At 47.4% G+C, this 71,537-nt stretch overlaps 1 protein-coding gene and 1 pseudogene across 1 annotated transcript; both read right to left on the reverse strand.

Annotated features, from left to right (window-relative positions):
- Positions 1–11,367: 11,367 nt before the first annotated feature.
- On the reverse strand, positions 11,368–16,386 carry RPL11 (ribosomal protein L11). The gene is made up of 6 exons (XM_007980073.2): positions 16,214–16,386; positions 15,297–15,447; positions 14,168–14,274; positions 13,008–13,139; positions 11,877–11,987; positions 11,368–11,446 (listed from the first exon to the last, which is right to left on the reverse strand). Exons 1-6 carry the CDS (start codon positions 16,217–16,219, stop codon positions 11,417–11,419), a joined length of 537 nt encoding a protein of 178 aa, XP_007978264.1. The 5' UTR covers positions 16,220–16,386; the 3' UTR covers positions 11,368–11,416.
- Positions 16,387–29,034: 12,648 nt separating this feature from the next.
- On the reverse strand, positions 29,035–36,929 carry LOC119625929 (elongation factor 1-alpha 2-like; annotated as a pseudogene).
- Positions 36,930–71,537: the final 34,608 nt, after the last annotated feature.

Below are 71,537 nucleotides of genomic sequence, written 5' to 3' on the forward strand. Positions count from 1 at the left end.
CCACCTCCAATGCTGCCACATCTGGACCAGCATGAATGCCTGGGCTCAACCTCCCAGGCTCAACCTCCCCGGCTCAAGCCATCTTCCTGCCTCAGCCTCCCAAGCAGATGGAACTACAGTTGCACAAGGGCACTCAGCTTACAATACTTTGATAGGTCTTCCTGCTTCCACCCTTGCCCCCTATATTCTGTTCTTAATATGCAGTTAGTTTTAAAATGGAAGTCAGATCATGCGATGCCTCTGCCAACTCAGCAAGGAGTGATTCATTTCGCTCAGTAAAGGCCACAGTCTTTCTAACAGCCTACACAGCCTGCACAGCAGCTGCCCATCACCTCTGACCCCCTCCTTTTGCCCTCTCATGCTGCCTAGCTGTAGTGGGCTCGGTGCTATAATGTGCCTCTGCCTGAAGGCCTTTGCTCTAGCTCTTCCATCTCTCCAAAAGCTTCTCCTCACAGATCCAAGTGCCCAACCCTTACCCATTTCAAATCTCATCTTCTCAGTGAGGCCTCCAGCCTTTCCTCACCCCCTCACCCCACTCTACTTTTTCTTTTCCCAACACACATACCATCTTATAACATTCTCTAACATTTACTCATGGATTGCTTATTGTCTGTCTCCCTCCACTAGAATGTAAGCTCCAAGGCAGGGACCTTTGTCTTTGTTCACTGATGCGCCCTATGCCCCTTAAACAGTGCCCAGCACATGGCAGACACTCAAAAGAAAGTTACTGAATAAGGGACTTACTGGACACACATTTTAAAAATTTTTCTTATTTTGTTTTTTCCCTTTTTTTTGGAGACAAAGGCTTGCTCTGTCTCCCAGGCTGGAGTGCAGTGGTGTGATCTTGGCTCACTGCAACCTCCGCCTCCCAGGTTCAAGCAATTCTCCTGCAGTAGTTGGGACTACAGGTGCCTGCCACCATGCCCGGTTAATTTTTGTGTTTTTAGTAGAAACGGGGTTTCACCAATGTTGCCCAAGCTGGTCTGCTGAGCTCAAGAGATTCACCTGCCTCAGCCTCCCAAAGTGCTGGGATTACAGGCGTGAGCCACCGTGCTTGGCCTTTTTCTTTCCTTTTTTTTTTTTTTAAAGAGACAGGTGTCTCATTCTCACCCACGATGAAGTGCAGTGGTGTGATCACAGCTCACTGCAGCCCTGAACTCCTGAGATCAAGCGATCCTCCTGTGTCAGCCTCCCAAGTAGCTGGGACCAAAGATGTGCACCACTACACCTGGCTGATTTTGTTTTGAGACTGAGTCTCGCTCTGTCACCCAGGCTGGAGTGCAGCAGTGTGATCTCGGCTCACTGCAAGCTCCGCCTCCCGGGTTCACACCATTCTCTTGCCTCAGCCTCCCCAGTAGCTGGGACTACAGGCGTCTGCCACCACGCCCAGCTAATTTTTTGTTCTTTGTTTAGTAGAGACGGGGTTTCACCACATTAGCCAGGCTGGTCTTGAACTCCTGACCTCGTGATCCGCCCACCTCAGCCTCCCAAAGTGCTGCGATTACAGGCATGAGCCACAGCACCCAGCCCAACTGGCTAATTTTTATTTTTATTTTTTGAGACGAAGTCTCACTCTGTCACCCAGGCCGGAGTGCAGTGGCACAATCTCGGCTCACTGCAACCTCTGCCTCCCGGGTTCAAGCTATTCTCCTGCCCCAGCCTCCCGAGTAGCTGGGACTACAGGTGCATGCCACCATGCCCAGCTAATTTTTTTGTATTTTTAGTAGAGACAGGGTTTCACCATGTTCACCAGGATGGTCTTGATCTCTTGACCTCATGATCTGCCTGCCTCGGCCTCCCAAAATGCTGGGATTACAGGCATGAGCCACTGCGCCCGGCTTATTTTTATTTGTTTGTTTGAGACGGAGTCTCACTTTGTTGCCCAGGCTGGAGTGCAATGATGCAATCTTGGCTCACTGCAACCTCTGCCTCCCGGGTTCAAGCGATTCTCCTGTCTCAGCCTCCTGAGCAGCTGGGATTACAGGCACCTGCCACCACACCCTGCTAATTTTTGTATTGTCAATAGAGACAGGGTTTCACCATATTTGTCAGGCTGGTCTCAAACTCCTGACCTCAGGTGACCCACCCACCTCGGCCTCCCAAAGTGCTGGAATTACAGGCATGAGCCATCGAGCCCTGCCAGCTAATTTAGAAAAAAAAAAATTGGTAGCAATGGGTGTCTTGCTATGTTGCCCAGGCTGGTCTCAAACTTCTGGCTTCAAGCAATTCTTCCAAATGAGCCACGACACCCGGCCAGACACATTTCTTAGACAGTTACATCTTTATTTTAGTATACTAGAAAGTAATACAATAAACATGTCACACCTGCAAATTCAGTAGTGACACAGTTCTTCTATGACTTTAGACAAAGTATCAGGTAAATAATTGTATTTCCTAAGTAACCTGAAGGTGTTACTTCAAACTGAGAAAGCCTCCCCTCCATACAACAGAGGCAAATTCAAACCCTCCACCATTCTGGAGGGCCTTTACTGGTAAGGGTTGCATTGAAGAACTCCCAAATCTGGCTGTGCATACAACTCACCTAGGAAGCTCGTTAAACATTAAACATAGTCGTTTGTTCCATTTTAAGCTCTCTGGAGTTGGGGCCTGGAATGCACATTTTAAACAGATACCTCAGGTGATTCTCCTATACCCAGCCCAGTACTGTGCAAGGCTTAGGGACTGGTGGATTAGATGACCTCTGAAGGCTCTTCTAGCTCAGAACTTCTGCCTCTGGGGTTGAAACTTGATCAACAACATCACACACTGCGTTTTTCAAACCATGGATTAAAATCTACTTAATGGGCTGGGTATAGTGGCTCATGCCTGTAATTCCAGCACCTTGGGAGGCCAAAGCAGGCTCACTTGAGCCCAGTTAGAGGTTACAGCGAACTGTGAACACACCACTGCACTCCAGCCTGGGTGACAGAGCAAGTCCCTGTCTCAAAAAACAATCTCCTTAATGGGTGATATGATTTGGCCCTGTGCCCCACCCAAATCTCATCTCAAATTGTCATCCCCATGTGTAGAGGGAGGGACCTGGTGGGAGGTGACCAGATCATGGGGGCTGTTTCCTCCGTGCTGTTCTCATAGAGTTCCTACGAGATCTGAAGGTTTAAAAGTTCACCCATCGTGCTCTCTCTCTCCTGCTACCCTGTAAGACATGTCTTGCTTCCCCTTCCACTATAATTTTAAGTTTCCTGATGCCTCCCCAGCCATGCAGAACTATGAGTCCATTAAAATCTCTTTTCTTAATTACCCAGTCTCAGGTAGTTATTTACAGCAGTGTGAAAACAGACTAATACAATGGGTTAGAATCAGCATTAGGGGCCAGGCACTGTAGCTCACACCTGTAATTCCAGCACTTTGGGAGGCCAAGGAGGGCAGATCACTTGAGACCAGGAGTTCAAGACCAGACTGGCCAACATGGTGAAAACCTGTCTCTACTAAAATTACAAAAATTAGCCAGGTGTGATGGTACACACCTGTAGTCCCAGCTACTTAGGAGGCTGAGGCAGGAGAATCGCTTGAACTGGGGAGGCAGAGGTTGCAGTGAGTTGAGATCATGCCACTGCATTCCTGCCTGGACAACAAAGCAAGACCCTGTCTCAAAAAAAAAAAAAAAAAAAAGAGATCAGCATTAGGAAAGAAAAAAATTAAACAGACTATACAATAGGACTGCATTACCTGTCGTAAGGTTGTTTCATGAAGTTTTTCCAGAGGTGAGTATATATGTATGTAGTGATATATAAAATACATTTTTTATCCTTCCTCTACTCTGATTTTTTTTTTTTTTTTTTTTTTTACCGTGAACTGTAGTCAAAAATCTTTGAGGCTGGGCGTGGTGGCTCATGCCTGTAATCCCAGCACTTTAGGAGGCCAAGGCGGCTGGATCACGAGGTCAGGAGTTCAAGACCAGCCTGGCCAAGATGGTGAAACCCTGGCTCTACTAAAAATACAAAAAAATTAGCCGGGCATGGTGGCACGCACCTGTAATCCCAGCTACTCGGGAGGCCGAGGCAGGAGAATTGCTTAAACCTGGAGGGGCAGAGGTTGCAGTGAGCCGAGATCGCACCACTGCACTCCAGCCTGGACGACAGAGCAAGACTCTGTCTCAAAAAAAAAAAAAAAGCTTTGAAAGCCACTGCTATTGAGAAAACAATGATTCTCAACCTTCAGTGTTCTAAGAATGTGAATTCTTGAGCTCTACAAAAACCAAGTTTCCGAGAAGAGTTCAGGAATCTGTGTGTATAACACATACATATTTATATTTTATATATATATATATTTTTTGAGATAAGAGTTTTACTCTTGTTGCCCAGGCTGGAGTGCAATAGTACCACCTCAGCTCACTGCAACCTCCGCCTCCCAGGTTCAAGCGATTCTCCTGCCTCAGCCTCCCAAGTAGCTGGGATTACAGGCACCCGCCACCATGCCGGGCTAATTTTTTGTATTTAGTAGACGGGGTTTCACCATGTTGGTCAGGCTGGTCTCCAACTCCTGACCTCAGGTGATCCACCTGAGCCTCAGCCTACCAAAGTGCTGGGATCACACGAATGTGCCACTGCACCCGGTCTTTTTTTTTTTTTCTTTAGAGAGAGTCTTACTGTGTCACCCAAGGTGGAGTGTAGTGATGTGATCATGACTCACTGCAGCCTCAAATTCCTGGGCTCAAGTGATCCTCGCCCCTCAGCCTCTTGAGTAGCTGGGACTACAGGTGCCAGGACCCAACTCATCCAGTCTTTTCCTATACTTGGGGAGGAGGGGGTTGGAATGCCCTCAGGTGGTACAATTTTTTTTTTTTTTTTGGTGGTGGTAAGAAATGATTTGAAAAAGCATAGTTAATGTCACTATACTGCTATAGTGAGGAGAAATCTTAAATAATGTCAAAGAGGGGCACTGGGTTTTTTCCACCTGAAAAGCAGGCAGAAGAAGCACAAGTATTAATACTTATTTTTGCTCACCTAGCAGCAGGGACTATATATCTCTTTGGTTCAATGCTATGCTTCAGGTAGGCAAGCACTCAAATATTAAATGAATTCCTCGTCTTCTTTTCTTCACGAGCAAAGAATGATGCTCAAGCCACAGAATAAAAACTCTTAAATTTAAGTTTACCACAGAATATCAAGAATATACTCAATTATTACATAATATTTACAATAAACAGCTCCTACTATATATGCTGAGTGATTTACATATACTATCTTTAATTCCTGCAAGTAACCCTGTAAGGTAAGTGTTAAACCTATTTTATACAAGATCTGAGGCCCAGAGAGGCTGGCTGACTTGCCCACCTTCTCACCCAGGTCGTCAGCGGCAGTGCTGCTGTGTCCAATCTGAGCAACAAGCTGGTCTCAAGGGACAGACACTAGCAATATAGAGTAAGACATGGCCCTGTGACTGAGATTACAGAATGTCCACTACAAAGTACGTACACCTTCCATTTTAAGAAATGTTTTTCCTTTAATTATAATTCAGGAGCTACTTGGATGTTTGTCCCTGTTTAGGATTTACTCAATTGTTGACAAGTAAAGGCCAACTCCATTTTCATGATTCCCAGCCTTCCTTGGGGATTTGGGGGAAAGGGGCTAGAAGGCTAATCAGTGAAAGTACACCCTCCTCTGGAGTTTGCCTGGGTGACCACCCTGAGAGTAACAACCATTGCACAACTATTTCCTAATGTCAGGGCTGGAAGGGGACACCAGTGGCAGTTAGTAGGCTCTTCACAGAAAACAAGCCTATACTATCTGACAGGGACCATTCTGGGCACTTTATCCCACATTCCTGCAAGGCATTTGAGATGCTTAAATTTTAAATTTTTGATTTTAATTAATTTAGAGACAGGGTCTTGCTTGGTTGCCCAGTGATGCGATCATGGCTCACTGCAGCCTCAAACACCTGAGCTCACGGGATCCTCCTGCTTCAGCCTTAAACTCAAATAATGAGGACTACAGGTGCATGCCACCACACCTGGCTAATTTATTTATGTAGAGTCAGGGTCTTACTGGCTGGTCTCAAATTCCTTGGACTCAATCCGTCCTCCTGCCTCTGCCTCCCGAAGTGCTGGGACTATAGATGTGAGCCACCACACCCTATTTTATTTTTTTGAGACAGAGTCTCCCTCTGTTGCCCAGGCAGGAATGCAGTGGCATGATCCAGTTCACTGCAACCTTCACCTCTCCAGCTCAAGCAATCCTCTCACCTCGGCCTCCTGAGTAGCTGGGACTACAGGTGTGCAACACCACGCCCAGTGGGGTTTCTCCAAGTTGCCCCGGCTGGTCTTGAATTCCTGAACTCAAGTGATCTGCCCACCTAGGCCTCCCAAAGTGCTGAGATTGCAGGCATGAACCACTGTGCCTGGCCTATTTTTTTTATTGATACAAAATAGATGTACATATTTTGAAGTACATGTGATATTCTGATACATTCGTACAACGTATAATGATCAAATCGGGATAACTGGGATATCCACTACCTTAACATTTATCTTTCTTTATGCTGGTAACATTAGAATTATTCTCTATTTTATGGCATGAACCTGGGAGGCGGAGCTTGCAGTGAGCCGAGATCGTGCCACTGCACTCCAGCCTGGGTGACAGAGCGAGACTCCGTCTCAAAAAAAAAAAAAAAATTCTCTATTTTAAAATACAAGTCATTAATTAGTCACCCTATTGATCTATCAAACACTGGGTCTTATTTCCTCTAACTATATTTCTATACCCATTAATCAACCTCTCTTCATCCCCCCCACCCTTAAATTCCAAACTCTGTGCTCTTAACCACTATGATATGCCATGTAATGTTTGAACAGAACCAATCTTTAAAGCAAAAAATAAAGCACTGTATTCCAGAGGCAGACATCAGAGCATTTCAAAGAGTTGAGTCATGTTATCAAAGCAATACGTTCAGCAGGGTAACTGAGAGGGTCTAGAATTTCACTTGTGCCTATTGTTGAATGCCTTTGCCTTTCAAGCTCCTTTTAGATTCCAGGTAACTACTTACATAATTATTGCATACAAAATTGTATCAATCTTAGGCCGAGCCAGGTGGACCATGAGGTCAGGAGTTCGAGACCAGCCTGGCCAACACAGTGAAACCCCATCTCTACTAAAAATATAAAAATTAGCTGGGTGCGGTGGCGGGCGCCTGTAATCTCAGCTATTCGGGAGGCTGAGGTTGCAGTGAGCCGAGAATGCGCCACTGCACTCCAGCCTGGGTGATAGAAGGACTCCATCACACACACACACAAAAAAAGTATCAATCTTGACAAAAGATAATTACAAAACATCCTAAAATCGTTACACAAAGGTCAACTGTTATAATCACAGGTCATCAGTTTGGTTCACTGACTTGTGAAAACAAACCATCTGTACTTGTTTCCCAAGCTTTCCTGCATTTGCCACCTTAAGCAGAGTCAAGTTCAGTTCTCCTGGCACCCTCCAGGTGCCTTAGGCTGGATTCCCCTCTGACAATCACACTGTGTTACCATAACAAGCAGCTCTGACTAGTTCTGTATCCCCAGGCACTAGCTTGGTCCCCAGTGGCTGGCAGTTTAAATTACCTGTGTGGGTGGTTTCTGGGCCAGAGTACCTACAAGGCTTGGGCCTTAAACCTTTAGGACTCAGTTGCCTTTGGCAGACTACTCATTCTGGTCTTCACCCACCAGTTGGCTGGAGCACCTCAGCATTTGCATTGAGTTTAGCAGGTTAGGACTAGCCAGTGTTAAACTGCAAGAAAAGAAAGCTTAAGCACACAATTTAGAAGATAAAGGGTTATACGCAAAATCCAACACACTCCACTTTAGATGGCCAGACTAACTTGCTAGGTTTCTTGCTTATGGTCATAATGCTAGTAGGAAAAGCAGAACCAAAATCATAACATGGATAACTAGCCTGGGCAACACAGTGAGACCCCTTCTCTACCAAAAAAAAAAAAAAAAGTTGGGCATGCTGGCATGCAACTGTAGTCCCAGTTACTCGGGAGATAGAGGTATAAGAATCACTTGAGCCCAGGAGGTTGAAGCTGGAGTGAGTCGTGATGGTACCACTGCACTCCAGCATATGACAATGCAAGACCCTGTCTCAAACACAAATGAAGATGGATAACCTTTTTCCTGTTTAGTGTTCTTTCCACAATACCATACCATTGAACAACAGCTCAAGATACCTTGCAAGGACCTTAAAGGTACTCACTGGACCGAGGGCCAAGACAGCAGGATAAAAGAGCCTCTATTAGACAGTTTAATGAAACTGACATTCCTGACATTTAGCGCCAACTACATAATTATGTCCTATACATTTCCAGAATGAAATATTGTATAGCCACTGCAATGTATTGAGAACGCAACTGTTAAAGGAAAAAAGAACACCTCCCAACTATGTTTAAAAGACAAAAAAGCCTTAGCTGTGTTTACTATTTGGTGTTTCTAATAGTAAAAGAGAACCCACTGTCCCCTCAGTATTGTAATTATTGAGTATAATTTTTGATCAATTTTTTTTCCTGAGACAGGGTCCACTCCCAGACTTTCATGGGTGGCAGCTAAAGAAATGAGAAAAATAACCGCACAGTAAGAACTTCGTAAGAACTGAATGTATTAAGGAAACCTCTTTGGGTATCATGCCCTTCCTGCTTTTTTTGGCCACTACCTCTGCACTTTAGTATCTCGTTAAGATTCTAATTCAGTAGGTCTGAGGTAGTGACCACGAGTTTTAACAAACTACCAGGCAATCCTATCTACCCACTTGGTACAAGCTCAACCACAAATGACAGTGCTTTAGATACCAGTAGGACATTTGTTTCCAAGTCAAGCTTCTAGGCAGAATAGGGGCAAGTTGTCTAGCTACTGGGTAGGAGTCTGTGTCTAGTGGTTCCAGTCCTCCAGATGTTTCATGACCTACCCAAAATCTTAACGCTAATTAGAGCCAGGACTAAAACCTGGTTAGCTCTTTGAACTCCCAACAGTGCTTTATCCACTGGGTCAGGAGCAGAGCAGTTTTTTTTAATGGGAAGTCAACTGAGTACACAAACAATACACAATTGTTAAAATTGAGAGACTTTCTACATTTTGTATTTCTGAAATGCTTTATTTAGGTAAAACTAGTATTTGTTCTCCGTACCCAGAACTAATTACCTATCCATTCACCAAGTCTGTTCTTAAACATGTTTATTGAGTATTATTTAGTAAATAATACTCAGAAGTTAGTAAAAACAAGTATGGTTCCCCCCTATAAAAATGAAGCTGGGGCCGGGCGCAGTGGCTCAAGCCTGTAATCCCAGCACTTTGGGAGGCCGAGATGGGCGGATCACGAGGTCAGGAGATCAAGACCATCCTGGCTAACACAGTGAAACCCCGTCTCTACTAAAAAAAAATACAAAAACCTAGCCGGGCGAGGTGGTGGGCGCCTGTAGTCCCAGCTACTCGGGAGGCTGAGGCAGGAGAATGGCGTAAACCCGGGAGGCGGAGCTTGCAGTGAGCTGAGGTCCGGCCACTGCACTCCAGCCTGGGCGGCAGAGCGAGACTCTGTCTCAAAAACAAAATAAAAATAAATGAAGCTGAATTTTAAGAATGAGACTCCTTCACCCCATTTGAGGTGGGGGCCCTGGCCCTGTAGCAAAAGACTGAGATATGAATGCACATTTTATATTTTAAATGAAATAAAAAAGTATATGGCAACATGTTCCATGATTCTCCCCTTTCACCAACTAGAACTCATCTTACTGGGTAAGGTAACTTTATTTTCATTTTAAAAATGAGACACACCAAATAATCTACTTCCAGGTTTCAAAATACCTACAAAAGCAGCAAATTTGAGAACTTCTGAACAGCAATGAATGGGTGGCCCAAGGACAACTGAACTCTAATTAGTCAGAAATTAGTAAATTATTTAACTGAATTAACATGTGCTCCAAAAAATTTAAACCTGAAATTGAAAATGATGAACCAATGGCCAAGTATTGTGTCAGAAAAATGATGGCGTTTGCCAGGTGCAGTGGCTCATGCCTGTAACCCCAACACTCTGGGAAGCTGAGTTCAAGACCAGCCTGGCCAACATGGTGAAACCCCATCTCTACAAAAAAAAAAAAAAAAAACTAGCTGGGCTTGGTGGCGGATGCCTGTAATCCTAGCTACTTGAGAGGCCGAGGTGGGAGGACTGCTTGAACCCAGGAGGCAGAGGTTGCAGAGATCGTGCCACTGCACACTCCAGCCTGGACGACAAAGGGAGACTCTGTCTAAAAAAACAAACAAAAACAAACAAAAAAACAAATACACAAAAATGATGGCTTTTGAGCGTCAGCTTCAGTGAGATATAGAAAATCACTACAGGGGCCAGGCGCGGTGGCTCATCCCTGTAATCCCAGCACTTTGGGAGGCTGAGGCGGGCAGATCACAAGGTCAGAAGATCGACACCAACCTGGCTAACACGGTGAAACCCCGTCTCTACTAAAAATACAAACAAAACAAAACAAAAAAATTAGTTCTGTGTGGTGGCAGATGCCGGTAGTCCCAGATACTCAGGAGGCTGAGGCAGAATGGTGTGAACCCGGGGGCGGAGCTTGCAGTGAGATCACGCCACTGCACTCCAGTCTGGGTGACAGACCAACACTCCAGTCTCAAAAAAAAAAAAAAAAAAAAAGGACAATCACCACAGAGAAAGTATTTCCATTTTTGCACCAAAGGGAAGCAAGCTAACAGAATTTACATTTCTCATATACCCAAACACAAAAACTAAACCCCTTTCGAGCACTCCGTACCTGGTGCTAGTCTGAGCATTTCGTATTAAATCATTTAATCCTCTGACGGATATTACTATTATTGCCTCCTGATACAGTTAAGGAGACTGGGGCAGAGAAACAACTCACCGAGAGGGCTGGAAATGGAAAGACTGCCCTCTTATCTACACACACTGCCTCCCAACAACCTTATATTCTCGTTGTTAAAGAAACCTGAGCCTGAACAGTTAAGTCTAAATTTAATCTCAAACATCACACCAAAGCCTATCATTCTTTCATGATACATCAATGCTGATAAAATTTCTAGTACAGAACAGTATCACGGAATAGCAGGGAGCCTCCTGGAACACAGGAGCACTGCACTCTGCTTAATCAAGGCTCTAAATTCAAACCCCAACATCAACCAAACCCTCCCCTCCTAAATGGGGCTACTGCACCACAGCGCATCAACCAATGTGTGGCAAGCACAGGCAATGGATGCTATGAAGCTTGGACTTGGATCTGCCAGGAAATACTAGCATCCAATCAGAGGATGACAGGGTTGTTACCAGCTACTCCCATCGAAGCTTTAAGTGGCTTGAGGTCCAAGGACTTGAATATGGCCAGGATCCTTTCACAGAACACACAACAGAATTGTACATTTCACTGAAAACTTTTTATTGGTCTTTTGGATAGAAACGGGAATTTATTTGCCAGGAAGGATGATCCCATCATACTGAAAGAGAAGAGATTTGATTTTTCAGAACAGGAGGCAACAGTAGAGATTGCAGCAATGGCTAACTTTTGAGAATTCAAATCTGACTGATACATGAACTTGGGCTCTGAATCCCATCCTTTTCTGGACTAAGTAGGAAGCTGGCTGGTTTTTACACTGCGCTGAACTGCACTATCATCTGAGAAAGGGGGCTCCTGTTAAAGCCATATTCCTCCCCTTCCAGCTACCCCCATTCATGGTGGTGGGGAGGCCTAGTTCTGGATATTCTTTTAAACCATCATCCCTGGAAGCCCCTGATGTATCAAGGTGCCCAATATTCTAATTTTAAAGAAGGTACCCAGCAAATAGTCCTATATTTTGCATCCCCAAATCCCAACTCCATTCACCAACACCACATTCCACCACTTCACTTGAGATAAATCAGCTTTACCTTCTGCTGGAACCAGCGCATGGCCTCCTCTTTGCTGATTCTGTGTTTGGCCCCAATGCAGCCTGTCCTGCGCTTCTTGTCTGCGATGCTGAAACCTGGCCTACCCAGCACCTGTCCCAGGAATAACCAACAGTCACCTAGCCAGCTCAGAGTCAAGAGCAGATGGACAAGACTCAACATTACAGACAGATCTTCAAGAGTCACTTGGCAGCCCAGTGGATTCTGGAGCAAGACCCCTGATCTCAGTGTCTGACAAAGCTGCCACCAGCATCTCACACAACACACAGCCATACTATAGGTTTGCTATGGAGGCAGGAACTTTCAGCACCTCCCCCCCAACCCAGCCTATCTTCCAGTGGTGCTGAGGATCCTCCATTCCTGCTCCCCAATCTCCAGAACATTTTTTTTTTAAAAAATAACATTTAAAAATCTATAGCCACACCAGCAGTGTAGAAAACATAAAACTCTGAGAAGCACAAATATATATCTATATTTTCTTCCTTCTGCTTCAGCTCAAAAGTGCTTCCCAAAGGTGTGCTGTTCCTCCAACATCCTGTTAATATCCTATTCTTATTACTTGTCTGTCTGATGAGGGTGTCACCATCTTTCAGGTTCCACGCTAGTCAGGACTTCTGATTTAGGCTATTCAGTTTTTATTGTTGGACCAAAACACAGCAGTAACACAAAAAGTCATTTCTATGTTAAAACCCCCTTCCTGATCAAACCACTGCATCACCCAAAGCTGTTTCTATAGGAAGAATCAGGGGAAGAAGAGCCTCAGTGCAGCCAACCCACAGACCAAATGTGGCACCAATACTGCCTCTCTCCAAAGTTTCAAATCACTGGCTGGAGGGAACAGTTTCCTTCATCCACCTTTAAGCCATGTGGGTGCTTTACAGATCCTCGACTGCAAGCTCTCCAACAGCAGGGATCTTGTCCATCTTGCTCAGTGCTGCACCCCTACACTTGCCACAAATGAGGCACATATTCCCAACGGGGAGGAGAGCACAAAGGCAGACAATATTCAAAGCTGCAACTCAACATGTGAACACCAACATACCACATATGAAATAAAATAAAGATTCCCCTCTCCTCACAGACCAGGAGCGGGAAAAGATGAAATATTCATACCACATAGAAGTCCAGGCCGTAGATACCAATGCTTGGGTCATACTTGATGCCCAGATCGATGTGTTCCTGGATCCCAAAACCAAAGTTTCCAGTATCTGAAAAGTTGTTTTTTCTTAACTCATACTCCCGCACCTGTGGAGAAAAATGCAGCAATAACATTCCTCGTCATCAACTCCCTCCCACCCCCAAATAACTATTAATAGCTCAGTCTGCAACATGCACCCCAGAGCAAAAACAGAAGTCAATAGGCCGGGCGCGGTGGCTCAAGCCTGTAATCCCAGCACTTTGGGAGGCCGAGACGGGCGGATCACGAGGTCAGGAGATCGAGACCATCCTGGCTAACATGGTGAAACCCCGTCTCTACTAAAAAAAATACAAAAAACTAGCCGGGCGAGGTGGCGGGTGCCTGTAGTCCCAGCAGCTCGGGAGGCTGAGGCAGGAGAATGGCGTAAACCCAGGAGGCAGAGTTTGCTGTGAGCTGAGATCCGGCCACTGCACTCCAGCCTGGGCGACAGAGCGAGACTCCGTCTCAAAAAAAAAAAAAAACAAAAAACAAAACAGAAGTCAATAAAACTTGGCTAGGAACACAATCTGACTTCCTCACTACACCCCAACTACCCAAAATGACATCTTCCCAGCTTCCAAAGAGCAGAGAAAAACCCAGAGAAAGCAGAGGAATGAAATGACTCCCAAGCATCCTTTTGTTTGGACAAGAGTTTCACTCTGTGGCCTAGGCTGGAGTGCAGTGGCACGATCTCAGCTCACTGCAACCTCTACCTCCCGGGTTCAAGCAATTTTCATGCCTCAGCCTCCCGAGCAGCTGGGACTATAGGCACCCGCCACCAAGTCTGGCTAATTTTTATATTTTTACTAGAGATGGTGTTTCACCATATTGGCCAGGATGGTCTCAAACTCCTGGTCACAAATGATCTATCCTCCTTGGCCTCCCAAAGTGCTGGGATTACAGGCGTGAGCCACTGTGCTCGGCCTCAAGCATCTCTTAAACCACTAATAGTTTAACCCTGCTGATTGTAAAAAAGCCTTTTAGAAACTTAAATAAATGTCAAGGCACCAAAGAACAGAACATTAAATGTAACTTATCTACTTGTGTTATTAAGGGGGTGCTCATTGATATCACTCCATTACGGGATTAGCCTCACCTTTAGACCCTTCTCCAAGATTTCTTCTGCCTTGGCCCCTCGAACTGTGCAGTGGACAGCAATCTTTTCATTTCTCCGAATGCCAAAGGATCTGACAGTGTATCTAGCTGCAGAAAGCGGGTAACAAGGAGTCAGACGCCATCATACCCCCATTACACTCACCTCCTTCCCAGAACACCATCTCCATGACTTAAAGAGACCTTAAGTATTCATCCACACTCTAAGTTGTGGTGTTTTAATTAGTGTCGCCTACATCTATTAATAAGATTTCATCCATAGCACAGATTTTCCCATTTCCAGACATCCAGCCATCCTTCAGCAGTTAAGAACAGTCATAATGCCAAAGTTCCAAGAAGGGCAAGTTCACAACCAGAATAAGCCAAAGAGGTCACTAGTAAGATTATCATGTTCCAAAGAAAATAAAGCATTATTGACAATAATCTAGTACTTGCTAAAACCTTATTATACTGTTATCCACATTTTATACGTGAAGTTTTGAGAGATTTATTAACTTGCACAACTGGTAATAAAAATAAGGAGCGGAATCCAAAGACTTGCCACATTTCACCATCCTAAAGCAACAGCACATATACAACTCATTTTATCTTCCACAATTATCAAGTATTACACCCTCTTCATGCAAATAAAAAAGCAGAGTCCAGAGAGCCCAGAGTCAGACCAGCAAGTGGTGAAGCCATCACTCAAACCCAGGCAATCTGTATACAACTTTTGAGATAGGGTCAACCAGGCTGTAGTGCAGTAGCACAATCATACGCTGCTAAAGCCTCTCATGCTCCTGTACAGCCCTGTTCTTAACGCAGCCTATATAACCCTAACTGCTAATCAGATCTAATGATCTTTACTTCGTTCCTGATATTTCCACTCTATCTCATATCCTAGGTACTTGGGAAAATCTTTACTTGGGCTAGCCTTAGCTTAAGATCTGCTCATATAAAATCTAGTGTTCCAATCCCACATGCAATCTTGAAAACAAAGACACTTTTTGGTCGGCTCATGAATTTAACGCTTTAAGTGATGCCGACTGTCACTTTCTAAACAGACTCGACAGCAGGTAAATTAAACAACCAGGCGACCCAAGTGGGTAGCCCTGTCATTTGTCACTACTCACCTTTGGAAAACACAGGGGTCTGCCCTGTGAGCTGCTCCAAAACCTTGGCAGCTCGGGTCAGTCTGTCTCCACTCTCCCCAACACAGATGTTGAGACAGAGCTTGCGGATGCGAAGTTCCCGCATGGGGTTCTCCTTTTCACCTTGATCCTGCTGCAATGGGGAAGAGCAGCAGTCAATACACTCACAGCTGAGAGCCCTGAGTTTTTACTACTTTCTATCTGCACAGCATTTTTATTTCTGCTCATCCCAAATCGTAACGAAGAAGGTATCACCGTGTTTGGGAGGCATCAAGGAACGAAGTCAGCTCGGGACCTATTCTTCCTCCACGAACGGAACAGGTGAAGAGAAAACTCAGGACAGGTATTGAGTGTTAAAGGTTACGGACACCGAGATCGAACCCTAAGAGGCTCAGGATAACAAAGAGCGCCCCCACTGTAAGGGAAACTAAGGGGAGTAAGCGACGGAATAGAACTTAACTGCTGAGTTAACAGGAAACACGTGGTTATACGACGTTCAGCATCCCACTCGGAAGCTGTCTAAAGGCTGGCACCTTCCCTAAGCCGAGCAACCGGCTAAGGTTTCCTAGCACTCAGCAAGTCTCAAGTCCCCGGAACCAGGAAAAGGCGCAGACCCTTGCATCAGAACCCTCCATTCACCCCATCTGCCCTAGCTGCAGCCTCCTGACAGTGCTTCTGAGCTCTCCCGGCAACTGCCCGGAGCCGCTCCTAAAATGATGGCAGGGAAAGTGACAGAATTCAACCCTGCGTCCTTGGCTCGAACGGCTCTGCCAGTTTTGGGCCGGCAAGCATTGAGGGGTCCATACTCCTCGGGCTGCGGGCGAGGTAGCCCCCGCAAGCTCGGCCTGCCATGGATGGCGACGGATAAAGAAAAGCAAATCCAGGTCCCAGCTACTCACCGCCATGATGGAGTGCAGGAAGAGAAAACGGAGCTTCCGGCCCAGGGCCTTATGGGCCAGGAGGCGGGCTTTTTTCCCCAGGCTAACCACAGAGATCAAGAAGAGGAAGAGAGGCGCATTTGGCTGCGCAGTGCAGCGTCGGCTTCCCCCTTGTGGGTAGGGCTAGCAACTGCAAGCAACGCTGGCTGAAGACCGGGATTTGGATTTTCCAAAAATAGTTTTTGAAAGCTCCCAGAATCACCACGACCTTGAGTTTCCGGACCTTGAAGACGTTCTCTCCTCCCAGTGTCAGGTGCTGGTGGTGCTTGTGTGATGAGACCGCCAAAACTACATTAAATCAATCATGCAAATTATGACGCAAATTTATTCTGTAGCTGGGATTATAGGCGCGCACCACCATATCTGTCTAATTTTTTTGTACTTTTAGTAGAGATGGGGTTTCACCATGTTGGTCGGGCTGGTCTCGAACTCCTGACCTCAAATGATCCACCTGCCTTGGCCTCCTAAAGTGCTGGGATTACAGGAGTGAGCCACCACGCCGGGCACAAATAGAATTTATACAAACGGAATGGTGTGGTAGCTCAAGAGTCCCGAGCTTGAAGACAGGCAGATGTGGTCCTGTCTCGATCAGTTAGTAGCTATGTGACCTTGGGCAAGTTACTACAGGGTGAGTATTCCTAACCTGAAAAGCCTGGGACCAGATGGTTTTTGGATTTGGGATTTTTCCGGATTTTGGAATATTTGCATAAACATAATGAGATATCTTGGAGATGGGACCCAAGTCTGAACATGAAATTAACTTATGTTCCATATACACCTTATACACATAGTGTGAAGGTAATTTTATACAATATTCTAAGTAAGTTTGTTCATGAAACAAAGTTTGTATACATTGAACCATCAGAAACCAAAGGTGTCACTATCTCAGCCACCCTTGTGGACAGTCTCTGGTTGGTTGGCCTAACCATTGTTCCAGACTGTAAATGTATATGCTACTGATAAGCAATACTTTCTTATGCTTATTCACATATGAGTACTTCACGGCAAAATATATGCTATGCCATTAATACCGTGAAAAAGTAATGTGTTCAGGGCAACTAAGCAGTAGAGGAGCATCACCGGAAAACCTGGATCAGCTGTGAAACAACAGCGACCACCGCTCCCCCGCCCCACCCCCCACCAGGCCAGCCGCTGTGGCTCACACCTGTAATCCCAGCGCTATGGGAAGCCGGAGCGGGTGGATCACTTAAGGTCAGGAGTTCGAGACCAGCCTGGCCAACAGGGTGAAATCCCGTTTCTACTGAAAATACAAAAATTAACCGGGCCTGGTGGTGCATGCCTGTAATCCCAGCTACTTGGGAGGCTGAGGCAGAAGAATCGCTTGAACCCGGGAGAGGAAGCTTGCAGTGAGCCAAGATCACCCCACTACACTCCAGCCTCGATGACAGAGCGAGACCCTGTCTCAAAACAAATAGACAAACAAAAACCAGCTACCACAAATGGCAGGCTTTCAGTCTCCACCTATGATGCAGTGTTTTGATTAAAAGATTACTGGACACTGTAATTTTTTTTAAGGTGAGAAGAAACATCAGAAGCAGTTGCGGGACTAGGAAGTGGGTCCCCTAGGGAAAAGGAGGTGTTCTCCTGGATGGCTTTTTAAAATGTTTCCTTCAGAGTCATCTGCGTTTGTTTTCTTATTTATTTATTTATTTATTTATTTTGAGGCACGGTCTTGCTCTGTTGTCCAGGCTAGAGTGCAGTAGTGTGATCTTGGCTCACGGCAGCCACGACCTCCTGGGCTCATATGGTCCTCCCACCTCAGCCTCCCACGTGGCTGGGACCACAGGTGCACACTGCCATGCCAGGCTAATTTAAAAAAATTTTTTAAGAGATGGGGTCTTGCCGTGTTGCCTGGCCCACAAATCTTTAAAGATGTAACATCATGTCTCGTCTTAAATTTCTGCAACCAGCCAGGTGCAGTGGCTCATACCTGTAATCCCAACAGTTTGGGAGGCCAACGTGGGAGGGTGCTTGAGCCTAGGAGCTTACGACCAGCCTGGGCAACATGGCAAGACCCTGTCTCTACAAAAAACTTATTAGCCTGGCATAATGGTGTATGTGTGTGTGTTCCCAGCTACTTGGGAGGCTGAGGTGGGAGGATCGCTTGAGCCTAGGAGGCTGAGTCTGCAGTCAGCCATATTTATGTCACTGCACTCCAGCCTGGGTGACAGAGTGAGACCCTGTCCTCACACCCCAAAAAATTCTGCGACCAGCCTGTTGAATATTCAGTTTCCTTAAATTTTCTGTTCATTGTGATAGATCTTGCTTGTTTCACCTTCAGTATACCATTAAGTGGCACATGCTGGATGGATCCATCAGTGCAATGCTGATGGATCTACTCTTTCTTTTTTTTCTTTTTGTTTTTGAAATGATGTCTTGTTCTGTCACCCAGGCTGGAGTGCAGTGGCGTGATCTCAAGTCACTGCAACCTCCACCTCCCAGGTTCAAGAAATTCTCCTGCCTCAGCCTCCTGAGTTGCTGGGATTACAGGCACCTGCTACCATGCCCGGCTAATTTTTGTAGTTTTAGTAGAGACGGGGTTTCACCACATTGGCCAGGCTGGTCTTGAACACCTGACCTCAAGTGATCCCCCTACCTCAGCCTCCCAAAGTGCTGGGACTGTAGGTGTGAGCCATCGTGCTCAGCCAGATGGATCTGATCTTTCAATACACGATCAAAATCTTCATTTTTTTTGCTTTATGCATTGTTTTTCTCTTTCTCATTAACTTCTGTTCATCATTTTCAGCATATAGGATTTCACCAGTTTATCCTTCTGTTTCTCTTTTTTTTTTTTTTTTGAGAAAAAGTCTCACTCTTGTTGCCCAGGCTGGAGTGCAGTGGCGCAATCTTGGCTCACTGCAACCTTTGCCTCCCAGGTTCAAGCAATTCTCTTGCTTCAGCCTCCTTAGTAGCTGGGATTACAGTCGCCTGCCACCCCACCCGGCTAATTTTTTTGTACCTTTTTTTTTTTTTTTTTTTGAGACATAGTCTCCCTCTATTGCCCAGGCTGGAGTGCAGTGGCACAATCTCGGCTCACTGCAACCTCTGCCTCCCGGGTTCAAGAGATTCTCCTGCCTCAGCCTCTGGAGTAGCTGGGACTACAGGTGTGCGCCACCACGCCCAGCTAGTTTTTTTGTGCTTTTAGTAGAGACAGGGTTTCACCATGTGGGCCAGGCTGGTCTCGAACTCCTGATCTCAGGTGATCTGCCCACCTCTGCCTCCCAAAGTGCTGAGATTACAGACGTGAGCGTCCGCGCCCGGCCATCCTTCTGTTTCTTTAGGTCATCTATGGTGTTTATGCTAACACCATACTCTTCTGTAGGATATTTCACACCTACATTTCTGTCCCGTTCCTCCAGCAACTTGACTTTCTGTGTTGTAAACATAACTACTTCCTCTTTTTCTTTTTTCTTTTTTTCTGAGATGGAGTCTTGCTCTGTTGCCCAGGCTGGAGTGCAGTGGTGCCATATAGGCTCACTGCAACCTCTGTCTCCCAGGTTCAAGTGATTCTCCTGCCTCAACCTCCCAAGTAGCTGATTACAGGCACCTGCCACTACACCCAACTAATTTTTCTATTTTTGGTAGAGACAGGGTTTCACCATATTGGCCAGGCTGGTCTCGAACTCCTGACCTCAAGTGATCCACCCACCTCGGCCTCCCAAAGTATTAAGATTGCAGACATGAGCCACCTTGCCTGTCCTGCTTCCTCTCTTCCTTATCACTGTTACTCATAGGCATATCTGCAGGCCTTTGTTTACACTTTTAACAATATATTTACACCACAGAACAGAAAAATAATAATGAAAAAACCACAGTGAGTGATGTGCATAGACCTCTGCCCTATTTAAGGTATGCATGGAACCTGCAGTTGGCATGTCTGGCCTGCACATGTACCATCATGTTACCTCTTTTTTGTGTGTGTTTTTGAGATGGAATATTTTTCTGTCGCCCAGGCTGAAGTGCAGTGGTGCGATCTCAGCTCACTGCCACCTCCGCCTCCCAGGTTCAAGCGATTCTCCTGCCTCACCCTCCAAAGTAGCTAGGATTACAGGCACACGCCACCACACATGGCTAATTTTGTATTTTTAGTAGAAACAGGGTTCCACCATGTTGGCCAGGCTGGTCTCGAACTCCTGACCTCAGGTGATCCATCCGCCTCAGCCTCCCAAAGTGCTGGGATTACAGGCGTGAGCCACCATGCTCAGCCTTGTGTTACCTCTTGTGGACATGCTTTCGTGGGGGAATCTGAGCCGGAGTGGAAAAGAGATATCACAGCTGAAGGGGGCTGGGAACATCTTTTTTCCTTCAGGAATGCTGAATAAACTGTGTGCTGTGTACCTGCATTTTGACTGCCACCTGTCACATGAGGTCAAGTGTGAAATTTTCCATTGTGGCTTCATGTCAGTGCTCAAAGTGTTTCAGAGTTTAGAGCATACCAGATTTGGGGTTTTCAGATTATGGGTGCTCAGTCTGTAATTAGAATCCTATCAGCCTCAGTTTTCCTCATCTGTAAAATGGGTACCTGTATCTCATAAGGTTGTTGTAAAAATTAAGATAATTATGTAAAGCACATGATAAGGCTGAAATAAATTGTGACTCTTGTTATTAATATAAAGCTGGTATATCCAAGCAACACCCTCCTCTAAAAAGTGTTAGGCATGGTATTGTAATCAAGAGAAGGTCATCCTGCAGGCATAAAGATGGCTTGCAGGTTAGCCTCTGATATACAAGGATTTCAACCCCGGACAGTAAGAGGGCCCCCTGGCTCGCACTGAATCCTCAGCATAGGAGACCAGGACCCACATTCCAGGCTATGGCTAGCTTTGGGTCAGCCAGTTCCTTTAATAGGAACGAATTGATGGAAAGAGGAGAACACAGCAGGTTTTGGTAGGGAAGGAACCAAGCCTCTTCCTTCTGCTGCTACAATTCCCTTCTCTCATCCCCATAAGCCATAGGCAAGATAGAAGCCCCAGCCTCCCGTGATTTCACCCAGAGGGACCAGAGGGCACTTCTGGGAAACTGGATTGATGGAGGAGGGTGAATGGAAAAGGTCCCTCCTTTGAAACTCCACCCTCAAGTACCCACTGGCCAACTCAGAGCTGGGGTTTTAGCCAGACTTCCAGGAGGGGCTGCTTCGAAACTTGGAATAAAAAAACAAACTGAATGGGTCAGGCACGGTGGCTCATGCCTGTAATCTCAGCATTTTGGGAGGCCGAGGTGGGTGGATCACTTGAGGTCAGGAGTTCGAGACCAGCCTGGCCAACATGGTGAAACCCTAGCTCTACTAAAAATACAAAAAATTAGCCAGGTGTGGTGGCTGGCACCTGTAGTCCCAGCTACTCGGGAGGCTGAGGCAGGAGAATCACTTGAACCGAGAGGTAGAAGTTGCAGTGAGCCGAGATTGTGCCATTGCACTCCAACCTGGGCAACAAGAGCAAAACTCTGCCTAAAAAAAAAAAAAAAGAAGAAGAAGAAAAAAAAAAAAAAAGAAAAGAAAAGAAACAACTGCATGTGACAAGTGGTCCTGGATTTTCTTTTGCTGTAAAGCATGTTATTGGGACAATTGGCGAAATCTAAATAAGGTCTGTAGATTTCAGAAATGTATCATGTTGATGCCCTCATTCTGATTACTGAATCTTGGTTATGTAAGAAAATGTTCTTGTGTTTAAATAAAAGCACATTCAGTATTTGGAGTAGACCCGCATCATATCTGCAGCTTACTCTCAAATGGTTCAGAATGAAACAAATTTAGAGGGGAAATAATAAAGCAAATGTAGCATGTAGAGGCTAAGGGAACTTCTTCTTGGATTTTGGATTTTAATCTGCCATATCGACTTCTGATTTTTTTTTTTTTTTTTAGAAACAGGTCTTGCTATGTTGTCCAGGTTGATCTTGAACTCCTGGACATCTTGGCCTCCCAAAGTGCTAGGATTCCAGGCATGAACCACTGTTCCTGACTTCTGATTAACCCCAGTTCCAGGAATGTCTCTAGGATTTCTACTTTATCTACTATTAAGAGCTGTAAATCCTGCGCTTTAGGTCAAACAACCTTGATGTTAGCATTGTAAACACTTAATATAAATCCTCTTCTTTTTTTTTTTTTCTTTTTGAGACGGAGTCTCGCTCTGTCACCCAGCCTGGAGTGCAGTGGCGCGATCTCAGCTCACTGCAAGCTCTGCCTCCCGGGTTCAAGAGATTCTCCTGCCTCAGCCTCCCAAGTAGCTGGGACTACAGGCACCCGCCACCTCGCCCAGCTAATTTTTTTGTGTTTTTAGTAGAGATGGGGTTTCACCATGTTAGCCAGGATGGTCTCGATCTCCTGACCTCGTGATCCGCCCGCCTTGGCCTCCCAAAGTGCTGAGATTACAGGCTTGAGCCACCGCGCCCGGCCATAAATCTTCTTCTTAAGCAAATTATAGGCTATGTCACACATCGCATTTTTGCCTTTCCTAGAGGGTTGACCTCAATTGTCCTACACATTTCCTCTGAAGCACATATACCCTTTCCCTATGGTATATGAGCCCTGGTCTTGGGGGTAATAGTTCAGGGACCCACTGTCTCATGGCTGCCTGAGACATGACTTCTCTTCTAAGTGTCTTACATGTTTCTTTCTGAGAAACTAAATTTGTCATCCTCTTTCTTCAGCCCATCAGCTCCCTTGGCCTTTGGGGGTAGGTTTGGATATACCTTCTCACTGCAGAACATGGTAAAGTTAAGTTTTAGGGACTCTGCTGGACATGGTGGCACACATCTAAAATCCCAGCCATGCAAGAGGCTAAGGGAGGAGGATCTTTTGAATCCAGGAGTTTGAGACGGCAATGAACTATGATCCAACCACTGCACCCCAGCTTGGGTGACAGAGCCAGACCATACCTGGCAACCCCCTCAATCAACCAATCAATAAAAGATTTGGGGAATCTGGGTGAAGGATATATGGGACTTCTTGCAACTTCTATGTAACTTAAAGGGAAACAGGTACCTGGGAAGATATAAAATTGAACTCATTCTCAAAAGGTCAATCCCCACCCCACCTCCACCTTTTCTTCAAACAAACTTCCCAGAATAACTCTTAATTGGCTCTAGTGCCCACAATGTGATAATGAGTGGATGATTAATAACTAATTTACTGTCCCCACCGGGCACCAGCTCACTTAACCTTCAACATCCCTGTGGAGGCAGATACTATTGCTTTCCCATTTTACAGATGAGCAGACAAACACAGAGAAGTTTAGTAACTTTTTTTTTTTTTTTTTTTTTTTTTTTTTTTTTTTTGAGATGGAGGAGTTTCCCTCTGTCACCCAGGCTGTAGTGGAATGGCGCGATCTCGGTTCACTGCAACCTCCACCTCCCAGGTTCAAGCAATTCTCCTGCCTCAGCCTCCCGAGTAGCTGGGATTACAGGTGCCCGCCACCACGCCTGGGTAATTTTTGTATTTTTGGTAGAGACAAGGTTTCGCCATGTTGGCCAGGCTGGTCTCAAAATCCTGGCCTCAGGTGATCCACCTGCCTTGGCCTCCCAAAGTGCTAGGATTACAGGCATGAGCCACCGTGTCCAGCCGTGTCCAGCTTTTTTTTTTTTTTTTTTGACAGAGTCTTGCTCCATCACCCAGGTTGAAGTGCAGTGGTGTGATCTCAGCTCACTGCAACCTCCACCTCCCAGGTTCAAGCAATTGTTGTGCCTCAGCCTCCTGAGTAGCTGGGACTACAGGCATGCGCCACTATGCCCAGCTAGTTTGTGTATTTTAGTAGAGATGGTGTTTCGCCATGTTGGCTAGGATTGTCTCAAACTCCTGACTTCAAGTGATCTGCCCTCCTCAGCCTCCCAAAGTGCTGGGATTACAGGCATAAGCCACTGCGCCAACCCTTTTTTTTTTTTTTTTTTTTTTGAGACAGGGTCTCACTCAGTTGCCCAGGCTGGAGTGCAGAGGCACAATCTCAGCTCACTGCAGCCTTGACCTCCTGGGCTCAAGTGATCCTACCACCTCAGCCTCTCAGGTAGCTGGGATCACAGGTATGCACCACCACACCTGGCTAATTTTTTTGTATTTTTTGTAGAGATGAGGTCTCACTGTACTGCCCAGGCTAGTCTCGAACTGCTGAGCTCAAGTGATCCACCCACCTCGGCCTCCCAAAGTGCTGGGATTATAGGCATGCACCATCACACCGGGTCTAGGAACTTTTAAGACAGTGATGAAGTCAGGCAGTCTAACACCAGCGGCCCATCCTATTTTAGAAGCTAATAGACCAGGCTAGGGCCCAGACCTTCCCCTCAGTTTCCCCTCCATGCATTTTCTTCTTTACAACCTCAGCTGTCTGGCTCTTGCATCTGGACTCCCAGTACCCCACCTGCCTCCTCGTTGCTTGAGACAGAGGTCAGTAGAGGCAGAGGCGAAAAGACCTGCTTTGCTTTATCCAGTGCCTCAAACTCATCAGCAGAAAGAAAACCATATTAGCAGGGTCAGGATTAAGATAGTTCAAACAGCCAGGCATGGTGGTTTACGCCTGTAATCCCAGCACTTTGGAAGGCCGAGATGGGCGGATGAGGTCAGGAGTTCAAGACCAGCCTGGCCAACAGGGTGAAACCCCTTCTCAATGAAAAATACTAAAATTAGCCAGGCGTGGTGGTGGGAGCCTGTAATCCCAGCTACTGAGGAGGCTGAGGCAGGAGAATTGCCTGAACCTGGGAAGCGGAGGTTGCAGTGAGCTGAGATCTCAACACTGCACTCCCACCTGGGAGAAGAGCAAGACTGTCTCAAAAAAGAAAAGACAGTTCAGGCAAGAGAACAAGTCCAAGGCTTCTCCTTGAGCCACTCTTCCCCGGGTGAGGCTCTACCACTCACTTCCTGGCTGCCTTGCTGGCTGCCTTGGTGACCCGGCTGCGAGTAGCTGCTTTTTTCTCCAATCTTGATGGCCCCAACAGCCACTATCTGCTTCATGTCACACATGAAGCAGAAATGACCTAGGACAGAGGACGTGGAGAAATAGGGGGAATGCTTTTCAGAGCAGGAGCTATGGGACACTTGCAAAGAGGTCAAGTAAGCCAAGAACGTGATAATTTGAGTTATATATATGAGCTCATGTTCATTCTCCCAGCAATTCACAGTACATTACTTGTACCCATTTTACAGGTGAGAAAAGTGAGGCAGAGAAGTTGAAGGTCACTTGGCTACAATGGTTAAAAACCTAGAAGTTGGCCAGGAGCAGTGGCTCACGCTTGTAATCCCAGCACTTTGGGAGGCTGAGGCGGGTGGGTCACCTGAAGTCAGGAGTTCGAGACCAGCCTAGCCAACACGGTGAAACCCTGCTTCTATTAAAAAAAAAAAAAAATTAGCTGGGCATGGTGATTGGCACCTGTAATCCCAGCTACTGGGGAGGCTGAGGCAGGAGAATCACTTGAACCCGGGAGGCGGAGGTTGCAGTGAGCTGCGATTGCACCATTGCACTCCAACCTGGGCGAAAGAGCAAGACTCTGTTTCAAAAATGAAAACAAAAATAAACTAGAAGTCTCACACCAGTCCTTATATTCTTAGCTGCCCAACTCTCCTGCTGCCATCAGCAATGATCACAGGGAAAGCTTTCCTTTTGGTGCACTGTCACCCTACCAAAGGAACGCTCCCAGCCTCCAAGCAACCAGCAATTCCCCCATGCCCATCACAACCCATGCGGTGGTTCTCACAGTCAACTGTCAACCTGGGGTTTGCTTCGCCTGAGGTTCTTTGTTTGTTTGTTTTTTGTTTTTTGTGGATGGAGTTTCACTCTTGTTGCCCAGGCTGGAGTGCAATGGCGCGATCTCAGCTTACTGCAACCTCCACCTCCTGGGTTCAAGCGATTGATTCTCCTGCCTCAGCCTCCCCAGTAGCTGGGATTACAGGCACCTGCCACCATGCCTGGCTAATTTTTGTATTTTTAGTAGAGACAGGTTTTTGTCATATTGGCCAGGTTGGTCTTGAACTCCTGACTTCAGGTGATCCACCCACCTCAGTCTCCCAAAGTGCTGGGATTACAGGCGTGAGCCACCGCGCCCAGCTCCTGAGGGTTCTTGAAGGCATCCCTGACTTCATGTTGTAGAAGGAAAGGCTTCGGCTCCTGGCTTTGTGTCTCATAATATTTTTGGTATGGATAGGAAGACCTAACCCAACATTGCAAGATTTATGTTGGCAGCCTCTTTAGCCCAGCTCTAAAAGGGCGAATGTAGATTCACCCTTCATCAGTGGTTATGATAATCTAGCAGGTTTGAAAGCCACCGTCCTAGACAGCAGGAAGGGAAAAACGTCCCTACCCATCTCTGCTCTACTCACCTTCTCTGGAACAGTGTTTCTCAAACACTGATGTGAATCCCATTTACCTGGGGGATCTTGTTAAAATGCAGATTTGAATTCAGCAGGTCTAGATGGAGAGTGAGATTCTTCTGTTTATCTTTCTTTTTCTTTTTTCTTTTTGAGACAGGGTCTTGCTCTGTCTCCAAGATTGGAGTTCAGTGGCGTGATCATAGCTCACTGCAGCCTCAAACTCCTGTGCCCAAGCCATTCCCCCCACCTCAGCATCCCCAAACACCACCATGCCCGGCCAATTTTTAAAATGTTTTATAGAGATGGGGGTCTCGCTATGTTGCTCAGGCTGGCCTCAAACTTCTGGCCTCAAACAATCCTCCTGCCTCAGCCTCCCAAAGCACTAGGATTACAGGTATGAGCCACTGCACGCAGCTAGATTCTGCCTTTTTTTTTTTTTTTTTGAGATCACGCCTGTAATCTCAGTACTTTGGGAGGCTGAGGCAGGTGGATCACCTTAGGTCAGCAGTTCAAGACCAGCCTGACCAACATGGCAAACCCCTTGTCTCTACTAAAAAAAAAAAAAAAAAAAAAAAAAAAAAAAAAAAAAAATTAGCCAGGCATGCGTGGTGGCACACACCTGTAATCCCAGCTACTCAGGAGGCTGAGGCAGGAGAATTGCTTAAACTTGGAGGGCAGAGGTTGCAGTGAGCTGAGATCGTGCCACTGCACACTCCGGAAAAAAAAAAGAAAAGGAAATGTACCCAGGATCTCTTAGCTATGGAAGATCAGGGCCAATATTTGAGCCTAGCTCCCCTGACTCTAAGACCAAGCGGTTTGTACCACATTAGAGCTGCCTCTAGGACCAGGGGGAAACTAAAATGCCAGCTCCCCAGGGCCAGGGGCTCTGATGCTTTCATTCACCAGTGACTAGAACAGTGCCTGGTACATGGTAGGTGCTCAATCATACTTGCTCAAAAAGAAAATAAATGAATGCATAGATGAACATGACATGGTCTGTAGTCTATTACCATATCATAACTGCTAGTTCAAGAAGTCTGACTTATGCTCCAGTAGAACCAGGAGGGAAGAGAGATGCTTCCTGCCCAGGGGCTCAGGGCAGCCTTCAGAAAGAGTGACCGATGGGTTGGGCCTTGGAGGATGAGATGCACTAGGTGGGGATATTAGGAGAGGTCATTCTTGGCAGAGGGAAGCATGTTAGTAATGACCTGGAGGTGCGGAGAAAAGATGAGTCTCCTGAGGCCTCCCTGCAACTTAGTAGGTGGAATCAAGGTTCAAACCCAGAAAACTCAACTCCAAAGCCCATGCTTGTAACCACTAACTACCTAGACTGCTTCCCATGCAGCAGATAGTGAGGGCTGACCCTGGGGCATTTCGGAGGAAGAACTGACAGAAGTGGGTGACAGAATGGATGACAGAGGGGAAGAAATTGAGAATGACTTCAGGTCACCAGTAAGTCACTCAATGAACAAGTAGTGAGCATCCACTCTGTGCCATGCCCTGGCGAGGAGTTAAAGTCAGCGTTGAGTGAGACCCACCCCTGCCTACCAGAACTCACCATGTGATAGGGGAGGTCGGCACATGTGCACATGACCAGGCCCGAGGGAAGGAGGGAGGCCCACGGAAGGAAGAGGTTGTCTCCTGGCACAAATAATTACATGGTATTTATTCCGTCTCCTTCTCCTCCGCCAGGTACACAGCCTTCTTATTTGGCATCCCAGACACCACAGCAACAGATAGGGCATCTTGTCTTGCATGGCTGTGGGAGATCTCACTGGCCAAGGCAAGGACCCTGTTGACAGGGTAGGGATGCCAGCTTTGCCCACAGCACCACGGATTCTGTCCCCACTCCCTGAGAGTCACTTAAATCTGTTTGTTGGGTCAGACAGCCAGCAGCATTCCCTCTCCCTCTTCTTTTTTTTGAGACGGAGTCTCGCTCTGTCGCCCAGGCTGGGGTGCAGTGGCATGATCTCGGCTCACTGCAAGCTCCGCCTCCCGGGTTCACACCATTCTCCTGCCTCAGCCTCCCGAGTAGCTGGGACTACAGGTGCCCACCACCACACCTGGCTAAATTTTTGTATTTTTAGTAGAGATGGGCTTTCACCGTGTTAGTCAGAATGGTCTCGATCTCCTGACCTCATGATCCGCCCGCCTCGGCCTCCCAAAGTGCTGGGATTACAGGCATGAGCCACTGCGCCAGGCCCAGACTCTGCATTTCTAACTCCCAGAGCATGCCTGTGAAGTGGGTCCATGAACACTTTGAATAGCAAGCCTTCAGAGTCACCCCCATCTTGCTGTGTGACACTGGGAAAGCCCCTTTCTCTCTGTGGGCTCTTCTAACCTGGCTCTCAGATCCTTGCGACTAGGTTCCACTGCCTGCCTCAGGTGGCCAACTGGCTTCCTGGACCCAGAAGAAGGAAGGGGCAGCCCCGGTGGCCAGGTGCGGTTGGGCCTTACTGAGGGGCAGGTTGTCTCAGAAGCTTTCCACACACATGAGCTTGCCCGGGATCATCTGGGCGATGGCCAAGTTCCCAGACTTCAAAGCTTTGGGGTTATCTTCCACTTTCTTGCCCAAGTGCTGGTTTGCAAACTTGCAGGCAATGTGGGCTGTGTGGCGGTACAAAACTAGTGAGTAGCCAGCTGTGGTGCAGCCAAAGTAGTTGAGAATGATCACCTGGAGGCCAGGGTGGGATGGGGAGGGGAGAAAGGGGGGCATAAGCTAAGCCCCATCCAAAGGAGGTGACCCTGACCAACTAAGAGGTCAGGCGCCTTGGGCACATTTTATTTTTTAATTTTTTGAGATGGAGTCTCACTCTGTTGCCAAAGCTGGAGTGCAGTGGCAGGATCTCTGCTCAATGCAACCTCCGCCTCCCAGGTTCAAGCGATCCTCCTGCCTCAGCCACCCTAGTAGCTGGGATTACAGGCACATGCCACCATGCCCAGCTAATTTTTGTATTTTTAGTAGAGACGGGGTTTCGCCATGTCTGGCCTGGCCAACATGTGCCCAGCCCCAGAATCTGTATTTTTGAAACACTTTCCCAGGTGATTGTAAAACACCTGGTTTAAGAAATACTGCTTTTCGGCCAGGCACGGTGGCTCATGCCTGTAATCCCAGCACTTTGGGAGGCCGAGGTGAGTGGATCACTTGAGGTCAGGAGTTCAAGACCAGCCTGGCCAACATGGTGAAACCCCATCTCTATTAACAATACAAAAATTAGCTGAGCTTGGTGGCACGTGCCTGTAGTCCCAGCTACTCGGGAGGCTGAGGCAGGAGAATCACTTGAACCTGGGAGGCGAGGTTACTGTGAGCTGAGATCCTGCTACTGCACTCCAGTCTCGGCAAGAGTGAGACTCCTTCTCAAAAAAAAAAAAAAAAAAGGAAAAAAAGAAATATTGCTTTTCAAGTTGGTATTGTGGAAACTAATAGATTAATTGAAGTACCTTGGTTTGTTCAAGAGTGCACGCAAGTAAGAGGCAGAGGAAGAATTCTAACCCAGGCAGTCTGGCTCCACCTCCACAGTGGTCAAGAGCCTAATACAGAGCCCATGCCCTGTGACCACTCTGAGTGAGCCAGCAGCCCTAGGAGCAGCAGGACATGCCCCTCCGTGGGCGTCTCATCTGGGAGACGAAGCTCACCACCTCTGAGGGCGGGTCATTCTTGCTGTCCTGCCAGGTCACCTCGCCTGATGTCCTTTACTGATACGTTCTTCACATGGAAGCCCACCTTGTCACCAGGCAGGGCCTTGGTGCATCTCCACAGACTTGACTTCCATGGTGATGTTACATGGGGCGAAGGTCACCACTATGCCTGTTTCCACCTGCCCCACAAACACAGTGCCAATACCTGGAGGGACAGAGCACTCAGGGCCATCAGCAACCAGACCCCAGTAGGCCCCCAACCCCAAGCACCTCCACAAGGCATGAACTTACCCCCAGTCTTGTACCCGCCTTTCGGGGGCAGCTGCACGGGCTTGTCTGTGGAGTGGGTAGCAGTGTGATTGAGTCCAGTGCTTTTAGCATTGTCATGCCTGCCACATTCCTTTCCTTCCTGGTGACCTTACAGCCTTCAAATGAGGGCATCTGCAAAAGCCACCAAATGTGCGGCTTATTCAGCCCAGAGAAGGCGTGGATCTGATCCAGGACCCAGCCTGCAATTAACATGAACCTCAAGGGATGCATTCTCAACCTTGGTTTCCCCATCTGGGAAACAGAGATCTCACCATCTACCTTATGGGCTATTGTAAAGACACAAAAGACCACACATGAGCCATCTCATGACATCTACTGTGCACTTGCTAAGTGATTATGATTAAATCTCACAAGCACTGTGAGATTGGCTCCCTGCATCAAGCTAATATATTTCAGAAAGCAGAGATTCCTGGAATCTGAATATCCCTTAGATCCCATTCTATCTGTTCATTACACAGGTGGAGAAACTGAGGTCCAGAGAAGGGAGGGACTTGTTAACGTACAGCAAGTTAAATAAGTGTCAGGAGTAAGAATAAAAGTAAAATTCAAATACTCTAACACTCATTCTTTTTTTTCTTTTCTTTTCTTTTTTTTTTTTTAATGCAGTCTCACTCTGTCACTCAGGCTGAAGTAGAGTGGCACAATCTCGGCTCACTGCAACCTCCGCCTCCCGGGTTCAAGTGATTCTCCTGCCTCAGCCTCCCCAAGTAGCTGGGACTACAAGTGCATGCCAGCGTGCCAGGCTAAGTTTTGTATTTTTAGTAGAGATGGGGTTTCACCATGTTGGCCAGGCTGGCCTTGAACTCCCGACCTCAGGTGATCCACCCACCTTGGTCTCCCAAAGTGCTGGGATTATAGGCATGAGCCACCATGCCTGGCCTCTAACACTCATTCTAAAAACTAAGACAGCCCAGCACAGTGGCTTATGCCTGTAATCCCAGCACTTTGGGAGGCCGAGGTGGGTGGATCACCTGAGGTCAGGAGTTCAAGACCAGCCTGGCCAATCTGGCAAAACCCTGTCTCTACTAAAAATACAAAAATCACCCTGGCATGGTTGTTCGTGCCTGTAGTCCCAGCTCCTCGGGGAGGCTAAGGCAGGAGAATCGCTTGAACCCAGGAGGCAGAGGTTGCAGTGTGCCAAGATCACTCCACTGCACTCCAGCCTGGGTGACAGAGGGAGACTCCGTCTCAAAAATAAATAAATAAATAAATAAATACTAAGACTAAAGTTTCTAAAGACTCAGACATTTCCCAGTGAAGTTGCCTATATTAGTCTGCTCTCACACTGCTAATAAAGAGATACCCAAGACTGGATAATTTATAAAGAAAAGAGGTTTAATTGACTCACAATTCTGCATGGCTGGGGAGGCCTCAGAAAACTAACAATCATGGTGGAAGGGGAAGCAAGCACATCTTTCTTCACATGGCAGCAGGAAGGAGAAGTGCCGAGCAAAGAGAGAAAAGCCCCTTATAAAACCATCAGATCTCGTGAGAACTCACTCACTATCATGAGAACATAATGGGGGAAACCGCCCCCATGATTTAATTATCTCCACCTGGTCCCACCCTTGACACAGGGATTATTACAATTCAAGGTGAGATTTGGGTGGGGACACAGAGGCAAACCGTATCAGTGCCCTAAAGAATGTGCTTCAGGGTCTCAAAACTGTTCCTAAGGATGCTGACTTGTAAGCAAAGCCACCACTGTTGAACGTAAGACCTTCCGGGGGATGATTTTCAGTATGGCAATGCATTTTACGCACACTTTTTAAGAAGAAATAATATTTACTCATCTGAAAACCCTGGCCAAAGCTTACAGACAATTGCTTCTTGGCATTTTGGCTAAGATCAAGTGCAAAGCTCAGATACATAATCTTTGCCTTCAAAAACTGGAAACACAGGACAGAAGAGGTATAGAAGGAACAAAGGTGGCTGATATTAAGGGCTAAGTGGGCAGCCGGACTATCACAGCAGCAGAGTTGGTAGACACATAGGCTTAGATCCAACACACTGTCAGAATCTCAATAAAATGCTTCTCCTTTCCAGCCACAGGTCCTGGAGTAAATCTCTAGGCTTCAAAACTTAAGTCTCCCATCAGCATCAAAAACAATGCCAACTTCAACCTTAGCACAATAGAGCAAGGCCTCTCAGTAGCTGGTTGACCCTCCGATACCGGAGGATGCAGTGATTGCATCAGGGAAGGCTTTGGCAGGTGGGGGAAGAGGGCTCTAGACAAGGGAAACCTTCCACGGCAGGGAACCAGAGCCACACAGTATAGAAGCCACACAAAGCACATCTTGCCTCATGGACTCAAAAATTGGTAGCCCAAGGAATAAAGCTACTGTTTCTATTCATATTCAACTCTTTTTGGGATGGAGGAGTAGTGGGTATGAGGCTCTGAAAGCATTTTTTAGTAAGCACTTTTATATAAATAATTCAAGTTTGTAAGAGGAATATTTTGTCTTTCTCAGAAAGGAGAATTGAGGATCAGAAGTGGGTTGCCCAGGGCCCAGTGACTGACATTGACCAGATAAGAAGTTGAAAATGAGACCAACTCCCCAGACCCAAATACAAGCCTCTTCCCACTGAGCCTGCAGTCAGGGTGAGGTAGTGATGAACTTTACCCGTTGGTTTGATGAACTTGGTGACTCACTTGGTTCTATGCCAACCCATAGCCCTACTACAAGCCTGTGAGGTCAGTAAACCACAAGTTGAATATCTAGCTCACTAGCTGCAGGCTGACATGCTTTGTTCTTTTGGCATCTAGAACACAGTAGGTGCGTAATAAATGCTGGGAGGACATGGGGATGAAATTCATGTGTGTCACTAGCTGAGATGTGTGATAATACTCAGGTTATGGGAAACAGGGACCGAGGCCTCAGGTTTCTGCTCTAAAGTCATCTTAGAACCCACCCCTGCTTGAATACCTGATGTACAGTAACTCTCCCACACTGTGTCCCTTCACCTTTTTGTAGAATTTTCTGAAGCACTTAGTCACCATCTGCCTTATTGTCCCTTCCCAGTCTCCCAGGAGACTGAGCTCCAAGAGCAGAGTTGCTTCTCATTCACTGCTGCACTCTCAGCACCAAGGACAGTGCCAGGCACGCTGGCGCTCAGTCACCATTTGAAGGGACACTCTGTCCCTGCAGGTCTAGTCCTTTCTCAAAGGCACTTGGGCAATCTGTGTCAAAAGACTCCAAAAATAATGCATACCCTTGCTTCGTTTTTTTAAAAAATGAAACTCCTGTAGAGGCATGGTCTTGCTGCATTGCCTACGCTAGTCTTGAACCCCTGGCCACAAGTAATGCTTCAGCCTCAGCCTCCCAAAGTGCTGGGATTACAGGTTTGAGCCACCATGCCCAGTGGTTCACGAGGAATTTATTTCATTAGGAACTGATTATAATTACACTACCAAAGACACATGGAAAGATTTATTTACCAAGATGCTTACGGCAGGTTTTAATTTTTTAAGTAGAGTTAACATTCTTAATTATGGCAGTTTTTTTGTTTTGCTTTTTTGTTTTCTGAGACGGTGTCCTCACTCTGTCATCCAGGCTAGAATGCAGGGGCATGATCATGGCTCACTGCAGCCTTGACCTTCCAGGCTCAAGCAATCCTCCCATCCCAGCCTCCTCATTAGCATGCACCATCGCGCCTGGCTAAGTTTTCTTTCTTTCTTTTTTTTTGTTTGTAGAGATGTTTTGTCACTATGTTAGCCGACTGTTGTCTTGGGTTCCTGGGCTCAAGAAATCCTCCCACCTTGGCCTCCCAAAGTGATAGGATTACAGGCACAAGCCACCATGCCCAGCCCAATTATGGCAGTTTTTAATAAAATTAGAAACAATAGAAGCTAGTGACCTTAGGCTATTCCCTAACTGCACTGTGTCCTAGTTTTCTTACTTCACCTGGGAATAAAATGCCCTCCTCATGGGGTTGTATACACGTAAAGCACTCAGTCTTAAATCATTAATTGCCATTTACCGTGAATCATGGATATAGCCAAACTACCTACCTACTGAGATGTGATACAAAACACCCATTAACTCTCCAACAGTTTAAATGGCCAGGGAATTTTTAAAAATGTGTACAGAGGCCGGGCGCGGTGGCTCAAGCCTGTAATCCCAGCACTTTGGGAGGCCGAGACGGGCGGATCACGAGGTCAGGAGATCGAGACCATCCTGGCTAACCCAGTGAAACCCCGTCTCTACTAAAAAATACAAATAACTAGCCGGGCGAGGTGGCGGGCGCCTGCAGTCCCAGCTACTCGGGGGGCTGAGGCAGGAGAATGGTGTAAACCTGGGAGGCGGAGCTTGCAGTGAGCTGAGATCCGGCCACTGCACTCCAGCCTGGGTGACAGAGAGAGACTCCGTCTCAAAAAAAAAAAAAAAAAAATGTGTATAGAGCATTATGTGTAGTTCGAGTCCAGCTGTGAATACCTAGAAAGAATTGCATGGAAACTAACTAGGTTATCTATAACTAGGTAAACTATAACTAGGTTATCTATAAATAGGTTATCTATAAGTCGTGGGGTGGCAGTTTATGCTTCATATCTGCACGAAATGCTTATTGTAAAGATGTTAGACATTAATTTTATAATCAGAAAAAGATAGCTATGTACACATGGAGGAAAAGGCTAAGAATTCTCAAGTCAATTATAGAAAAGGTAGGCTTTAGGCAGATATACTAATACCAATTAGCCTGCGAGCACCAACTGTCTGTGTCAGCGGATATCCACGTGAAGTCTTTTGTTTAATTCTTACAACCCTGTGAAGTGAGCCCAAAGTCCCAGAGCATTAATATTAAACCTCAGCTGCTCCTTTACTGTGGGCAAAGGATGAAGTTGGGGCTTGAATTCAGGTCTGATGTTAGAACTCAACTCTTTTGGTAGGGAGGTACTTGTCTAGAGATGTCAAAATCTACTTGAACGTGGGATCCCTGAGCACAGGAACTGTGCTCAGGGATCACACAGGGACTGTGTCTTAGACACATTTATATTGCGCCCACACTGCCTAAGGTGGGATAGCTTAGATGCTGTAAGCATGGGCTAGAACTCTAGACCCAGCCAGCACTGCCCAGTGGAAATTTCTGCAACGATGTAAATATTCTGCTACTGTACTCACTGTTCAATATGAGAGCCATATGTGGTTTCTGGGCACTTGAAATGTAGCTAAGGAATTATTTCATTTGATTTCATATTAGTAATTTAAATAGCCACACATACCTAGTGGCCACAACATCAGTCCGCACAGTTTTATGCTTACTGATTATATAGTCTCGGGTGTACTAATTTCACTCATCTGTAAAATGGAGGTCAAAGCATCCACCAAAAGGGGATGGAGATCGTTCCCAGTGATCAGTCCATGAGCACACTGTGAATACTGGATATTTATTACAGGAGAAGCTCAAATATTTTAATGGGCAAGTCTCATTTAATTGGTCCTGCCCAGCTGGCCCTCACCTTCCTGCCAGGTTCCAGCATGTTGTCCCCATGCCAGCCTGAGATGGGCACGAAGGGCACAGTCTGGGAGTTGTAACTAATCTTCTTGATATAAGCCTTCACCTCCTTGCTGATCTCCTCAAAGCATGTACTAATGTAAGGTGGCTCTGTGATGTCCATCTTGTTGACTGCCGCAGTGAGCTGCTTCACGCCCAGTGTATAGGCCAACAGTGTGTGTTCACACATCTGCTTGTTCTTGGAGATGCCAGCCTCACACTCTCCTACACCGCTTGCCAAAATCAGCACAGCACAGTCTGCCTAGCCTGAGAGAGGTAGGCCCAGCTCAGAGCTGGCCTGGGACACCCCCTGCCCATCCCCACAGCAGGGCCGAGGCAACCCTGATGGTAGCTGTAAGGTGCCTGTGATCATGTGTTTGATGAAGTCACAGTGACCCATGGCATCAATGATGGTGACATAGCATTGCTTTGCCCCGAACTTCTACAGAAAGATGTCGATGGTGATGCCACCGTTACGGTTTGGTTGTGTCCCCACCCAAATCTCATCTTGAACTGTAGTTCCCACAATCCCCACCTGTGGTGGGAAGGACCCGGTGGGAGGTAATTGAATCATGGGGGCGGTTCCTTCATACTATTTTTGTGATAGTAAGTTCTCACAAGATTTGATGGTTCTTTTAAGGAGCTTCCCCCTTTGCTTGGCTTTCATTCTCCTTCCTGCCGTCACATGAAGGACATGTTTGCTTCCCCTTCTGCCATGATTGTAAGTTTCCTAAAGCCTCCCCAGCCATGCTGAACTGTGAGTCAATTAAACCTCTTTCCTTTGTAAATGACCCAGTCTCAGGTATGTCTTCATTAGCAGTGTGAGAATGGACAAATATAGCCACGTTCCCACCCAGCCTTTAGCTTGTCCAGCACCCAGAAGTATGTGAAGGAGCCTTTGCTCATCTAGACTAGGAGTGAGAAGAAGAACTCCAGGGACACTTTTTTTTTTTTTTTTTTTTTTTTTTTTTTTTTTTTTTTTTTTTAACAAAGTCTTGCTCTGTCACCCAGGCTGGAATACAGTGGCGTGATCTTGGCTCACTGCAACCTCCACCTCCTGAGTTCAAGTGATTCTCCTGGCTCAGCCCCATGAGTAGCTGGGATTACAGGCACATGCCACCAAGCCCAGCTAATTTTTGTATTTTTAGTAGAGACAGGGTTTCACCATGTTGGTCAGGCTGGTCTCGGGCTCCTGACCTCATGATCCACCCGCCTCGGCCTCCCAAAGTGCTGGGATTACAGGCATGAGTCACTGCTCATGTAAGTTCCCAAGTAAGTCAAGAGTCAGAAGGGACAGTAACCGGGCAGTGTGATGGAGAAGACTTTGAATTTTTAAATTTAAGTTTTAATTTTCAGAGACAAGGTCTTACTTTGTCATCCAGGCTGGAGTACAATGGCATAAACATGGCTCACTGCAACTTCGACCTCCTTGGCCTACTGGGTTTCAGCAATCCTCCTTCCTCGGCGCCCCAAGTAGCTGGGGCCACAGGCACATGCCATCACACCTGGCTCATTTTTGTATTTTTAGTAGAGACAGAGATTTGTCATATTGCCCAGGCCAGTCTCAAACCCTTGAGCTCAAGCAGTTCACCTGCCTTGGCCTCACAAAGTGTTGGGATTATAGGTGTGAGCCACCATCCCTGACCCAAATTTTTAAAATAATAGAATATATTACTTGAAAAATTAGGCCCTTCCTTCCTTCCTTCCTTCCTTCCTTCCTTCCTTCCTTCCTTCCTTCCTTCCTTCCTTCCTATTTCTTTCTTCTTTTCTTTCTTTTCTTTCTGATGGAGTCTTGCTCTGTCATTCAGGCTGGAGTGCAGTGGTGCAATCTCGGCTCACTGCACCCTCCACCGCCCAGATTCAAGCAGTGCTCCTGCCTCAACCTCCAGAGTAGCTGAGATTGATTACAGGTGCCTGCCACCATGCCTGGCTAATTTTTTGTATTTTTAGTAGAGATGGGTTTTCACCATGTTGGCCAGGCTGGTCTCGAATGCCTGACCTCAAGCAATCTACCTGCCTCAGCCTCCCAAAGTGCTGGGATTACAGGCGTGGATTACAGGCGTGAGTCATCGTGCCCAGCCTGGTTTTTCTTTAAGAGCAAGTTTTAGAGTCAAAGTGACCCAGGGCCATTCATAAAGTGCCTAGCCTGGCACATGGGCCTACCACATGGTCAGCAAGACTTTAAATTAGCAATAGCAGCAAACACTTACGTAATGCTCACCATGTATCTGGTGTTGTTTTAAGCACTTAACTCAGATTATCTCATTTAATCCTTGCAACAACTCAATGAAGTTTTATTTTTTTAATTTTAATTATTATTATTATTTTTTTATTTTTGAGACGGAGTCACACTCTTTCACCCAGGCTGGAGTGCAGTGGCCCCATCTTGGCTCACTGTAACCTCCAGCTCCCAGGTTCAAACGATTCTCCAACCTCTGCCTCCCAAGTAGCTGGGATTACAGGTGTATGCCACTGTGCCCAGCCTAATTTTTATTATTCTTTTATTTTTAGTTTTTGAGACAGGGTCTCACTCTGTTGTAAGAGAGAAATGAACTAGCTTGAGATCATACAGCTAATAAACAGCAGAACCAGGATTTGAACCCAGGTTCAAGCCCTTGAATGCTACCCTGTGGTAAATGGTAGCTATGACGGATGGTTACACCTGGGAACTTTGCGCTTCTTTCAGCACTGGTAAAAATGAGGCTACTAAAAAAGTCAGTAGAACATATAGGTTACCACATCAGTCCCGCCAGCTGGGATATCCTGGCTATTTGTTTATTTCAGCTGTAATTAGAGTGCTGTGCTAAGCCCTGAGGCATAGTGGAGGATAAAACAGAACAGAGACCAGGTGGCTTCCTCAAGAAAACTAACCAGGTCATTCGGAGACAGGACTAGAACACAGGCCTCCTGACTTTTGCTACTATAGGAATGTTTACAAAGTAGTTTTGAATATACATTAGATAAGCAGTTCCCAAAGAGTAGTCTAGGGACCCACAGAGGCCTAAGGGTTTCCAAGATCGAAACTATTTCTGTAACAATGCTAAGACATTATTTTCCCTCTCATTCTCCCATGAGTGCACAGTGGTGTTTCCTAGGGGCTACGTGACATGTAAAATTGTAATGGGCTGAAGAAGCAGATATGAGAATCCAGCTGTCTTCTATTAAGCCAGACAGTAAAGAGATCTGCAAGAATATAAAACAATGCCACCCTTCTATGATTTTTTTGTTTTGGGAAATAGTTATTCTTCACACATTAAAAGTGTTATGTTGACTGGGCGCGGTGGCTCACGCCGGTAATCCCAGCAGTTAAGGAGGCCGAGGCAGGTGGATCACTTTAGATTGGGAGTTCGAGACTAGCCTGATCCACATGGAGAAAGCCCCGTCTCTACTAAAAATACAAAATTAGCTGGGCGTTGTGGCGTATGCCTGTAATCCCAGCTACTCGGGAGGCTGAGGCGGGAGAATCGCTTGAACTCAGGAGGCAGAGGTTGCGGTGGGCCAAGATCACGCCACTGAACTTCAGTCTGGGCAACAAGAGCGAAACTCTGTCTCAAAATCAAAAACAAAACAAAAAAAGTGATATGTTAATATGTAGGGAGTTTATACTGCTATTTTAAAATAGTTACATTTTTAATTTTTAAAAAAATGTCATATTTTATTTATTTATTTATTTTTATTTTTATTTTTTGAGACAGAGTCTCACCCTGTTGCCTGGGCTGGAGTGCAGTGGCGCGATCTCATCTCACCACAACCTCCACCTCAAGGGTTCAAGTAATTATCGTGCCTCAGCCTCCTAAGTAGCTGGGAATACAGGCACGCACCACCATGCTTGGCTAATTTTTGTATTTTTAGTAGAGACGGGGCTTTCCAAGAAGATTATGGAAAAAGGAGTGATCTGATATGGTGATTCTCCAACTTTCTGCTCTTGGGAACCCTTTACTCTCCTAAAGGGACTCCACAGGGATTTGATTATGTGGATTAGAGCTATCTATATTCACTGTATTCAAAATAAAACTGAGCTGTTTTGTTTTGAGACGGAGTCTCACCGTGTCACCCAGGCTGGAGTGCAGTGGCACAATCTCGGCTCACTGCAACCTCTGCCTCCCAGGTTCAAGCGATTATCGTGCCTCAGCCTCCCGAGTAGTTGAGATTCCAGGCAGGCACCACCACATCCAGCTAATTTTTGCATTTTTAGTAGAGATGGGGTTTCTGCACGTTGGCCAGGCTGGTCTCGAACTCCCGACCGAAAGTGATTGGCCCGCCTTGGCCTCCCAAAGTGCTAGGATTACAGGCATGAGCTACCACACCCTGCCGATAACTAAAACTGGCCCAGTGGCTCATGCCTGTAATCCCAGCACTTTGGGAGGCCAAGGCAGGCCAATTACCTAAGGTCAGGAGTTTGAGACCAGCCTGGCCAACATGGGGAAACCCCATCTCTACTAAAAACAAAAAAATTAGCCGGGTGTGGTGGCGCATGCCTGTAATCCCAGCTACTCAAGGGTCTGAGGCACGAGAATTGCTTGAACCCGGGAAGTAGAGGTTGCAGTGAGCTGAGATGGGCCATTGCACTCCAGCCTGGGCGACTCCATCTCAAAAGAAAGAAAGAAAGAAAGAAACACATGGGGGCGCTCTTGCCACAAACTGCAGAGAAAAATGATCTTAAAACCAAGGACACTGAAGGCCGTGGATGCCTGGGGGGCTGCTATTACAACACTTTTCTGATCACATCGTCACCAATTCTGGTCTTTCCCCTTAGGTTACAGGTAGTGATAGGGATGGATGGGTAATGTAGCTAATTTCACCTTCCTGTAAGCTTTGTTTTCCATGAATTATTTTGCATCTTGGTGTATTGATGTAATTTCTTGGCCATAACTCCCACAAGTTCATAAAAGGTAAAGTGAGGCCCTATGACACCCATCTCTGGCCTTTAAGGCCGTGCTTCTGAGAGCATCTGTGGAGTATTGGGAAGGAAACTGGCTTTAGCATCCAAAGACCAGGCACCAGGTCTCAGCTTCACCACTTCCTGGCTGTGTGACCTTGGGCAAGTTACTTTACCTCTCTGAGCCTCATTATCTCACCACTAAGAGAAGGACGGTAATAGCTGCCCTTACAGAATTATTGTGAAGAGCAGATGAGCAGTAAAGTGGCTTTATAAACTGTAAAGTACTGTAGGAAGGTCTATATTTGTTATGACACTGGCCTGTGGAAATATGTAAATAAGTATCTAATATGTGGTTTTTGAAGATGCTGATTCTTTGCTGTCCTAATTCCCTATTGTGTCAGAAATGTCATTTTACCTCTCAAGAGGTTTTTCTGGTGTCTGGACTTTAAAAAATACAGGGCTGAGCTTTTGGCCAGGGCGAAGTTGGTAGTGACCTAATTGTCTGGGAAATCTTTCTGTGCACCTGCCCATTAGAGTGCCAGAAATCCCACCATTGGCAATCTGCTGCTTTAGATTCTTCTTGTAAAACATCAACAACTCCTCTTCTTCTTTTCTTTCTTCCCTCCTTCCAAAAGCCTTTTCCACTGGCTTGATGATTCCTTAAATTCTACTTTTAGATCACTGAGTGATCTTGGCTCAGTGCAACCTCCACCTCCCGGGTTCAAGCAATTCTCCTGCCTCAGCCTCCCAAGTAGCCGGGATTACAGGCGCCTGCCACCATGCCCGGCCAATTTTTTGTTTTGTATTTTTAGTAGAGATAGGGTTTCACCATGTTGGCCAGGCTGGTTTCAAACTCCTGACCTCAAGTGATCCGGCTGCCTCGGCCTTCCCAAGTGTTAGGATCACAGGCGTGAGCCACTGCGCCCTGCCTACTTTCGAGCACTTTGATTTGGTCTAAGACTTCAGCTCCCAGCTAAAACTGCTTCTAGCTCTAAGGAAAGCCAATACTGGGGCCTGGTGCAGTGACTCACACCTGTAGTCCCAGTTACTTGGGAGGCTGAGGCAGGAGAATCACTTAAGCCCAGGAGGTCAAGGCTATAGTGAGCTATGATCGCACCACTGAACTCCAACTTGGGCAACAGAGGAAGATCCTGTTTTTAAAAACAGACAAACAAGCAACAAACAAACAGAAAAGCCAGTTCTGGACACTTTATTAGATTAGGGGATCTTTTTTTTTTTTTTTTTTTTTTTTTGAGACGGAGTCTCGCTCTGTCGCCCAGGCTGGAGTGCAGTGGCGCAATCTCGGCTCACTGCAAGCTCCGCCTCCCGGGTTCACGCCATTCTCCTGCCTCAGCCTCCCGAGTAGCTGGGACTACAGGCGCCCGCCACTGCGCCCAGCTAATTTTTTTCTATTTTTTAGTAGAGACGGGGTTTCACCATGGTCTCGATCTCCTGACCTTGTGATCCGCCCGCCTCGGCCTCCCAAAGTGCTGGGATTACAGGCGTGAGCCACCGCGCCCGGCCTAGATTAGGGGATCTTACAGGGCAAGGGCCGTGTCTCAGTTACCTTTGCGTCCTTCAGGGCCTGGCAAAGGGTCTTTCGTGAAAGTTCAGGGAACTGGAAATCTTTTTTTTTTTTGGCTTGTTTTTTAGAAATGGGGTTTCACCATGTTGCCTAGGCTGATCTCAAACTTGTGAGCTCAAGCAGTCCTCCCACCTCAGCCTCTCAAAGTCCTGGGACTACAGGTGTGAGCCACTGCACCTGGCTGGAATTGGCAAGTTTTGTCTAGAACCAGACTAAAGTATCTTTCCATCATCCTTGCAGCTGGGAATGAGGTAAGAGAGTACAAGACAGGGGGTTGGACTCACTCTTTCATTGAAGTTGACCTAATATCACATCTTTGTAGGCCTGTCTATTTTCCCCTGACGTTAATATTTGGGCTTGAAAAAAAAACAATGTAAAAGAAATACGTGCTTAATATAAAGGTTACAGAAAGAAGAAAACCAAATTATTCAAGATCCTACAACCACCACAGACTAATCACGGTTAAGTTAGTATATTTTCATTGGATTATTCTCTTTTTCTTTTTATTGATTGATTGATTGATTGATTGATTGTTTGAGGCAGGTTCTCACTCTATTGCCCAGGCTGGAGTGTAGTAGCGCAATCACAGTTCACTGTAGCCTATACCTCCTGGGCTCAAGTGATCCTCCTACCTCGGCCTCCTGAAGTGATAGGATTACAGGCGTGAGCCACTAATCCCTTAAAGAAGAAGAGCCTTTTTCTTCTTTAAAGAAAATCTTATTTTTTCCTGTGATTATAAAAGTTATATATATATGGAAATGTAACAACGTATAGACATTTTGGAAAACAGTTTGGCAATTTCTTTTTTGAGATGGAGTCTCTCTCTGTCACCCAGGCTGGAGTGCAGTGGTGTGATCTCGACTCACTGCAACCTCCGCCTCCTGGGTTCAAGCGATTCTCCTGTCTCAGCCTTCTGAGTAGCTGGGATTACAGAGGTGCACCACCACGTCCGGTTAATTTTTGTATTTTTAGTAGAAGTAGGGTTTCACTATGTTGGCCAGGCTGGTCTCAAGCTCCTGACCTCAGGTGATCCACCTGCCTTGTCCTCCCAAAGTGCTGGGATTCCAGGCGTAAGACACCGCGCTCGGCCTGCAATTTCTTATAAGACTAAATATGCACTTATTATATAACCCAGCAATTATATTCTTGTGTAGTTATCCCAGATAAATTAAAATTTAAGTTCACACAAAAACCTGCAGACATTTTTTTTTTTTTTTTTGAGACGGAGTCTCGCTCTGTCACCCGGGCTGGAGTGCAGCGGCACGATCTTGGCTCACTGCAAGCTCCGCCTCCTGGGTTCCACGCCATTCTCCTGCCTCAGCCTCCCGAGTAGCTGGGACTACAGGCACCTACCACCACACCTGGCTAATTTTTTGTATTTTTGGTAGAGACAGGGTTTCACCGTGTTAGTCAGGAGATGGTCTTGATCTCCTGACCTCATGATCCGCCTGCCTCAACCTCCCAAGGTGCTGGGATTACAGGCGTGAGCCACCGTGCCCGGCCTGAGAAATGTTTACAGCAGCTTTATTTGTAATAACAAAATACTGGAAACAACTCTTCAGTAGGAAAATGGTTGACCAAACTCTGGTACATGCACACCATGGAATACTCCCTAGCAATAGCAAGGAATGAACTAATGATACACGCAGCAACCTAGATGGACATCAAGGGTGTTAGGCTTTGTGAAAAAAAGCCAGTGTCAAAAGATTACCTACCTTGTGATTCCGTTTATATAACATCTCAAAGTGACACAACTATAGATATGGAGAGCAGATTAGTGGTTGCCAGAGGACGAAGAAGACCGGGGTGAGGAGCTGGGACAGAGTGAGGGCGGCTCAGAATACAAAGAGGTAGCATGAGGCTGTGATTCTGAGGTGATGGAATGGTTCTGTTTCTTAACTGTGGTGTTGGTTACACAAATTTATACATAGGAAAAAACTAGAAACTACACAGACACGAATGCAGTTTTTAAAAATGGTAAAAACTGAGTAAGGTCTGTAGACTAATTGTAATACACCAAGAGCAACGTCAGTTTTCTGGTTTTGATGTTATAATATGACTACACAAGATTTCATCATTGGCGCTGGGTGTGGTGGCTCATGCCTATAATCCCAGCACTTTGGGAGGTCAAGGCAGGCAGATCACCTGAGGTCAGGAGTTCAAGACCAGTCTGGCCAACACGGCGAAATCCCATCTCCACTAAAAACACAAATATTAGTTGGGTGTGGCGGCACATGCCCATAGTCCCAGCTACTTGGGAGGCTGAGGCAGGAGAATCGCTTGAACCTGGGAAGTAGAGGCTGCAGTGAGCCAAGATCACGCCACTGCACTCCAGCCTGGGCAATAGAGTGAGACTCCATCTCAAAATAAAAAAAAGATTTCACCATTGGGGTATCTGGGTAAGTGGTATGTGAATCCCTGTGTGCTGTTCTTACACTTGCCTTTGAGTGTGTAATGATTTCAAAAGAAACAGCTTAAGATTTGGGTGGGGGAAGTACCTAGGCAAGACCTCTCCACCACTGTCCAGTGTGTTTATTGCAAGGACTCCCCTCTCCTGGGTGGGATGCTGCGTTTCCAACATCCCACCTCCTGCAGCTTGGAGAAGGGGTTGGTGTGCATGTGGACTTTTCAGGTACCTGTGGAGGACGGTGGGGGCAGGAATACCTGATGAGTGGATGGGAGGAGAGAGAAAAGAGGTAGCAATTGTAGACAGATGAGTCAGGTATGGCACCAAGGACCAGCCTGAACATGCCTGAAAATCAGCCCATATGCCAAACGGAATAGAAGGGACTTGGGTCTCTGACTCTTGAATTATGTTGTTTTCCAAATCTTTCTGTGATTATGCTTAGGGGATATTTTAAAGACTGCACAGTCCTAGAACCCTTCTCCTTAGTTGATCCTGAGTATACAATGAATGTTTGTGTACTTCCAAATTCATATATTATAAGCCTTACCCCAAAGGTGATGGTATTAGGAGGTGGGCGTTTGGGAGGTGATTAGGTCATGAGGATGGAGTCCTCATGATAGGGATTAGTGTCTTTACCAAAGAGACCTCCAAGAGCTAGTAGCCCCTTGTACTATGTCAGGACACAGCAAGAAGTCACCCTCTATGAATCAGGAAGAGGGCCCTCACCAGACACCGAATCTGCCAGCACTTTGTTCTTGGACCTTCCTGCCTCTAGAATTGTAAGAAATAAAAGTCTGTTGTTTATAAGGCACCCAATTTATGGTATTTTGTTTCGGCAGCCTGAACAGACTAAGGTAGTCTCTTTTTTTTCTTCTTTTTTTTTTTTTTTTGAGACGGAGACTCGCTCTGTCGCCCTGGCTGGAGTGCAGTGGCCGGATCTCAGCTCACTGCAAGCTCCGCCTCCCGGGTTTACGCTGCCTCAGCCTCTGGAGTAGCTGGGACTACAGGCGCCCGCCTAGTTTTTTGTATTTTTTTAGTAAAGATGGGGTTTCACCGTGTTAGCCAGGATGGTCTCAATCTCCTGACCTCGTGATCCGCCCGTCTCAGCCTCCCAAAGTGCTGGGATTACAGGCTTGAGCCACCACACCCGGCCTTTTTCTTCTTTTTTTTTTTCTTTTTTTTCTTTGAGATGGAGTTTCGCTTTTGTTGCCCAGGCTGCAGTGCAATGGCATGATCTTGGCTCACCGCGACCTCTGCCTCCTGGGTTCAAGCGATTCTCCCACCTCCACCTCCCAAGTAGTTGGGACTACAGGCATGCACCACCATGCCTGGCTAATTTTGTATTTTTAGTAGAGATGAGGTTTCTCCATGTTGGGCAGGCTGGTCTCGAACTCCTGACCTAAAGTGATCCGCCCGCCTTGGCCTCCCAAAGTGCTGGGACTACAGGCGTGAGCCACTGCACCCGGCCTTAAGAGAGTCTTTAAAAAAAACTTTAAAATAGTGCATTAAATATACTTCTGCTTCTGGCCAAAATGAGATAACAGAGACCAGATATATTCTCCCAACTGAAACAACAGAAAGAACTGGACAAAATCTAGGAAGCAATGATTTTCTGATATTGGACCTCACCAGTGCAGGACAGTGATTCCTGAGAGAGGGGAAACAAAGGAGGTGAGTCTTATGATTGCCCCTCCCACCTTGCTGCCTGGAACGGGTTTCTGAGCTGCGGCATGTGGAAGGGAGCTGCATTAAGAGGGTTGGGGCCAGGCACGGTGGCTCACACCCAGGTGGAGGCTGATGGACTTCGGGAGCTGAGCAGCTGGAGCTGAGAGTCCAAGGAGGCCATGGTGGCTGGAGTTCAGGGCAGAGTACTGGAGAGGAGAGAGCTACAGAGAGCTGCAGAGAGCTCCCTCTTCACTGCTCAGTACATGCCTGTAAGGAAGCTTCCTGAGGCTGGGGAAGAACCACCTGAAAGGACCACAGGAAACAATCACTACCGTTCACATGGAAACAGGAGTACTCTGTGTTCCCACCAGGCAGAGTAGAAAACCTCTTTATTCCAGGGGGATTGGGTACAGTCCTCAGAAGTATATTGTTTCAGTAGTGGGACAAATGAACCCCAGAATAAAGGCTGCTCTGGTCTCACCTAACAGCCTCAAAGTCTGGCCAGGCGCAGTGGCTCATGCCTGTAATCCCAGCACTTTGGGAGGTGGAGGCGTGGGGATCACTTGAGATCAGGAGGTCAAGACCGGCCTGGCCAATGTGGCGAAACCGCTTCTCTACTAAAAATACAAAAATTAGCCAGGTATGGTGGCAGGCACCTGTAATCCCAGCTATTTGGGAGGCTGAAGGAGAATTGCTTGAACCCAGGAGGTGGAGGTTGCAGTGAGCAGAGATTGTGCCATTACACTCCAACCTGGGTGACAGAGAGAGACTCCATCTCAAAAAAAAAAAAAAAAAAAAAAAAAAGCCTGAAAGTGAACCTCAAAAGGATCAAACTGTTTCCAAGTAACTTAAGTGTCCCATAACAAATTTCAAGAATATTCATAGGAATACGAAAATATCTAGCACCAAAAGAGGTAAAATTCACAATGTCTGGCATCATCCAATCACAAATTACTAGGTATGCAAAGAGGAAAGTAAATAAGACCTAACATGAAAAGAAAAATAAATTAATAGAAGCAAACTGGGAAATGATACAGATGATAGAATTAATAGAAAAGGGATGCCATGGCATTTTGCTTGGGCTGAGAAAAAAAAATAGAAGAAAGAAAAAGAAAAAAAAAGAAAAGGGAATTAATGTTACTGTAACTATACGGTATCCCACATGGTCAAACAGGTAAAAGAAAGATTAAGTAAGCTAAGTAGAGACATGGAAGATTTTGTAGATATGGGCAGGAGGTGGGGAGTCTCATTATGTTGCCCAGGCTGGTCTTGAACTCCCAGCTTCAAGCAATCCTCTTACCTTGGCGTCTCAAAGTGCTGGGATTACATGCGTGAGTCACCATGCTCAGCCTGGACATGGAAGACTTTTCAAAGACCCAACTCAAACTTCTAGAAATTAAAACAACAACATCTAAAATGAAAAATACCCTTGCTAGGAGTGACAGCAGGTTAGATACTGCCAATGAAAAGATTGGTGAACTTGAAGGCATAGCAATAGAAAGCATCCAAAATGAAATAGATTTAAAAAAAAAAAAAAGATTTAAAAATAGTTACAGAGCATCAGGGAGCTTTGCAACAACTTCAAGTAGCCCAATATATGTGTAAATGAAGTCCCCGAAGGAGGTAGAGGGAAAGGAAAGAGAAAAAATATTTAAATAAATAATGGCCGGCCAGCTGCGGTGGCTCAGGCCTGTAATCCCAGCACTTTGGGAGGCCGAGGTGGGTGGATTACGAGGTCAGGAGATCGAGACCATCCTGGTTAACATGGTGAAACCCCGTCTCTACTAAAAATACAAAAAAAAATTAGCAGGGTGTGGTGGCAGGCACCTGTAGTACCAGCTACTCGGGAGGCTGAGGCAGGAGAATGGTGTGAACCCGGGAGGCAGAGCTTGCAGTGACCGAGATCGTGCCACTGCACTCCAGTCTGGGCAACTGAACAAGACTCCATCTCAAAATAAATAAATAAATAAATAAACAAATAAATAAAGGCCAAATTTTTTTCAAGCTTGATGAAAACTGTACTCCTACGGATCCAAAAACGTCAACAGACCACAAGCACTAAAATCCGTGAACCAGACTTTGAAACCACACTGGGAAGCAGAGAGAGCTTATCCCAGAGCTATAGCATGCAAAGTCAACTTTCCTCTGTACAAAGTTGTCTGTGTTCCTGCCTGGAACCACCCAGCAGAACAGAGGTGATGGAACTGCATGGTCCAAAGGAAAACACTCCGAGGAGCTGGGTTAGGGTTCCAATTCTGCTTCAGTTAGCCCTTGAGGAATATTGAGAGGGTTGGGGCCAGGCATAGTGGCTCATACCTATAATCCCAGCACTTTGGAAGGCTGAGGCAGGCGGATTGCCTGAGATCAGGAGTTAGCGACCAGCCTGCCCAACATGGTGAAACTAAAAATACAAAAATACAAAAATTAGCCGGGTGTGGTGGTGGGCACCTGTAATCCCAGCTACTCGGGAGGCTGAGGCAGGAAAATCACTTCAACCAGGGAGGTAGAGGGTGCAGTGAGCCAAGATCACGCCACTGCACTCCAGCCTGGGCAACAGAGCAAGACTCCGTCTCAAAAAAAAAAAAAAAAAAAAAGGCCAGTCTAGGCAACATAGTTGAGACCCCCATCTCTACAAAAAATTAAAAACTTGGTTAGCTGAGTATGGTGGCAGAGCCTCTAGTTCCACTCTAGTTCCAGCCACTTGGGAGGCTGAGGTAGGAGGATTATTTGAGCCCAGTGGGTCAAGGTTGCAGTGAACCAAGGTAATGCCACTACATTGTAGTCTGGGGACAGAGTGGGAGCCAGTATCTAAAAAAAAAAAAAAAAGGTTCAAAGCAAATTATATCATTCCATCTTTGTAACAAAGCGATAAAAGAAAAAACCCAACATATACATATATAGTGAATGGCATGGATAAATAAATTCCAAAATCAACATTAGGTGGCACAATCCAACCTTAGATTGCAGGGAACTACAGAGAGATTGACTTTTCGTATTTCCATCCAATTTGTTTTGTTACAATGGCGTGTATTATTTTTATAACAGAAAAACTTTATAAAAATTCAAAACAAAACAAAACCAAGCCCACACTGCCAAAGGTCCCTCTAAGGTTTCCACAACCCAAGGCTCCTCCTCCCAGAGCTTCCGAGCCCCCTGGAAAGCTGTTTGCGCCTTCACCCGCTAGGGGCGCTGTCCACTCGGGCCCAGGCCTGGAGTCTGTTACAAGGCCGGCCGTTGGAGGGAAGCATTAAAGTCCCGGCACGGGTATCTAGGGTGTCCCGTGGATGGGAAACCCAGCCAGGACTGGGTTCAAAAGAAGGTGCTACCAGTGCGGCTCTTGGCCCTGGAGCTGCCTGGTGCTGGGGCCAGGTGCAAGGGGTGATGGGCGCAGAAAGTGGGAATAAATCCAGATTCTGGGAGATAAGTCGGGATGCTTCAGATTGTGTTTTGTAATAAAGCGGATTCCGTTGTGGAACCCAAATACCAAACCCACCAAAGCTTTGTCCAATGCTTAGTCCTATTATTACCAATATTTACAAGTGTGCACCATGTGCCAGGCAGTGTATCTTACACACATTAGCCTTTATTCTTCCTACATCATATGAGGTTTGTTTTTGCTTTTTTTTTTTTTTTTTTTTGAGACGGAGTCTTGCTCTGCCGCCCAGGCTGGAGTGCAGTGGCGCGATCTCGGCTCACTGCAAGCTCCGCTTCCCGGGTTCACGCCATTCTCCTGCCTCAGCCTCCCAAGTAGCTGGGACTACAGGCGCCCGCCACCACGCCCGGCTAGTTTTTTGTATTTTTAGTAGAGACGGGGTTTCACCGTGTTAGCCAGGATGATCTCGATCTCCTGACCTCGTGATCCGCCCGCCTCGGCCTCCCAAAGTGCTGGGATTACAGGCTTGAGCCACTGCGCCCGGCCATAACTTTTTTTAAAAGGCCATTCTCGCTATGTGGCCCAGGTTGGACTCATACTCCTAGGCTCAAGCGATCTTCTCGAATAGTTGGGACTACAAGCACATACCACCACACCCAGCTTTCATGGAGCTATTGAGAGGATACATTGAGGTCACATATGTGAACATACCTGGCACATATCAAGTATTCAATAAATGGTAGTTCTCTCTCCTGTGAACGTCTGCTTGTTTATCAAAAGGAGGAAGTTGGATAAAAATTTGGGGCTTCTCAATTTTTCTATTTAAAAACACCCGTGAGCTTTCCTTCTTTCTCTCTAAATAGGTTTTGAAATTCTGGTTCACACACAATGGAATACTATGCAGCTGTAATAAAGAAGGCTTTTCAAAATTAGTTAGGGGGAAAAAGTAAGGTTAGCAATAGTGCATCTTGTACACTAGAATCTATGTTAAAAAGAAGGGGAGAGGCTGGGCATGGTGGCTCATGCCTGTAATCTCAGCACTTTGGGAGGCCAAGGCAGGTGGATTACTTGAGGTCAGGAGTTGGAGACGAGCCTGGCCAACATGGTGAAACCCTGTCTCTACTAAAAATACAAAAATTAGCTGGGCATGGTGGCAGGCACCTGTAATCCCAGCTACTCAAGAGGGTGAGGCAGGAGAAATCGCTTGTACCTGGGAGGTGGAGGTTGCAGTGAGCTGAAATCACACCACTGCACTCCAGCCTGGGCAACAGAACAACACTCAATCTCAAAAAAAAAAAAAAAAAAAAAAAAGAAAAAGGCCAGGCGCGGTGGCTCACGCCTGTAATCCCAGCACTTTGGGAGGCCGAGATGGGCGGATCACTAGGTCAGGAGATCGAGACCATCCTGGCTAACACAGTGAAATCCTGTCTCTACTAAAAAATACAAAAAACTAGCCGGGCGAGGTGGCGGGTGCCTGTAGTCCCAGCTACTAGAGAGCCTGAGGCAGGAGAATGGCGTGAACCCGGGAGGCGAAGCTTGCAGTGAGCTGAGATCCGGCCACTGCACTCTAGCCTGGGCAACAGAGCCAGACTCCGTCTCAAAAAAAAAAAAAAAAAAAAAAAAGAGGTGACAGAACAATATATAGGCACATTCCCAGGTCTTTCGTTCCCTCTACCACCCAGACCATGGCACAGTTTACAAGAGTTTCAACCCGCCACTCTGAGGAAGCCCCGAGTCCACCCAACCGCATGGGGTGATGCTCCCCAGGTTAAAGGATAGGATTTGAGGTTCACAGTTCCAGAAGCTCTATCAGTGCCTTAGATCTGATATTCTGGGATTCTGTAGATCCAACAGCAGCAGAAATGCCACAAGTCGGCATGGTCCGTGGCAGAGTAGGGAAGTTCTGCCTAGAGAAACCATTTCAGAGCAGCTTTAGAAGAGGGAGAGGGGGCTGGGCGCGGTGGCTCACGCCTGTAATCGCAGCACTTTGGGAGGCCGAGGCGGGTGGATCACGAGGTCAGGAGATCGAGACCATCCTGACTAACACGGTGAAAGCCCGTCCCTACTAAAAATACAAAAAATTAGCCAGGCATGGTGGCAGGCGCCTGTAGTTCCAGTTACTCGGGAGGCTGAAGCAGGAGAATGGCATGACCCCGGCAGGCGGAGCTTGCAGTGAGCCGAGATCAAGCCACTGCACTCCAGCCTGGGTGACAGAGCGAGACTCCATCTCAAAAAAAAAAAAAAAAAAAGAGGCAGAGGGAATGCTGCTGGCCATCTGACCCAACAAACTGATTTAAGTGACTCTCAGGGAGTGGGGACAGAATCTGTGGTGCTGTGGGCAAAGCTGGCATTCCTGCCCCCTCAACAGGGTCGTTGCCTTGGCCAGTCAGATCTCCCACAGCCATGCAAGACGAGATGCCCCGTCTGTTGCTGTGGTGTCTGGGATGCCAAATAAGAAGGCTGTGTACCTGGCGGAGGAGAAGGAGACAGAATAAATACCATGTAATTATTTGTGCCAGGAGACAACCTCTTCCTTCCTCGGGCCTCCCCACTTCCCTCGGGCCTGGTCATGTGCACGTGTGCCAACCTCCCCTATCACACGGTGAGTTCTGGTAGGCAGGGGTGGGTCTCACTCAATGCTGACTTTAACTCCTAGCCAGGGCATGGCACAGAGTGGATGCTCACTACTTGTTCATTGAGTGACTTACTGGTGACCTGAAGTCATTCTCAATTTCTTCCCCTCTGTCATCCATTCTGTCACCCACTTCTGTCAGTTCTTCCTCCGAAATGCCCCAGGGTCAGCCCTCACTATCTGCTGCATGGGAAGCAGTCTAGGTAGTTAGTGGTTACAAGCATGGGCTTTGGAGTTGAGTTTTCTGGATTTGAATCTTGATTCCACCTACTAAGTTGCAGGGAGGCCTCAGGAGACTCATCTTTTCTCCGCACCTCCGGGTTGTTACTAACATGCTTCCCTCTGCCAAGAACGACCTCTCCTAATATCCCCACCTAGTGCATCTCATCCTCCAAGGCCCAACCCATCGGTCACTCTTTCTGAAGGCTGCCCTGAGCCCCTGGGCAGGAAGCATCTCTCTTCCCTCCTGGTTCTACTAGCGTGTAGGTCAGACTTCTTGAGCTAGCAGTTATGATATGGTAATAGACTACAGACCATGTCATGTTCATCTATGCATTCATTTATTTTGTTTTTGAGCAAGTATGATTGAGCACCTACCATGTACCAGGCACTGTTCTAGTCACTGGTGAATGAAAGCATCAGAGCCCCTGGCCCTGGGGAGCTGGCATTTTAGTTTCCCCCTGGTCCTAGAGGCAGCTCTAATGTGGTACAAACCGCTTAGTCTTAGAGTCAGGGGAGCTAGGCTCAAATATTGGCCCTGATCTTTCATAGCTAAGAGATCCTGGGTACATTTATTTTTCTTTTTCTTTTTCTTTTTTTTTTCTGGAGTGTGCAGGGGCATGATCTCAGCTCACTGTAACCTCTGCCCTCCAAGTTTAAGCAATTCTCCTGCCTCAGCCTCTTGAGTAGCTGGGATTACAGGTGTGTGCCACCACGCATGCCTGGCTAATTTTTTTTTTTTTTTTTTTTTTTTTGGTAGAGACAGGGTTTTGCCATGTTGGTCAGGCTGGTCTCGAACTCCTGACCTCAGGTGATCCACCTGCCTCGGCCTCCCAAAGTGCTGAGATTGCCGGTGTGAGTCACCACAGCTGACTGAAGTATTTTTTTACTGTGAAGACAAATGACTGCTCAAATAGTATGAAAGGCAGAATGAAAGGTAACTGACTTTACCTTTAATTGGCTTTAGTGGCTAAGAGACCACATAAAGGGCATAAACCCATTCCAGTGTTGTCAGACCTAACTTTTTAATGGTGTCTCAAATTTCATAAAAGCATTATTCCAGCTAAATCCAGACCTTTTGTGATTGGATTTAGCCCATGGGTCCCATTTTTGTCCTCTGTTTGGGCTGTCTACTTCTGACCTCCTATTTCCAATCAGAGCCAAGCCTTCGCCCAGAGTGGGAAGGATGGAGAGGGTAGGGAGGATAGGGGAGGGGAAGGAGAGGCCCCACCTGGGAGCGATGTCTTCAGGTTCACCAAGAAGCCTGCTTGGGTTGAGGGTGGTCAAGGTCATGGTGAGAGAGAACAAGATGACTGAGATGTTGCAGTCACAGCCCCCATAGATCACAGCCAAGAGCAATAGAGCAGGGCCTGGCATTTTGGGGGAAACAGTGGACCGATGGACAATCCTGTCCAGGTGATATGCTCTCTTCCCTCCTCCCTTCAGTCCTCCCTGACTTCTCCTCCCAGTCATTATCCTCGGTCCCCACTCCTGCCCTTCCCCCTCCTCCCTCTCCCTCTCTGTTTCTCCTTCCCACCTTCACCTCTTCTGCAAGGATTCACCAGAAGAACTCAGACTTTGGAGGCTGGCTAGTTGAGTGAGCCTTGAGTGAGCCACCTGGCCTCTTTCTGCTTCAGTTTACTCATTAAGAGAATGGGGTGGTCAGGTGTGGTGGCTCAAGCCTGAAATTCCAGCACTTTTGGAGGCCGAGGCGGGCGGATCATCTGAGGTCAGGAGTTCAAGACCAGCCTGGCCAACATGGTGAAACCCTGTCTCTGCTAAAAATACAAAATTAGCCGGGTGTGGTGGCGCACACCTGTAGCTCCAGCTACTCAGGAGGCTGAGGCAGGAGAATCGCTTGAACCCAGGACGCAGAGTTTGCAGTGAGCTGAGATCGCGCCATTGCACCCCAGCCTGAGTGACAGAGTGAGACTTCATCTCAAAAAATAATAATAATAAATTGATTCCTCAGCCACAATAGTTAAATTCCAAGTGCTAAGAGCCACATATGGCTCGTAACCAATATTGAACAATATGGATAGAAATTATTTTATCACAAAAATAGAAAGTTCTCTCTTTTTTGTGCTTTTTTTTTCCTTTTTGTGGAGAATGGGGTCTCGCTATGTTACCCAGGCAGGTCTCGAACTCCTGGGCTCAAGCTATCCTCCCACCTCTGCCTCCCTGAGGGCTGGGATTATAGGCATGAGCCACTGCACCCGGCAAAAATAGAAAGTTCTATTGAATGGCACTGCTTTTGGAGAAATCATCTGACTGTCTGAAAATGTGAGCCTGAGCCATGGTGCTAGGGGACCTGAGTTTCTGTCCAGCCCCATCACTGACTGGCCAGGCAGTCTTGGACAAACCACATACCTCTGTGTCTCATTCTCTCTATGAACTGTGGGCAGAGGTGGAACCAGGCAATATGTGAGTCTCCTTCAAGCTCTGACCTTCTGGGGTGAATTCCATGAGCTCTGAATTCCGTTTCCAGCTACCTCCACCCCAGTCCCTCCAGAGCCTCTCAGCTGGCCCAGACTTTTCCTGCCTACCAAAAGGAGATCAGATGAACTCGCTTGCCCTCCGGCTGTGACGCAGTATGTGTTTCTCGAGGGACAACATCTGATTGGACCTGGCCTAGTGTGAGCCAATCAGAATCTCCCTAACCGGAACCTGGTTTAGGGACTTAAGGTCAGTTAGTGAGTCTCTGCAGGTAGTTGAGACTGTCCCTGGGAGAAGCAGGCGGTTACAGCCATGAGGCTGTGTGTGACTGAGTGGAGGAGAACGCCAGTCTGGGGAGAAGACAGGAGAGGGTGAGAGAGAGGAGGAGAGAGGAAAACACAGCCCACCTCCAGGGATTAGTAGAGAGAAGAATCCCTACTTCAGACTCTTGGAATCTGTGACACCCTTGTGTTTTTTAACACGTTCTCCCCACTTTCTATTTTTTCTACAAGTTCCAACTTATTTCTGTTTCTTGTTACCAAAGGTTCCTAACCCACATAGTTTAAAGTGAAGAGGTTTGCTTTATTACTTTTCTGAAAAGTTAAGTAAGTTTTCAGTTGGAAAAAAATGCAAGCTAAAAAAGGACACACACACACACACACACACACATCATGCATGCAAAAGTAACAAGAACAAACGGAAAGGAAAACAGCCATCCGTTACTGATTTGACAATTGTCTCTGGAGCACCTACACCGTGCCAGGCATTGTATCCAAAGCCTTAGACGCGTGACCTTGTCTAATCTTCCCAACGACCCTTGAAAGGTAGGCAATGTTTTCTCCATTTCAGAGACAAGGGAATTGAGGCACAGAGAGGTTAAAGGACAGGGCAAGGACACACAGCTGGCCAGGGGCAGAGACAACTTGAGCCAGGGCTTGGCGAGAGGACAGTCAGCTGGGTCTTTCTGACATCAGCACAGCTCCTAAGCAAGGAGATTTCTTGGGTGGGGACCCACTTGGCTCAGAGAGTGCAGCAAGCCAGAGAGACCCCACCCTGCCATGAGGGCGCAACCCGGTCATTCTGGCTACAGAAGAGCACAGTGGTCTTTCCACGGTTTGAAGCGGGAAGGGTAGGTTCAAGAAGAAAATCCTCCAAAGTAAAAAATACTTGGAATATTTCAGTATCTCTTGTTTTCCATCTTCTCCAGATTTCTCCTATAAAAAAGCCTTTCTGGATTGAGAGTACAAATAATTCCTCTCCTAGCTCCATGGACGAACAGAAGAGGCAATACCAAAATTGCTTCTGGAATCAAGAGCTTACTTTGCAGTTGCTCAACTTAATATACAAAAGTCTCTTTCAGCCGGGTGTGGTGGCTCACGCCTGTAATCCCAGCACTATAGGAGGCTGAGGCAGGTGAATCACCTGAGGTCAGGAGTTTGAGACTAGCCTGGCCAACACGGTGAAACCCTGTCTCTACTAAAAAAAATTAAAAAAAAAAAAAAAAAAAAAAAAGCCAGGCGTGGTGGTAGGTGCCTGTAATCCCAGCTACTCGGGAGGCTGAGGCAGGAGAACTGCTTGAACCCAGGAGGCGGCAGTTGCAGTGAGCTGAGATCATGCCACTGTACTCCAGCCTGGGCAATAGTAAGACTGTCTCAAAAAAAAAAAAAAAAAAAAAATCTCTTTCGAATCGATAAGAGGAGGCCACTGGTTGGGGTAGCTCATGCCTCTAATCCCAGCACTTTGGGAGGCTGAGGCAGGAGAATCACTTGAGTCCAGAAGTTGGAGACCAGCCTGGGCAATATAGGGATACTCCATCTCTACAAAAAAAAATTTTTTTTAATTGGTTGGGCGAGGTGTCTCACGCCTCCCAACACTTTGGGAGAAATCCCGTCTCTGCTAAATATACAAAATTAGCCAGGTGCCAACCAAGTGTGGTGGCACATGCCTGTAATCTCAGCTACTCAGGAGGCTGAGGCAGGAAAGTTGTTTGAACTCCGGAGGTTGCGGTGAGCCAAGATCACGCCATTTGCACTCCAGCCTGGGCAACAAGAGTGAAACTCCGTCTCAAAAAAAAAAAAAAAAAATTGGTTGGGCACAGTGCCTCACACCTGTAATTCCAGCACTCCGGGAGGCCAAGGCAGGTGGATCGCCTGAGGTCAGGAGTTTGAGAATAGCTTGGCCTACATGGTAAAACCCTGTCTCTATGAAAAATAAAAAAATTAGGGCTGGGCGCGGTGGCTCACGCCTGTAATCCCAGCACTTTGGGAGGCTGAGGCGGGCAGATCACGAGGTCAGGAGATCGAGACCATCCTGGCTAACACTGTGAAACCCTGTCTCTACTAAAAATATAAAAAATTAGCCAGGCGTGGTGGCAGGAGCCTGTAGTCCCAGCTACTCAGGAGGTTGAGGCAGGAGAATGGCGTGAACCCGGGAGGCAGAACTTGCAGTGAGCAGCGATCACGCCACTGCACTCCAGCCTGGGTGACAGAGCAAGACTCCATCTAAAAAAAAAAAAAAAAAATTGGTTGGGCACAGTGGCTCACGCCTATAATCCCAGCACTGTGGGAGGCCAAGGTAGGTGGATCACCTGAGGTCAGGAGTTTCAGAACAGCCTGGCCAACATGGTGAAACCCCGTCTCTACTAAAAATAAAAAAATTAGGGCTGGGCATGGTGGCTCATGCCTGTAATCCCAGCACTTTGGGAGGCCAAGGCAGGGGGATCACGAGGTCAGGAGATCGAAACTATTCAGGCTAATACGGTGAAACCCTGTCTCTACTAAAAATACAAAAAATTAGCTGGGTGTGGTGGCAGGTGCCTGTAATCCCAGCTACTGGGGAGGCTGAGGCAGGAGAATGGCGTGAATCCAGGAGGCAGAGGTTGCAGTGAGCCGAAATCGCGCCACTGCACTCCAGCCTGGGCGACAGAGTGAGACTCCATCTCAAAAAAAAAAAAAAAAAAAAAAAAATTAGCCGGGTATGGTGGTGTGTGCTACTTGGACGCTAAGGCAGAATCGCTTAAACCCGGGAGGCATAACTGCACTCCAGCCTGGGAGACAGAGCAAGACTCTGTCTCAAAAATAAATACATAAATAAAAATAAAAATTAGTGAAGCATGGTGGCACACACCTGTAGTGCCAGCTACTCAAGAGAATTGCTTGGGCATGCAGCGAGCTGTAATCTCGCCACTGTACTCCAGCCTGGGCAAGAAGAGCAAGAGCAAGACTGTTTCTCTCTCTAAATAAAAGGCAAATTAAAACAGTATATCATTTCTTTTTATCTTCCAGGTTTTCAAGCAATAGAAAAATTGTAAAAACCATTGTTGGTGAAGACGCAGGAAAATGAGCACTCTTGGTCTCATACTTTGCTGACGGGAGTTTCAAATCACATAATTTATCTGAAGGGTATTTTGGAAATATGAATCTAAAGCCTTAAAATGTGCATCCTTCTGACTCAGTAATTCAACTTGAGATACTTTTCAAAGGAAATATAATTACAAGTGTTCTTTCTTGAGCTATTTGCAACAGTGGGAGTGTCTCTGGGGTGGGCTGAGATTGCCAGGGTGCTGGGGGCACGCACAGGGTTTGGAGCAGTTGCTATTCAACAACTAGAGCAAAGTATTTGCATAGTTTACCAACCAATACCGCCATACTGCACATAGTCAATGTCATTTTTTGTTTATTTGTTTGTTTTGTTTTGTTTATGAGACAGAGCTTCGATCTTATTGTCCAGGCTGGAGTGCAGTGGTGCAATCTCAGCTCACTGCAACCTCTGCCTCCCAGGTTCAAGCGATTCTCCTGCCTCAACCTCCCAAGTAGCTGGGATTACAGGCATGCACCACCACGCCCGGCTAACTTTTATAGTTTTAGTAGAGACAGGGTTTCACCATGTTGGCTGGTCTGGTCTCAAACTCCTGACCTCAAGTGATCTGCCCTCCTCAGCCTCCCTAAGTGGTGGGATTACAGGCGTGAGCCACTGCGCCCAGCCAATGTCAGTTTTTAAAACTGAAAAAAAAAAATTAAGGGTTGCTCCTGCTTCCTCATAAAACTAGAGGTGGGAGCTGGAATGTGACTTCTTGCCTTTCTAGTTGAGCACAGGTGCTGGGGCTGCACTCCAAGTGGGCGCCTATCTGCAGGACCAGCAGCAGGACAAGGTCACCAGGGTCCAGCACAGCGGCTTCGGACATCGGAAGGCACAGCAAGGAAGAGACCAAAAGCCCTATATCCAGGGCTCGCTTCCAGCCAAAATCATGGTGGTCAGGGTGATGAGGATGCCACAGAAGGCACAGAAGAGGAAGGAGGCTCCACTGTCTGAGCTCCAGCTGTACACAGGCACTTGCAATATGGGAGGGCTGGGACCTCAGCCTGATCCCATTCAGCCCACTCCATAATGCCCTGCAATCTGTGTATATTCTCCCCATTTTCCGATGGGGAAACTGAGACTCAGAGAAGTGAAATGATCAGCAAAGTCACACTGCTGGTAAGTGGGGGGACTGGGATTTCAATACATGTCCCTCATTTTCTAAGGTCTTTGCCATCATGCCACTCCCAGCATATTTGTTGATGGATTGAGACAAGCTGAGTTAACATCTTCACCAGACTTGAGGAGGCAGAGGGATTGGGGTTGTCCTCTGGGGGTCAAGCCATCAGCAAATGAGATTTGAGTCAAGCTGGATCTCATTCAATGCAATGTTCCCCGTGACACGCCACCTCCAGGCCTTTGCTCAGGTTCTTTCCTCTGCCGGCAGCACCCTCCCCTCCTTAGTCCAAATCCTGCTTCACACACCAATAGATGTCCACATTCACTCCTTCCAACAACCCTTCCAGGTAGGTGTGACCACGTTTCCCCATTCCAACAATGAAGAGATTCACGCTGGGAGGGGAAGTAATGTAACTAAGGTCACCCAGTTAGTAAGTTTCAGAGCTAGGATTAAAGCCCAAGTCTGTCTGAGTCCAGAGAACTTCTCACCTTTCACCAGCTCTTAACTTTGTTTGTTTTTTTTGTTTTGTTTTGTTTTGTTTTTTTTTTTTTTTGAGACAGAGTCTCGCTCTGTCGCCCAGGCTGGAGTGCAGTGGCCGGATCTCAGCTCACTGCAAACTCTGCCTCCCGGGTTCACGCCATTCTCCTGCCTCAACCTCCCGAGTAGCTGGGACTACAGGCGCCCGCCACCTCACCCAGCTAGTTTTTTGTATTTTTTAGTAGAGACGGGGTTTCACCATGTTAGCCAGGATGGTCTCGATCTCCTGACCTTGTGATCCGCCCGTCTCGGCCTCCCAAAGTGCTGGGACCACAGGCTTGAGCCATCACGCCTGGCCAACTTTGTAATTTAATAATCAACAACCTTGTGAAGTAGGTTGTTAGAGGTTAGAGACACTAATAGTAGGTTAGAGAACTCTTTTCCCCTTTAACAGATGAGGAAACTGAGGCTTAGAGGAGGCAATTAGAATAGAAGTTAAGTGGTTGGTTTTTGGGTTCAAATCCCTGCTGCAGCACTTATAAGCTGTGTGACCTTAGGCAAGTGACTTCACCTCTTTGAACTTCAGCCTCCCATCTGTAAAATAGGGTGAGTAATAGTACTCACTTCAGGACTTTTCACAATGATTAAATGAGATGAAGGTATCTTCTGCGTTCAATGACCTAACACGTGGAAAACAGTTATCCGGATGGTAACTGGTATTTGCTGCCCGAGTGATGCCTGCCTGAATAGGACCACCTAAACGCGAATTTCCTCCTCTTTGATAACAGGTTTCATCCACTGGGCTCTCTCTCCAGGTCAGGCAGCTCTAAGATCCCCAGTCAGAGTAGAAACCTGAACCCAGGGAAGAGAGAGGCTGAGGCGGCCTCTGCAGAAAGTGGTACCTTGGTTTGGGAGGAAGGTGTCGCATGGGGATTCTTTGCCTGAGTCTCTGGACAAGTCTCACCAGGGGTGTTGGCTGAAGGTTGCTGCCGTAGGTTGTTGCTACGTCTTCCTTGTGGTCAAGTACGCCCCACACATGGACACGAGCCTGACCATGGCCATGAAGTTGGGGAGTAGGTGACTGTGAGGAAGACATGCATGAGGCATGTCAAGCTGAATGGGAGGAAGCAGAAGCCCAGAATTGGGGTCATTTTCCAGGACCTCATCCCACCCAGGCCTCCAGAGGCTCTGCTGTCAGAGCCGTTTTCAAGATTTAAAAAACTAGGGCACATGCTTGGATTGTCCCATGTTACCAGCTAATGAGGAGCAGAGCCTGGATTCGCACTAGGCTTTTCTGACCTCCAAGTTCTCCTTCCCATTACACTGGGGGAAGTCCCTCACTTAACACAACGTCACGGCTTATGCCATGTGTCTCCTGGTGGGGACCCAGGAACCTCCCCTGCAGCATCCTAGCACCTGGCCCAGGGCCTGGCCCTAATTGGAAGCACAATGAATGTTTGTTGACTGAATAAATGAATGACACGTTCCAAGCAGAGCCAGTTGCAAGTTCTCCTTGGAAAGGAGGTGGATGAAAAGTGAACCCACAGAGGCTGTTGAGGTCTCTTCCTGCACCCTCAGCTCTGCTCCTCCACCCACAGTCTGGCCTCCAACTCTGTTCCTCAGCCCCCAGCTTCCCAGAGGGGCTTTGGATCTCACAGTCTGCCCCTGGCATCCTTCTCAAAGGTCAAGGACACCGGGGATGAGAGGCCCCCAGACCTGTAGATGCTCAGGACCAAGGGTTGAGCAGAATAAGGTCCCTGTTCTCAGGGAGCTCCTGAACTATTGGGCAAGGGAGGCCCAAAACGTGTAGTGACACAAATGACAAGAATTCCCTTGTCAGGGATGGAGCATGGAGGAGCTGTGGGGGCAGGGAGGAGGAGCCCTCCATGGACTGCGCATGGGTGGGGAGGTCAGGGAAGCTTCATTTCTAAGCTAGGGACTAAGAGCTGAGCAGGAGTTGGCCAGATAAATAGGTAAGAAAGGGGTAGAGGAAGAATATGTTGGAAGATCCAGAGGAAGGAGATCTTGTAGAACACCCAGAGACAGGAAAGAAGGTCTGGCAAGGGCTGGAGAGGTGGGGTCTCTAACACACAGCCACGGAGATCGTGTCCAGATCTCAGACGGCGGGGAGCTGCCTTTGTCTGCTCGGGATGCCACAAAAAAATACCACAGACTTAGTAACTAAATAATAGACATTGATGTCTTACTCTTCTGGAGGCCAGAAGTCCAAGATCAAGGTGCCAGCAGATTCAGCTTCTGGTGAGGGCTCTCTTCCTGGCTTGTAGACAGCTGCCTTCTCACTGTGTCCTCACATGGCCTTTTCTTTGTGTGTGTGCTCACAGGGTGGAAGAGGAGAGTGAGCTCTGCAGTGTCTCCTCTTATAAGGACACAAATCCCAGGGGATCAGGGTCCCACTCTTATGATCTCATTTAACCTTAATTACTTCCTAAAGGCCCTTTTCCCAAACACAGTTGCAATGGGACTTAAAGCTACAACATGTCATTCTGGGAGGACAAAATTCAATCCACAGCAGGGGCCATGGAAGGTGCTAGGGTCAGATAGGCCTTTGGGGTGCTCTCTCTGGCCTCAGAGGGGAGGCTGGGCCGGAGCAGGCAGGACTGGAAGCTGTTTGAATGGCTGCTGTAGTCTAGAGGTGAGATGTGCCACTGGACCAGAGGCAAGGCATTTGGGAGGGAGTAGGGGAAGCTGCTCAATAAGCTTGGATCTGCAGGACTCAATGTGAAAGGAGGGCTGAGGGAGGGGGAGAGGTCAAGGATAACTGCCAGATTCCTAGCTTGAGTAACAGGGGGATGCAGGGACAGTTCCATGGGCATGTGACCTGCATGGTCTCACACACCAAAGGGCCCAGCGTTTGTTTAATGCTCTGCTGTTGCTGTCTTGAATATTAACAATTTTTTAATTGTTTAACAAGAGGCCCTGCATTTTGATTTTGCACTGGGCCCCACAAATTCTTGAGCCAGTCTGCGTGGATGGGGGTCTATGAATCTCTCTCCTCCTCCGCAGATCACTGGACTGGAGCAGGGAGAGAGCTGGCCTCTCTGTGACCTCTCTCTCTTGAGATGGTTACTTGATACCAGGCTTATTTCTGCCAAAACCAAAACAAGGACAACAACGAAAAAAACCCCTCCTAATTAACACCCTCAGCACCACTAGCAGTTAAGGGCAAGGGCTTTAGAGTCTCTGAGAAGAGAACAAATCAGGTGCTGAATTTATTGCCTTCGGGAATTTTTAAGACTCTGTTGCCTAATCTAAGGGGGCACCGTGTACTTTATTGATTAGCTCAGTACACTTCTGAGAATAGAAGGGGAAAGTGGGAATAAAATACTCACTATGCTGGGACAATAGGTGCCAATCGGGTCTGTCCCATCCAAACTGGGACACATAATCCCCTACTTCTCTGTAAAACGGGATTAAGTAGAACCATGCACAGAAAGCAGGGGGCCCAAAGTAAGTGCTCAGTAAGCAGTACCTATCATTATTTCTTTTATTTTAATTTGTATTTTTTGAGATGGAGTCTCACTCTGTTGCCCAGGCTGGAGTGCAGTGGCACAATCTCAGCTCACTGCAACCTCTGCCTCCTGGGTTCGAGCAATTCTCCTGCCTCAGCCTCCTGAGTAGCTGGGACTACAGGCACGTGCCATCACACCCGGCTAATTTTTTGTGTTTTTTTATAGAGACGGGGTTTCACTATGTTGCCCAGGCTGATCTCAAACTCCTGACCTCAGGTGATCCACCAGCCTTGGCCTCCCAAAGTGCTGGGATTACAGGCATTAGCCACCATGCCTAGCCACCTTATCATTATTTATATATTTATTGGACAGAGTTTTGCTCATTGTCCAGGCTGGAGTGCAATGGCATGATCTCGGCTCACTGCAACCTCTGCCTCCCAGGTTCAAGTGATTCTCCTGCCTCAGCCTCCCGAGTAGCTGGGATTACAAGCATGCACCACCACAACTGGCTAATTTTTGTATTTTTAGTAGAGATAGGGCTTCACTGGCCAGGCTGGTCTTGAACTCCTGACCTCAAGTGATCCACCTGCCTTGGCCTCCCGAAGTGCTGGGATTATAGGCATGAGCCACCATGCCCGGGGATCCTATCACTATTTCTACACTCTGCAGTCACTCTCAACTGGTGTCTAAATGTCATTCACTTGTCAATCAATTACTCACTACCCACCATGTGTCAGGCACACAGCACTGGTGCTCCTGATGTGAAGATGTACTGATAATTCATCTATTCACCCTACATTTTGTGAGCAGCTCATATCTGCCAGGCTAGGTTCTGAGGCTAGGCTCGTTCTGGGGATCCAAAGATGAGTGACACCACTTGTCCTCCTGGGGCTTGAAATCTTGTAGAGTATGGTGAGTGGAAGCGTGTCACCCAAAAATGCATGTCCACCTAGAACTTCAGAATATGACCTTACTTGAAAACAGGGTCTTTGCAGATGTAATTAAGATAAGGATCAAAATAAAATCATGCTGGATTAGGGTGGGCCTGAAATCCAATGAGAGTATCTTGATAAGAGACAAAAGAGTACACAGAGACACAGAGGAAAAGGCCTTGTGAAGACAGAAGCAGAGACTGGAGGGCAGGGGCACTCCACAAAATGCCAAGGATTTTGTCAGCAGCCACCAAAAGTTAGAAATGCATGGAATGGATCCTCCCTTAGGCCCTCCATCACCCAGGCTGGAGTACAATGGTGTGATCTCAGCGCATTGCAACCTCCACCTCCTGGACTCAAGCAATCCTCCTGCCTCAGCCCCTCAAGTAGTTGGGACTACAGGCTGGCTATTTTTTGTATTTTTTTTTTGTAGAGATGGTGTTTCATCATGTTGCCCAGGCTGGTCTCAAACTCCTGGGCTCAAGCAGTCCTTCCACCTCAGCCTCCCAAAGTGCCGGGATTATAGGTACAAGCCACCGCGCCCAGCCCACCTTGATTTCAGACTTCTGGCAGAACCATGAGAGAATAAGTTTCTGTTGCTTTCAGCTACCAAGGCGGTAGTAATTTGTTATAGCAGCCCTAAGAAAATAATCCATAGAGGACACAGATGACACCCACATTGATAACTAAATGAATAATTATCCGATAGCTACCTCCAGGGAGAGGTAGTGATGAGGAGGCGTCACAAGGAGGCTTCTGGGGAGCTGGTTATGTTCACTTCTTGACCTAGGGGCAGGTTATGCAGATAGGTTCATTTTGTGAAGGTGTATTGAGCTCTACACAGGATTTGTGTGTTTTTGTGTTTGTTATACTTCAGGAAAAACTTAAAAAGATAAGTTGCACAGGCTGGGTCCTAGCACTTTGGGAGGCCAAGGCAGGTGGATCACTTGAGGTTAGGAGTTTGAGACCAGGCTGGTCAACATGGTGAAACCCCATCTCTACTAAAAATACAAAAATTAGCCAGGCGTGGTGGTGCACACCTATAATCCCATCTACTCAGAGGCTGAGACAGGAGAATTGCTTGAACCCGGGAGGTGAAAGTTGCAGTGAGCCGAGATCATGCCACTGCACTCCAGCCTGGGCGACTGAGTGAGACTCCATCCCCCAAAAATAATAAAACAAAATAAAATTTTAAAAGATAAATTGCACAGGTAGATATATAATTATAGATTGTGGTAAGTGCTTTGAAACAAAACTCATAGGTTATAGGAGACAGTATTTTTTAATCAGCTAGGACTGCTATAACAAAATACCACAAACTGGGTGGCTTAAACAACATACATTTATTTCTTACAGTTGTGGAGGCTGGGAAGTCCAAGATTAAGGTGCCAGCAGATTCCTGGTGAGGGCTCTCTCCCTGGGCTTGCAGACAGCCACCTTCTTGCTGGGTCCTCACATGGTGGAAAGAGAGTGATCTGTTCTCTTCTTCTTACAAAGTCACTCTTCTCTGTTTATAGTTTTATAACATTGGTAATCAGCGATGGTAGCATCTGTCATTTATTGAACACCTATGTTCCAGAAACTTTACTATGAAATAGGTACTATTGGCCGGGCGCAGTGGCTCAAGCCTGTAATCCCAGCACTTTGGGAGGCCGAGACGGGCGGATCATGAGGTCAGGAGATCGAGACCATCCTGACTAACACAGTGAAACCCCGTCTCTACTAAAAAATACAAAAAACTAGCCGGGCGAGGTGGCGGGCGCCTGTAGTCCCAGCTACTCGGGAGGCTGAGGCAGGAGAATGGCGTGAACCCGGGAGGCGGAGCTTGCAGGGAGCTGAGATCCGGCCACTGCACTCCAGCCTGGGTGACAGAGCGAGACTCCGTCTCAAAAAAAAAAAAAAAAAAAAAGAAATAGGTACTATTGTCCCTCATTCCAGACGAGGAGGCTGGGGCTCACTTGCCTGTTTCTGGTAGATGGAGAATCTGTCTCATACCCTCTGACCCCACTGTCACTGTCTCTGAGCCAGCCATGCCTCAGGATCAGGCCTGGGCTGCAGGTGGAGGGCATTGGGGAGCTTTCTATTTCCCTTACTACTGGTCCCAGTGATGTGGAGGATGACAGCCTGGAGGGAGGTGTCTGGGGCAGCATCTGGCCAGGCGCCTGGTGGGGCGGTTTGCGCAACTGCCTGGAATGAGCTGCTTAGCCTCCCCACTTTCCTGAGAACCCAGGGCAAGGGGGGTGTCTGGGAGGGAGGAGGACAAAGAGACCCAGTCACCTGGGTCACCACCTGGAGTGGCAGTTGGGGAGGAAGTGGGACATGCTGGCTGCCTTCTCCAGCCCTGGTCTCTTTCCTTCCCATCCCCTGGGCCTGACTTCAGTGCCCACCTCTAGGAGGGAGAGTCAGAGAACCAGACTCACTTGCCTCTGAGCAACTGTGGAGGCGACAGCCAGGTCTTAACGGCCTCTCCGGGGTCAGCTGAGGCCTGCCACGGGCACCTTCCCTCACAGGTGGACTGCTGTTCAGAATGTTGCAGCTGCAAGACATTGGAGAAGCAAGGAGGCTGAGCAAGGAGCTGGTGCCAGGGGAGATCGGGGAGGAAGGGAATCAGGGCACCTTCTGGTCTCCCCAGTTCCTGAAAATCTATTGTCAGGTTCTTCTTCTCCAAACTGCGTTTAAGAGAAGCCAGCCCCCTACCACAGGCTGTGCACTGCTCTGAACAACTCCAGGAGGTACCATCACATAGGTGACCACTCGTGGTTTTGTGGTTCTCTGCTGCCACCCGTGCCAGCCCTGCTTGGGTCCCATCCCCTCATCCCCTCACTCACAAACCTGGTTTACCCAGCCTGACACCCAAACCCATGCTTCACTGATTCATTCTTTCCTTTAATATGTGTTTGTTAAGTGCCAGAACCATCCACAGGGCTTTAAGTTCTAGAGACACAGTAGGGTCAAGGCAGTCACCCCAGCTTTTGCAGTCTGGTGGGAAGCTTGGAGAGAAGAATATTAAGCAGACAAAATGAAAGCTGGCTTGATAAAACTCCAATTAACTCCCTTGGGAATTCACCAGCAGTCTCCGTTCTCTCAATAAAACCCACAGCCTGGAACTCAGGAGACAAGGAATGTTCAGAGCCAGGGTTTCCCTCTGCAACCTGCCCCTGCACATCTGGTTTTATCTAAAGTCCTGGCATGTGCCTACTACCAGCTCCAACTGGGTCAGAACGCAGGGCTTCTACCGGGTTAATACAAATATTTAACCACTTACACTTATGATGGGTACTTGGCAGGAGAAGCATTGCAAGTGTGTAACATGGGAATTCGACCCCATTTTAGCAATCCAGGAGGGCTCCCCAGGAGAGGTGACTTTTAAGATGTGCTCGGAAGGATGACTCAAAGTTGACCCAGACTTCCTGGGGGAGAGAAGAAGCCTTCCTGGCCCCTCAACAACACAGATTGCTCAGCCACAGTCAGACAACCCATGCCACCAGGGTGTCATCAAGATTTGACAACTGAGACTCTCAGACACTCTCCCTCCCTGGCACACATACACACTCATACACACGATGGCAGCCATGGGACGGCCCGGCAGCCGGATGCCTTTGTTCCCCACTTCCAGCCTGATGGCCGCCCCAATAGTCAGTCCTTTGCTCCTTCACTCTGCTTCCCATCAGTCCCCTCCTTCTGGGAGTCACAACTCCCTGGGTTGTGACTCTGACTTCATATTCACTGGCCATGTGACCCTGGGCACATCACTCAAGCTCCCAGATACTGCTCCTCCACTGTCAATGAGGGTCATGATCCTCCCCGCCTCTCAGCACCACAGAGAAGGTTAAGGCTCCTAATTCCCAAAAAGCACCTTTGCAGCGCTTGTCCCTTCACAGTGGCAGCTCTGCTTAGCACAGTTGCTGTCACAGTCATTTGCTGTGGCCTTGCTCTGGCCCCACCCCCATGCCCCTCCTTCTCTCAGCCTACTGTCCCCGCACTTCTGCCTGGGCCTCCTCTCTCTCTCCTCTCCCTCCTTGCAGAGCCTGAGACCCAGAATTCCTGAAGGGCTGGGGACAGGGAAGGGGCAGCCAGCTCCCAAACAGAAATGTCACCTGCTTGGAGTCCCCAGTGGAGGGCTGGGGTGGAAGCTTTCTGCTCAGCCTTGAAAACCCTGCCCTAACTCCCCACAGAGCCTGATACAGGCTCAAACCTGCATCAGGTCAAACCCCACCCCAGAGACAGACCTGGGTAGGTCAGGCCGCTACCTAAACCTGTGTCGCCATCTACAAGCCAGGCAGGGAGGGGACTGGCCTCGCCCCCTCAGGGGGTGCAGATGCTCTGGGACCTAAGTCCACACTGAGGACAGTGGGAGGTGGAGAGCACCTCACGGAGTGGGGTTTGAATCCCGGGGCCTCCTCTACTCCTCTGGATCATCTTTGAGAAGTTGTCTCTCCTCGCCAAGCCTTGGCCTCCTCATTGGTAAGATAAGGCTGGACAATTCCTGCCTACAACTCACTCAGGGTTGTTGGGAGAAACAGAATTGAGAAGAGGTCGGAAGGGAATCCTGTCAAGCCTGGGAACCAACGCCTTTCCGTCGCCGGTTGAGCTCTACATTTTGGCCAGCAGATGGCGCCATAGAAGCGCCAGTGTCTCAGCTCCAGGCCCGGGACATTTGTTAAACGCGGCGAAACTGTTACTCAAGATCCCAAACTCTGGAGCTGATGGATCTCAGATTCTACACCCTTCAGCCGCGCGCAGTGGCTCATGCCTGTAATCCCAGCACTTTGGGAAGCCAAGGTGGGTGGATCACGAGGTCAGGCGTTCGAGACCAGCCTGGCCAACATGGTGAAACCCAGTCTCTACTAAAAATACAAAAATTAGCCCGGCATGGTGGCGGGCACCTGTAATCTCCGCTACTCAGGAGACTGAGACACGAGAATCGCTTGAACCCGGAAAGCAGAGGTTGCAGTGAATCGAGATTGTGCCACTGCACTCCAGCCTGGGCAACAAACCGAGACTCCATTAAAAAAAAAAAAAAAAAAAAGATTACACCTTTTTTTTTTTTTTTTTTTTTTTTTTTTTTTTAAGACGGAGTCTCGCTCTGTCGCCCAGGCTGGAGTGCAGTGGCCGGATCTCAGCTCACTGTAAGCTCCGCCTCCCGGGTTTACACCATTCTCCTGCCTCAGCCTCCCGAGTAGCTGGGACTACAGGCGCCCGCCACCTCGCCCGGCTAATTTTTTGTATTTTTTAGTAGAGACGGGGTTTCACCGTGTTAGCCAGGATGGTCTCAATTTCCTGACCTCGTGATCCGCCCGTCTCGGCCTCCCAAAGTGCTGGCATTACAGGCTTGAGCCACCGCGTCCGGCCAAGATTACACCTTCTTAATAGCAATGTGACTGGGTAAGCTGCTTAACCTCTCTGAACCTCAATTTCCTCATGTGGCATCCCTTCTTCTGGGGTTGTTGGAGGATTGATTTGCTCCAAGATGCAGACTGCAGCGTCAGTGCTCAGTGACATGACTGGTACAACCCACTAAAGAGCGAGGCTGCAGCTCTGTCTTCCATCCCTGCTAAGAGCCCCTGGCTTCAGCCATACCCCATGCCCACTCCAGCCAGGTCCCCAGGTTTCACTCACGCCCTCTGCCCTCTGACTGGAATGTTCTCTCCCTCCTTGTTTCATGATTTCCTAGGAACTTTGAGACTTCTTGGGTTTTTCCTAATTGTATTTTTAAAACTTTATCCAGGTATTATTTATAGATCATACAATTCACTCACTTTAAGGGTACAAGTCAACGATTTTCAGTAAGTTTATCAAGTTGTGCTCAAGATTTGATTTTCAAAATCCTGCATCTCAAATTCTACCTCTTTCCTGAGTCCCAGACCATGTGTTCAGGTGCCCCTTGGCTGTTGTCCCTTGACTGTCCCCTGCCCCGCCAACTCGGTACATCCCCAGCCAGATCCATAACTGTCTTCCCTTCTTTTCTCCTCTCCCAGGTTTCCCATATCCCTTCTTGGCCAGCAATCCCATCCTTTTTCTCTACGATCTTAGCACTTTGTTCGAGACCTGGCACATAGTAGGTGCTCAACAAATGTTTGCTAAGTGGGCTAGGCACATGGCTTACACCTGTAATCTCAACACTTTGGGAGGCTGAGGCGGGCAGATCACTTGAGGTCAGATATTCAAGACCAGCCTGGCCAACATGGTGAAACTCCATCTTTACTAAAAAATATAAAAATTGGCCGGGCGTGGTGGCTCACGCCTGTAATCCCAGCACTTTGGGAGGCCGAGGCGGGCAGATCACGAGGTCAAGAGATTGAGACCATTCTGGCCAAAAGGGTGAAACCCCATCTCTACTAAAAGTACAAAAATTAGCTGGGCATGGTGGCACTCACCTGTAGTCCCAGCTACTTGGGAGGCTGAGGCAAGAGAATTGCTTGAACCCAGGAGGTGGAGGTTGTAGTGAGCTGAGATCGCGCCACTGCACTCCAGCCTGACGACAGAGCAAGAACTCCATCTCAAAGAAAAAAAAAAAAATTAGCTGGGCATGGTGGTGCGCGCCTGTCATCCCAGCTACTTGGGAGGCTGAAGCAGGAGAATCGCTTGAACCCAGGAGGTGGAGGTTGCAGTGAGCCGAGATGGAGCCACTGCTCTCCAGCCTGGGCGACAGAGCAAGACTCCGTCTCAAAAAAAAAAAAAAAAAAAGTTTGCTGAGTGAATGAATAAAAGCAATGTGACCCTTTACCCACGTTTGATTGTTCACCCCTCACCTCCCACCACCCAGTCACCTGTTAGATCTTCCTTGGAACTGTCTGCCTGGTGTTCACCCTTCGCAGAGCCCTGCGGCCCTGGCCTCATACCCACGCCCTGCCTCACTGTCTCTCCTCTGCTGTTTTTTACTTCCTCTCTGCCCCATCCCAGAGTGACTTCTCAGAAAAGCACACGTGATCCCACCACCTTCTCCCTAAGAATGTGCT

Source organism: Chlorocebus sabaeus, chromosome 20 (genome assembly GCF_047675955.1).
Source record: "Chlorocebus sabaeus isolate Y175 chromosome 20, mChlSab1.0.hap1, whole genome shotgun sequence".
Classification (NCBI taxonomy): Eukaryota; Metazoa; Chordata; class Mammalia; order Primates; family Cercopithecidae; genus Chlorocebus; species Chlorocebus sabaeus.

Excerpts from the sequence above, each read along its gene's own strand:
- RPL11 (XM_007980073.2), bottom strand. Across the intron at positions 14,275-15,296 it reads GACCCCTGTGTTTTCCAAAG|CTAGATACACTGTCAGATCC; the intron begins GTGAGTAGTGAC and ends CGCTTTCTGCAG. Across the intron at positions 13,140-14,167 it reads TCTTGGAGAAGGGTCTAAAG|GTGCGGGAGTATGAGTTAAG; the intron begins GTGAGGCTAATC and ends TTTTCTCCACAG.